Source organism: Lissotriton vulgaris, chromosome 7, assembly GCF_964263255.1.
Source record: "Lissotriton vulgaris chromosome 7, aLisVul1.2, whole genome shotgun sequence".
Taxonomy (NCBI): Eukaryota; Metazoa; Chordata; class Amphibia; order Caudata; family Salamandridae; genus Lissotriton; species Lissotriton vulgaris.
The window spans coordinates 272,842,054-272,914,142 of record NC_141695.1 but is presented as its reverse complement, the minus strand read 5'-3'; positions in this window follow the sequence as shown (position 1 = coordinate 272,914,142).

Sequence of the window (72,089 nt, the reverse complement as noted above, 5' to 3'; positions counted from 1 at the left end):
AAGCGGGGGCCGAGATAAAAGGGGGGTCCCAAAACGCGTTTTCCCCATGTTAATTTCCATAGGGCGGTCGATTTCACTTTTAGCCCGAACGGCTGAATGGATTTCCACCAAACTTGGCAAAATTGTAGGGACTGGTAGCCCGATGTGCCTTTGCTATGTCTCAAGATATGTGCTCCAGTTGATTTTGAGTAATTAAGGTTCAAAAAAATATATATATCTATAGCCGCGCTCTGGTACGTGCACCGGTACGCGCACCGGGCACGCCACGCGAGGTGCGCACGGAAAGCTGATTGGCTCTCGGGTGTCTGTAAACATTTGAAACAGTCTGGAGCGGCCGCCATCTTGTGTCTCGGTAGGAGCTTGCCACATGCAGAACAAGTGATTTTAAAATCAGCAAATCTTGGCTGAATACAAGGCATCATCTCTGATGTTTCTGGTCCCAATGAAGTGGGCTGGTTTCTTTGGGAGGTGGTCCTTGACGACTGGGGGAGGTTACTGGCCAGTTCCCTGAGCTCTGCACGAGAGTAGTTGTTTGGGTGCTTTCGGGTCATATGACGAATCATGGTATAGTTACCAAATGAATATTTTTTGTTTGGGTTGCCCCGTGAAAGTTCTTCATTGCAGATTAGGCAAGTTACCTTGGCCGCATTCACTTTTTTTTTGCCCTCTGGGATTGAAAAAAACTCCCATACAATGTGTGGCTTGGGTTTGTATGGGGTATTTTCTTCAGGCAGCCATCTTCTCCTCCTCTTCTTTATTTATTTATTTATTATAGTGTTTTGTATAGCGCGAACAAGACCCGTGGGTATCAGAGCGCTTAACATCAAGGTAGGTTACATATTGGCAGTACAGAATCATTTATACAAACAAACAGATATGAGGTAGAGGAAACTGTGGCTATGAGAGGGTGCCTAAATCTAACTATTCCAAACACATGTGCAATTAGCAATAAAGGTAGGTGAGGCTTAGCTTATATCCATGTCTATATCGACAACTAAGGTGAGGTAGAGGTTATGTAGTTTTGGCTTTAGAAAACAATTATAAGTTCGCCAAGGACTGTGGTAGCGTTCAGGACACAGTCAGGGCTTGTGTGAGGAGTTAGTCCCTTATCAATGATAACATTCTTGAATAATATTCTTGAGAGGGCCATCCTTCAGCTGACATAAGTATTCAAACCCACGATCCGCCTGCTTCCCTATGCAAGGTATTTACTCAACATAAGACTCTTCAGTTCCCGTTTGAATGTTACAATATTTTGAATCTTCCTCACACTTGGAGGGAGTGAATTCCAGACTCTGGGGGCAGCTCCAGAGAATGTTCGGTCATAAGACTTTTTCTTTCGGAAGATGGCTGGCCGCAACAGCAGCCCCTTGGCGCTTCTAGTTGGTCTGTTTCCTCCCGATAGCTTGATTTTCTGGCTAGGTATCTTGGCGTGTTATAGTGCACCGCTTTGTGGGTAATACATGCTAACTTCATTTGAATTCTGGCCTCATAAGGAAGCCAGTTTAGTGCTTTCAAGTGAGGAGATATATGATCAAATTTCCTAGATCCTGTGATGAGTCTTGCCGCTGCGTTGAGACAGGCTTTTAGCGGTGCTGTGGATGTTTTAGGTAGGCCAGCTAATGTGGAGCAACCATATTCGATCCTCGATATAACTAGGGATTGTATAGCCAGTTTTAGATCTGCCTCTGAGATGAATGGTTTTAATTTTCTTAGGTAGCTCAAATGGTAGCGGGCGCTTTTCGCCATTGAATTAATGTGGGCTTTCATGTCAAGGTTCTCATCCAATGTGATTCCTAGTGATTTAGCTGAGTTGACTAGGGTTGGGGTGCAGTTAAGCGCAGTCACCAATTTGGTCCATTCCTATATTTCAGAATGGCTCCTTGGAGGTGAAATTAGCAAGAATTCTGTTTTATGGGCATTAAGTTTCAGATGATTAGTAGTTAACCATTGTAACGCCATCTTTAATGTCTCATTCATTAGATCGATGTCATCAAGGGAGGCGATCTTCAAGTATATTTGCGTGTCATCTGCGTACATGTGGTAGGATATCTGAGAATTCCGAAGAATGTCTGTAAGAGGTTCGACATACAGGTTGAATAGATCCGGTGATAGCGTAGAACCTTGCGGGACCCCAATTGTATTAGGACAAGGGGGTGAGATTTCTTGGTTAACCAGGAATCGTTGTGTTCTGTTCCGTAGGAAAGAATTGAACCATTTCAGCACATTTCCGGATAGTCCCATCCTGTCCTGCAGCCTGGACAATAATGCTTCATGATGGTGGTGGTGGTGGGGCAGATGCACCAGCTGCCGCTGCTACTGAAGCCATTATTAAGATCAAAAAGGTACAAAGATGTACAAACAGGTCTTCCTCAGTCAAAGGACAAAGTCAGAATAAGGAAAAAAGATGGGGTCTTTCATCATTTGGAAAAAAAACTGTCCTGAACCAATGAGAAGTGTTATTTTCAGGTCACAAGACCAGGGGCTTCATCATTATGAAACTAAAACTGTTATGAACCAATGAAAAGTGTTATTTTCAGGTCACATGACCCGACGCGCTTACGCTACGCGCCCCCGGAAAAATTGTAGGGACTGGTAGCCCTATTCTTAAGTGGTTTTTACGAAAATTAACTTTGAAAAAATATATATTGTGCTAAATTGGGCTATATATATGCCAAAATGTAGCCCAATGTAGCCCAATGTAGCCCAAAGATGGCCACCAGAGACCAAAAAATCCAAATGTAGCCCAAATATCAGCTAGATGTAGCCCAACTGTAGCCCAATGACAGAATGTACCAGAGTGTTCTAAAGAACAACTAGAGTGCTAACAGTCTTATTTATAAAGTGAGACTTATAGTTAGGAATTAGAATTTAAAAAACGTTTGAAATTTACTGAAAAAAACATAGGTTTCACACCAGTTATAGTTAGGAATTAGCATTTAAAAAACCAATGAAATTCACTGAAAAAACCATAGGTTTCACACCAGTTATAGTTAGGAATCAGCATTTAAAAAACCTATTAAATTCACTAAAAAAACCATAGGTTTCACACCAGTTATAGTTAGCTGGAAATTTTACTGACATAAAACCAATGAAATTCCACGTTATAGTTAGCTGGACTCACTATAACTTGCGCGCTTGCAATGCACTGCTCATGACGTCACATATTACATCACTCATGACATGGTCAGTGACATCACTCATGACATCACTGATGATACCATCCTTGTGACAGACTGATAGACCTCCTTTCAGTGTAATGCAGAGGTCTTCAATCTGTGGGGCGCGACCCCCAGGGGGGTCGTGGAGTCCTTGGAAGGGGGTCGCATAGTCTGTCAGGGGCATGCAATTTCTGTCCTTGGGCTGATCGAGGGTGCTCATGGCGGAGGCCTAATTCACACCGAGGTGTGAAAAACATCAAAGGCTCATTAACATGTAGAAGGTCTTTTAAATATCTGTCAAGAACTCGGGGGTGGCTGTGTGTGTGTGCCTGAAGCGGTTTCAGCAGGGCTCACACACACGAGCTGAGGGAGGGGGGGAAAGTGGGTGGGGGTGGGTCTGGGGGAGCAGGGTGTAGTGTAGCCCTTTGAGTATAATGGATGTTGCGCGCCTGGAGCTGTGGGTCCCGCGACATGTCCCCCCCTCCCGCCCCCAGCAGAGTGGCACAGAGATGCCCTCCCATGTGCGGGAAAGAAGGAAGAAGACGCAGAGATACTGACCCCCCCCCATGAGAGAGGCACAGAAAAGGTGGGTGGATGAATGATGGGTGGATGGATGGATGTAAGGATGAAGGATGGATGGATATGTGAAAAGGTGGGTGGATGAATGATGAGTGGATGGATGAAAGGGTAGATGGATGAAGGATGGATGGATGAAAGGGTGGATGGATGTATGGATGGATAAAAGGTTGTATGGATGAATGATGCATGGATGGATGTGGGGAAAGGTGGGGGGATGAATGATGGGTGGATGGATGAAAGGGTGGACGGCTAAAGGATGGATGGATGGATGGATGGATGGAAGGATGTAAATGTAAATGTAAATGTAAATTGATACTTGTATAGCGCACTACTCACCCGCAAGGGTCTCAAGGCGCTTGTACGAATTCCGCTGTGGAACCCATCCTGGCTTTCCATGTGAGGCGTCCACTCCTGGGCACCCCCAAGGTGGAGGCCAGGCATCCTTAGCGTTGTGGGGGCCGTTGTGGAGATTAAGCAAGCTATTGCCCAGAGTTGCAGAGTGGGAATGATTGGAATAGGCACAGAGGCGAGAATTATCAGGTCCGTGGAATTTTGAGCCCAAGACCCGCCGAGGCGGGGAATTGAACCCTGGTCCCGGGCTAGACCTCTGCATCAGGGTCTGCTGCTCTAACAGAAAGGGTGGATGAAGGTTGGATGTATGGATGGATAAAAGGTTGCATGGATGAATGATGCATGGATGAATGTGTGAAAAGGTGGGAGGATGAATGATGGGTGGATGGATGGATGAAAGGGTGGGTGGATGGATGAAGGATAGATGTATGGATGGGAGGATGAAAGGGTGGATGGATGTATGGATGGATAAAAGGTTGCATGGATGAATGATGGATGGATGTGTGAAAAGGTGGGGGGGTGAATGATGGGTGGATGGATGGATGGATGAAAGGGTGGGTGGATGTATAGATGAAAGGGTGGATGGCTGTATGGATGGGAGGCTGAAAGGGTGGATGGATGTATGGATGGGTGGATGGATGTATGGATGGGTGGATGGATGGAAGGGTGGATGGGTAAAGGATGGATGTATGGATGGACGGATGCAAGCGTGGATGGATGTATGGATGGAAGGAAGGATGAAAGGGTGGATGGGTGAAGGATAGATGGATGAAGGATAGATGTATGGATGTAAGGATGAAAGGGTGGACGGATGAAGGATGGATGGATGAAAGGGTGGATGAACGGATGAAAAGATGGATGGATGGAAGGATAAAAAGGTGGACGGATGAAGGATGGATGGATGGATGGAAGAAAGGGTGGATGGATGTATGGATGGATAAAAGGTTGCATAGATGAATGATGCATGGATGTGTGAAAAGGTGGGGGGGGTGAATGATGGGTGGATGGATGGATGAAAGGGTGGGTGGATGTATAGATGAAAGGGTGGATGGCTGTATGGATGGGAGGATGAAAGGGTGGATGGATGTATGGATGGATAAAAGGTTGCATGGATGAATGATGGATGGATGTGTGAAAAGGTGGGTGGATGAATGATGGGTGGGTGGATGGATGGGTAAAGGATGATGTATGGATGGAAGGATGAAAGGGTGGATGGTTGAAAGATGGATGTATGGATGGAAGGATGGATGTCAGGATGAAAGGATGGATGGATGTGTGAAAGTGTGGGTGGATAAGTGATGGATGGATGGATGTGTGAAAGTGTGGGTGGATGAATGATGGATGGATGTAATGAGGTCTAATAGGCGCATTTATGGTTGTCAAAAGTTGATGGAGTACCAGTTTCTAGAAACTTTTGTCGGAAGGGGGTCCTTGCACCCAAAAAGGTTTTACAAGGGGGTCTCGGCATCAAAAAGTTTGAAGACCTCTGGTGTAATGTAACCATTGAAACACATATTCAAACAATAGAAACTAACATTTTCAAAAAAAATGGAGATACCCATACCAGTTACAAAAACCAATTCAGTAATTCCACCATCTATATACACATCCACTCATACACCAACAGTTTTATATAGTCACTCATACATATTCTCACTCATCATATATAGTGATACACATATACATCCTGTTACACACCGACAGTCTTACAAAAGTTACTCACACACATACTCACACATGCAAATAAACTATTGAACATCCATTAATTTGCATATACATCTATATATACATTAGCACATTACTTCTAAGGAAACTTACACATACTTACTCTCTTAAACAATCACTTATAGAAACACATACTTATTTAAAAAGGAACTCTTTCAATCTCTCACTCTCACATATACTGACATCAATGCTCATATATACAAGATTAAAACATATGTAGTTACTCATAAAGACACTAGTGAGACAGGCATTCACTCAGTAACACACACATATACACACTCATCCACCCATACAGTCCTGCACATATGCTGTCTTCAAAACACATACAAACAGTGAGTCAGTCACCAACCCATGCAGCCACTTATACACAAAGTGAAACACTGATACATATATTTAAATATTTAAAAATTACTCGTTAATATATGTATTCATTAAGATACACTTAATAAGGCAGTTAACCAATCAATTCTTTTAAAAAAAAACATCCATTTACACACTTATTTAACCATTTATTCTTTAATCGTCCTTTACAAATACATATATAAAACATATTTATTTTTCATAAAGACACACATTCACTGGATGGTGTCATCAGTGATGTCATGAGTGATGTCACTGACCATGTCATGAGTGATGTAATATGTGACGTCATCAGCAGTGCATTGCAGGCGCGTAAGTTATAGTGAGTCCAACTAACTATAACGTGGAATTTCATTGGTTTTATGTCAGTGAAATTTCCAGCTAACTATAACTGGTGTGAAACCTATGTTTTTTTAGTGAATATATATATATATATATATTATATATATATATATATATATATATATATATATATATATATATATATATATATATATATATATATATGTATATATATATATATATATATATATATATATATTTTTTTTTTTTTTTCAACAACATCTGTGACGCACTTTATTTGCTGAAACACTGTTCTCGGTATCAAAATTGCAATTAATGTAAATACGTGACAGTCTCATAACATATATTTTTTTGTCAATTGTCAAACTTCACTTTATATTTTATTTGCACTGAGCACTTTTTATGAATCGCCAATTTTAAACTGTGGAAATAACTGTGTATATATATACTACAAGATGGCCGCCACTAATATGTGTTAGATACCATCGTTGATGTCTATGACTCCCAAAAGGGCGGATTGTTTAAATATGGCGAGTATGTTTGAACACTGACAACACTGACGAAGCCCTGTGCGAAACGCGTCTGTCGAGGGTGCTGGGGGGTTTGGAAAATAAAATAACCAAAAGAACTACGACACTGGAGTGCTGGCCGTTTTTTCTTGGAACCGATTTCTGGGAATGTGCAACGATACATAAGCGCCTCACCAGCGCTGGTTCCCAGCACCCGGGACACTGTGGAGTGGCGGCGGTGCCGGCGCTGTGAAGTAATTAATTTTGGCCGCTTGCCCCGAGGATAAAGGTATGCAACGAAGTCGGAGCGTTGAACGAGAACCTCTGCAGGATTAGCAAAGAAAAGGACTTCTGTAAGACCTCTGTTCCCCGCGGACCGAGCGAGGAGCTCTGAAGTACACCGGCAGCTGTGGGGGCGCGACTGAGTTCACCAAGGTCTGCGGTGAGTGACGGCGGCATTTTTCTGTAAAGTCTTTTCATACGCCAAAATCATCTATCCTCTGTCCCGCATTGTGTCGCCCAGCATTTCCAAACCCCCCAAAAGGAAGCGTGGGATGCCACCGCCCCTCGAACTGTTTTATTAAAGAGACTGCACGTCTTTTTGTCACCATGGCAACTATGGTAGATTTAACGGGAGAGAGGGAGGCTGCTGCAAACGCAATGTTTATGTCGGCAAAAGACAAACCCTCAAAAGGGAAAAACACGGCTCCACCGACGAAACAAACCACCAATTTGAAGAGTCTGTTTCTGAAGTTAGAGCGGCTTCAGGAACGTGAAGTCAGAAAATGGTGGGAGGCAACCTCCCTTGAGAAATATCTTGAATGCAACAGAGTCCCTCGAGGCCTGCGCATCTACACGATCCCCTCATATGAGAATCCGGACCCTGCCCTCCTGAAAGATTGGGCAGAATATACAGCAGAGTCTTCCAAGGGGATGGTTAGGTTGCTTGTGAAATATGCATGGAGCGACCGGGAGAAGTGTCTGAAAGACATAGCTGACCTCGAAGCTGAGATTGCAAAGGATAAAGATACAAAAACCTGTGAAGAACTCTGTAGTGCCATGGTGAAAAGGATTAAAGATTATGAAATGGGAATACGCAAAAGGAAACAAACGAAATTCCAGAGGGATGAGCAAGATTATGCATCTGGTAGAATCCTTACCTTTGCACGGAAATTTGACGCCACACGGAAGAGATTGGCCCAGGGAACCACACAGCCAATAGATTTGGACACCGAGGAGTCGGAATTAGAAAACTCAGATGGTGAACAAAACCAAGCCCCAAGAACAAAGGAGAATGAAGCAGGGGAACCTTTTTTCGACGAGTACCAGGTGATGAAGGAAACCCGCCAGAGACCGCAATTAAGAAGTCATCCCCCACAACAAAAACAAAGAGGAGGACGAGGCGGGGGAAGAGGCGCAAGGGGAGGTTCACAGAACAATACCACCCCAATGGTAACACGCAGCGCCTCCAATCGCAGAAGGTAATAACCACCAAGGAAGACAACAATGTCATCAATCTCTCGAAAAGGATTTTAACCACTGATGAGATAAAGGTCTTGAAGAAAGGACTTAGTTTTTGTCCGACCAGTGAATTCAATTTAGTGGATGCCAAAATCGACTTGTTCAAATACATCAGAAAGTTGAAGTTTAAAAAAATCTTCATGCAAATGCCAAATAAAGCAGCTTCAACAAACACAGGCAACACCACCGGGACAGATGAAGATGATCTCTTGGAAATCTTGATGACACCAACACAAGACTTACAAAATCCAGACCAAGAGACTGTACTCCCTTTAGAACAAGTCAGAGATCCGAGCAATCTAAAATTGAAATCTAGGAAATTACCCAACTCATCCCATGATGCGATAGACGTGTTCAATGAAGCAGTGACAGCAGATTTGGAGAGAATGGCAAATAAAAAAATGGACATGAAGACCTCGAATATCTCCAGAAAAGAATGGGTTGCAATAAAATCTTTAAGAGATGACAATACAATTGAGATTAAGCCTTCAGATAAGGGCGGGAACATCGTCATCTTCTCGAAAGAACAATATGAGCAGGAGGCACTCAGGCAGTTAAGTGACAAAGAGTGCTATATCACAGTTAAAAGAGAAGAGTACGTTAAGAGCATAACTCTGTACGAGAACTTATTAAAACAATGGAAAGAAGAGGGTATGATCAGTCAAGATGAATTTGCCCTCTTACAATGTGATTCCCCTATGCTCCCCACCTTTTATCATTTGCCTAAGATCCACAAAAATGCCAAAAGACCACCAGGGAGGCCGATTGTCTCGGCAATCGGGAGTCTCCTGGAAAACACGTCACGTTTCATTGACATTTTTTTAGCACCCATCGTTAAAGACCTGCCCTCGTATGTTAGGGATACACAGGACTTTCTTCGCATCATGGACAATATCTCCTGGGACAAAGACATGCTACTAATCACTATGGATGTCATGAACTTGTACACATGCATAGATCATGAACAGGGTATCTGTGCCACGAAATGGTTTTTGGAGCAAAAACAACCGAAATACCGAGCGCACAGCGAGATGATTCTTAGCATGATGAGATTCTGTTTGTTTAATAATTATTTCCTTTTTGCAGGCCAAATTTACAAGCAGATCAGAGGGACCTCAATGGGTTCGTGCTTCTCCCCCAGCTACGCGAACCTCTTCGTGGGCTGGTGGGAGAAGCACGAAGCATGGGGTGGGAGTAATGAAAGATGGAACGAACACATATTGATGTGGACCAGGTACATTGTTGACCTGTTGGTCATTTGGAGGGGAGACAGGGCCTCGGCTGAGGAGTATGTCTCGGCTCTAAATGATAACAAATTAAATCTCAAGTTCACCAGTACGATAAGCGACCAGTCTGTATGCTATCTGGACCTAGAGGTCTTTGTGGATAACGACCAGCTCCACACTAGACTTTATAGAAAGCCGACGGCCAGCAATGCAGTACTACACACTGCCAGCCATCATCCTAGAAGTCTAATAAGGAATGTACCTTATGGTGAGTACCTTAGACTCAAACGAAACTGCTCTGGAACTGAGGATTTTAAGAAAGCTCAGGAAGACGCGAGTGACAGGTTCCAAGCAAGAGGTTATTCTAGAAACATCTTAGAACAAGCCAACATCAAGGCAGACACTATTGACAGAAGGAACCTTCTGATAGTGAAAGAGTCAAAGAAAGAGAGTGAGCAGGTCAGAATGATCACAACATACAACAATCAATCTGGAGAATTGGTCCAAGCACTTAAAAGAAACTGGCACATTTTAAGAACTGATACCATCTTGAAGAAAACATTACCAGACAGACCTATGATAACATATAGGAGGTGCCAGTCTCTGTCGGACCATCTGGTTCATAGCCATTACTCCCCTACCAAGGCCAATCAGATGACGAACAAGATAGTTGGCTTTTTTCCTTGCTTACATTGCAAGGCTTGTAAATTCAGCAAAAAAGTCAAGGAGTACCCATGCAGAACAGGCGAAGAAAGACCGAGCAGAAAGATCACAAAACATCTAAACTGTAACTAAGATTTTACAGTCTACTGCTTGGTCTGTCCTTGTAACAAACGTTACATAGGAAGCACCATAAAACCGGCAAAAATAAGGATTTTAGAACACATGAGGGCTAACGTGAACAAGGACAAGACATATCCGATAGCCCGTCATTTTGCTGAACACCACAACAGCAATAGGGATTTACTAGCATACTATTGTATAGATCAGGTTCCAAAGACAGAACGAGGGGGGGGATAGAGAAAGATCCCTACGTATACTGGAATCACGGTATATCCTAGACCTTAAAACAATGACACCATGGGGTCTTAACAACGATGCTGAAATGTGGGTGCACCTATAAAACAATCTGGGACTTGCAAGGAGATAATTGGTCAGCAATTAGAACATGGGATTACTCCTTGTACATGTGTAAATAATAACTGATGCTTGGCTTGTAAATATAGTTTCCCTTCATATGGATAAATGAGAGAAGAGAGAACAGTGCAATATAGATACCAGAACATCATGTCAGGTCAGAGATCCGAGCAATCTAAAATTGAAATCTAGGAAATTACCCAACTCATCCCATGATGCGATAGACGTGTTCAATGAAGCAGTGACAGCAGATTTGGAGAGAATGGCAAATAAAAAAATGGACATGAAGACCTCGAATATCTCCAGAAAAGAATGGGTTGCAATAAAATCTTTAAGAGATGACAATACAATTGAGATTAAGCCTTCAGATAAGGGCGGGAACATCGTCATCTTCTCGAAAGAACAATATGAGCAGGAGGCACTCAGGCAGTTAAGTGACAAAGAGTGCTATATCACAGTTAAAAGAGAAGAGTACGTTAAGAGCATAACTCTGTACGAGAACTTATTAAAACAATGGAAAGAAGAGGGTATGATCAGTCAAGATGAATTTGCCCTCTTACAATGTGATTCCCCTATGCTCCCCACCTTTTATCATTTGCCTAAGATCCACAAAAATGCCAAAAGACCACCAGGGAGGCCGATTGTCTCGGCAATCGGGAGTCTCCTGGAAAACACGTCACGTTTCATTGACATTTTTTTAGCACCCATCGTTAAAGACCTGCCCTCGTATGTTAGGGATACACAGGACTTTCTTCGCATCATGGACAATATCTCCTGGGACAAAGACATGCTACTAATCACTATGGATGTCATGAACTTGTACACATGCATAGATCATGAACAGGGTATCTGTGCCACGAAATGGTTTTTGGAACAAAAACAACCGAAATACCGAGCGCACAGCGAGATGATTCTTAGCATGATGAGATTCTGTTTGTTTAATAATTATTTCCTTTTTGCAGGCCAAATTTACAAGCAGGTCAGAGGGACCTCAATGGGTTCGTGCTTCTCCCCCAGCTACGCGAACCTCTTCGTGGGCTGGTGGGAGAAGCACGAAGCATGGGGTGGGAGTAATGAAAGATGGAACGAACACATATTGATGTGGACCAGGTACATTGATGACCTGTTGGTCATTTGGAGGGGAGACAGGGCCTCGGCTGAGGAGTATGTCTCGGCTCTAAATGATAACGAATTAAATCTCAAGTTCACCAGTACGATAAGCGACCAGTCTGTATGCTATCTGGACCTAGAGGTCTTTGTGGATAACGACCAGCTCCACACTAGACTTTATAGAAAGCCGACGGCCAGCAATGCAGTACTACACACTGCCAGCCATCATCCTAGAAGTCTAATAAGGAATGTACCTTATGGTGAGTACCTTAGACTCAAACGAAACTGCTCTGGAACTGAGGATTTTAAGAAAGCTCAGGAAGACGCGAGTGACAGGTTCCAAGCAAGAGGTTATTCTAGAAACATCTTAGAACAAGCCAACATCAAGGCAGACACTATTGACAGAAGGGACCTTCTGATAGTGAAAGAGTCAAAGAAAGAGAGTGAGCAGGTCAGAATGATCACAACATACAACAATCAATCTGGAGAATTGGTCCAAGCATTTAAAAGAAACTGGCACATTTTAAGAACTGATACCATCTTGAAGAAAACATTACCAGACAGACCTATGATAACATATAGGAGGTGCCAGTCTCTGTCGGACCATCTGGTTCATAGCCATTACTCCCCTACCAAGGCCAATCAGATGACAAACAAGATAGTTGGCTTTTTTCCTTGCTTACATTGCAAGGCTTGTAAATTCAGCAAAAAAGTCAAGGAGTACCCATGCAGAACAGGCGAAGAAAGACCGAGCAGAAAGATCACAAAACATCTAAACTGTAACTCAGATTTTACAGTCTACTGCTTGGTCTGTCCTTGTAACAAACGTTACATAGGAAGCACCATAAAACCGGCAAAAATTAGGATTTTAGAACACATGAGGGCTAACGTGAACAAGGACAAGACATATCCGATAGCCCGTCATTTTGCTGAACACCACAACAGCAATAGGGATTTACTAGCATACTATTGTATAGATCAGGTTCCAAAGACAGAACGAGGGGGGGGATAGAGAAAGATCCCTACGTATACTGGAATCACGGTATATCCTAGACCTTAAAACAATGACACCATGGGGTCTTAACAATGATGCTGAAGTGTGGGTGCACCTATAAAACAATCTGGGACTTGCAAGGAGATAATTGGTCTGCAATTAGAACATGGGATTACTCCTTGTACATGTGTAAATATTAACTGATGCTTGGCTTGTAAATATAGTTTCCCTTCATATGGATAAATGAGAGAAGAGAGAACAGTGCAATATAGATACCAGAACATCATGTCAGGTTAACTGTGGCATAATCATAAGTCAATATGGTACCAAATAATAACCCATAAGCTCAGCTGAAAAATATTTTTTTAGACATGTAAATACTTTAGAAAAATGCATATTTAGCGGACATGGGGTTACAAAGTTGGTAATTGGTATATTTTTGTATATGATATGCACACTATTTAACAATGTATCAATTAGGGGATACACCCCTGCACAACTGCAGAGATGTTTAAGATCTAGGCGCAGTGGGTCTAACAACGTACCACATGCAATTATATAATCTGCACAATGCGCCCGGAATACATTAGGGGATACACCCCCGCATCAACATCTGTGACGCACTTTATTTGCTGAAACACTGTTCTCGGTATCAAAATTGCAATTAATGTAAATACGTGACAGTCTCATAACATATATTTTTTTGTCAATTGTCAAACTTCACTTTATATTTTATTTGCACTGAGCACTTTTTATGAATCGCCAATTTTAAACTGTGGAAATAACTGTGTATATATATACTACAAGATGGCCGCCACTAATATGTGTTAGATACCATCGTTGATGTCTATGACTCCCAAAAGGGCGGATTGTTTAAATATGGCGAGTATGTTTGAACACTGACGACACGGACGAAGCCCTGTGTGAAACGCGTCTGTCGATGGTGCTGGGGGTTTGGAAATAAAATAACCAAAAGAACTACGACACTGGAGTGCTGGCCGTTTTTTCTTGGAACCGATTTCTGGGAATGTGCAACGATATATATATATATATATATATATATATATATATATATATATATATATATATATATATATATATATGTACACAAATTTCAAAGGTTCCCAGAAAGGATTAAATGCGCACTCAGATCGTGTGATCAAGAGACCGGTGGGTCTCGAAACGCGTAGCGATTATTGAAGAATCAACTTGGTGTTATCTACCCTTGCTCTGAGTGCGCATTTAATCCTTTCTGGGAACCTTTGAAATTTGTGCACAAATTTACCGGCTTTAGGGTCCTGCCGGCATATGCGCCACCTGACTACGGGAACCGTTCAAGAAGGATCCCTCGTGGATTAATGATGTATATATATATATATGTATATATATATATATATATATATATATATATATATATATATATATATATATATATATATATATATATATATATATATATATATACATATATATATATATATATATATATATATATATATATATATATATATATATATATATAACTAATATATTTAAATTACTCCAATGAAATTCACACAACTTGACTCGTGAGCAAGGGAGACTATCCCGAAACGCGTTGAGTTAATCTGTCGCCGATTTTGCTGAAATAAATCTCTGGATGCACACTGGGCTCGTGTTTTTCATACCTGGAGGAAAAGCGTGTGGAAGTACGAAATAATATATATATATATATATATATATATATATATATATATATATATATATATATATATATATATATATATACATATATTACCTACTGGCGGTCACCAGTAGGTAGTTATAGTTAGGACCTAGTTTCCATAGGAAATCCTCAACATTCTATTTGGAATAACTTTGGCCCTGGTTGAAAAATCTTAGCGAATTTCTCAAAGAAGGTGGCTCGGTCCGCTGCGCTCCTTCCCTAAAAGTTTGGGGGGGATTGGTCAAGTGGGGGCTGAGATAAAAGGGGGGTCCCAAAACGTGTTTTCTCCATGTTATTTTCCATAGGACCTTTAGACTCGGCTACAGGTCGAACGGGTGAATGGATTTATAAGAAATTTGGCAAAACTGTACAGTCCGGCTCGCAGATTACGCTTTTTTTGGAATGGTGTAAATCCGTTCAGTAGTTGCTGAGGAAATTAAAGTTAAAGTCAATTATATATCTATATGCGCGCACACGTGCGCGCACCCAATCGGCTGCGCGCGCGAGCGGAATTTTGCTGCGTGACGTCTGTTAACGTTCGATTCGAAGGAAATCAGGAAGTGTTGACCGCCATTTTGTCATTGCGAGTAAATATATTGTTGATTTCAAAGCGTTGGAACATGGAAAGGGGAGAAGGTAGAGATTGTTTTGCTGCGTAGGTTTTCTCAGGGTGTGCAGTAAGGCCCTTAAAGGCGAAAATATATATATATATTTTTTTTTTAAAGTTGCGTGGTGCGCGCACTCGGTCGCGCACACCTTTTTACAAGAGTGTGAAAATGGAGATAAATCAGAAGTTTGAGTGCTTAGATATAAGGTGGCTCTGAAAAGAGCCATTGTGTTAATTGAGTGTTTTCTGCATTTATAAGTAAGTACCGATGCAGAGCCTGATGTTGCAGAGGAAGATTCTGTTTCCCTCATTCGTGAAATGAACACCGTCTCTCCTATAGACGTCTTGCATGTGGTATCGCAAGTTGTTGTGGTAAATAGAACCCATGCTATAATCTCTGAGGAAAGCAGAAACAGATTTATTTACATGTCTCCTTGCTTTCTCAAATTGTGCACAATGTTGATTGGACCAATTCCATTTCTGTCTTTGGCATATATTGGAATATACCAAGGCAGATCGAGGAAAAAGTGTCATCAATTGTCGAAAGGTGTCTTTTAGAAGCATTTCCAGACCTACCCCAGTGATTGTGCCTAGATCGTTCCCACCACAGTGCACAATTATAAGGTCTGGTTCTGGGAGATGCATAAAAGTTTTCACCAATGGAATCAATTGGTGACATTTCAATCCTCTTTTGGCAATCCATGTTATGTGTACATTTGGTAAGCCGAGGTTGCAAATTCGTCTGCTTACTGCATATTTTTCACTCCAGTGAATATAACTGTGTCCTATTAGCCAGACCTTCATTTTCAAGGGATTTGTAGTCGTCCTCCGATCGGTTCTGGAAGTGGAATGGTAGTTAGAAGTTGAAATTCTAAATAAAGAAAAAGGAAGAGGCTGGGTGTGGTTTAAAAAATAAAAATGATTGGTTGATTGTAAGAAGTGGAGATTGAACAGTACGTTGCATGTTAATGTTTATGTTAAACGAAAAGTACTATTGGGTGTGAAAAAAAAAGACATGTAACAGAGCTGTGAATTGGCAGGTGTTTCTGGAGGGAAAACAGTGTTGTTACTTTGCTGTAGAACGTTGAGATATGAACTTTTGACCTGTGCCTTCAGCCAGGTGCAGAATGAGGTGTTACCATGGAAACAGCCAGAGATGGCAGTGGGTGATGGGTGACTTTTATGTGACATTGAAAATATTGTGAGGGAGAACCAACTGAAATGTAAATGCTTACGTTACGCGTTCCGCGCCGCGCCCCGGATTGCTTCCGGGAAGCTGCGCTTCGCGCCTCGCGCACCGGAGCACTTCCGGGTGCGCTAACGCGGCGCGTCATATGACGGATTACGCAACAACGCGATATGTCGTTGGGGCTCCACCGGAACTGATCGAATTGGTAGTCTACAGTGTTTCTGGATGTTTCAGACTGAAGCTGGCGTCAGCATGAGAGCACCCCGTGGCTACGTCGTGGCCATTCCGCGAGCAATCATGGCAGTCGCTCCCCACCGGAAGTCTGCAGGAGTCGGGGGCCTCGGTGACTCTTGTAGAATCTTCAAGGCTGAGGGGACGCTTTTGGGAATGGGGCTCATGCCCTAGCAGTCAAGCGTCCGAGTTCCAGGGTTGCCCAGAGCCATCCTTGCAGGCCAGGCCCAAGTCTGTGGAGCCGACCGCCATTTCCTGAGCTCCGTGGCAGCCGCCTGTCGCTGTATCGGAAGAGTGGGTGCAATTCAGCCGGATGGCGGGTGAGACGGTGTAATAGCAAGAGCAGGCGTAATTCAGCTGGCCGAGCGAGGCACTGTGCCGCAGGAGCAGGCGCAACTCAGCTGGCCGAGTGAAGCGCTGGGGTGTAGCTAAGAAACCTCCACCTGGTGAGGTGGGAGAGGCTCGTTCGCGCCGCCTCTCCCTTCCAGTGCACCCCACGCCGTCTCCTGGCGCAGGTATATGTGATGGTCGGACCAGGGCACCGCAGGACGTGTCTTCAGGTCAAACGGATTGTGGGACAAGATCCAGAATGGAAGAGGCATCAAAAGGCAAGAAGTTCCGCCTGACCCCGGGAGCCGGTCGCCTATGTCGGGGGCGATCTCAGGCCATACCAGGGGAACAAGACTTGGGGAGGGGGCAGGAGCCAAGCGCCCCCTCCGAGTCCGCGTTTCTTGGACCCTGAAGTATGGCACTCAACATCCAGAACTTATGACATTTGTGCAAGGCAGGGACATCGAAGCCTCTCAGGGACCAAGTATATCCAGAGTCCTTCCTACAGAAGGTGGTGGGGTGGCGGCATTAGCAAGGCATCCCCCCACACAACTTGTCGGACCCTGAAGTATGGCACTCAACATCCAGAACTTATGACATTTGTGCAAGGCAGGGACATCGAAGCCTCTCAGGGACCAAGCATATCCAGAGTCCTTCCTACAGAAGGTGGTGGGGGTGGCGGCATTAGCAAGGCATCCCCCCACACAACTTGTCGGACATGACCTCTGGATGTACTGGGTGTTCAATTTCAGAATTGAAACTACTAAGAAGCAATTAGAAGTGTTGTTTTCATGTTGCAGTAGGCTGCCATGTAAATAGTTATTTAATAAAACGTTTTATCCTGTTACTTTGCTGGTGTGTTGTATATATTTATAATATTTGCATAGTGTTTGTCGTTATTTTGGGTGGGGTGGGCGGCGGAGCCGAGCTGTCTTGCAGCCATCATGGCGTCGAGCTCGGTTCCTCTCTCTAGTTTCATGTTTTTTCTAAACGATTTATATGTTATAGTTTGCTAGCACGATACAGCGGATAGTCCGCATTTTATATATATGTCCTTTTTATTAGGGGGGTCCTCCGGTGGAGTCGGACGATCTACCTCTAATAAACGGTCCGGGTTGAACCAACTACCAACAAACGGGGCAGAGATAGGCATGACGGGTTACAAAGGGGACAAAAGTGTGCACTACCTATCCTTCACTATCTGCAAAAACTAAACAGAGTATTGCGACTTTATGCTTATTTCTGAACAGAAAATGACCCAAAGAGAACCAATTTCGAACAATCATAGGCTATTGGCAGTGGGCAGAGAGGCCATGACACAGAAAATGGCTGTTACTTACGTGCATGATGGGGCCTAAAAGGGACTAGATGGCGTGGCCACTGTTTCGCGACTTTCACTTTACTTTTAACAATGGCTGTGGTGAACATAAATGAACGCCGCTTATGTATACCTAATTGTAGTCATTTTCCACAAAAAAACTTTTGATATTTGCTATTAAAAAACCAAAGAAAATCACTGAAAAAACCATAGGTTATAGACCATATATAGTTAAATATCTGAAGTCCATCTCTGCACTCGATGGAGATACAGGTCGTCGATCAGAAGATGTGCTGGCCACCTCTAATGGTAATAGCGTGGCCATGGCTCTTGTCGTTGCCTCTGCAAATTGCAGAGGGTGCACTTGTTTGACATGCCGCACCATGGTATGTATGGAAAAGGAATATTTTTTTGCTGGATTTCTTCTTGAGAGAACCAAGTCACATATCGTGCAGGTTACTTTTGGTGCATTCACTTTCTTTTGATCTTCAGGATAAGTGAAAAATTGCCAGATGAAAGATTTATTTTTTCTTATTAAAGGTAGTCGATCATTTTGGTCAGATTCGGAAGATGAATGAGATACGGTAGCCATTTCACCAAAGTCTTCCGAAAGATGTAGCACGTTGTTCTCTCTTGAGAGTAGAAAAGATAGTGAGGGAAGTGGGTGGAGTGCTGCGTGTAAATTCCAGAATTGAAACTATTAAGAACCAATTGAAAGTGTTGTTTTCATGTTGCAGCAGGCTGCCATGTAAATAGTTATTTAATAAATCGTTTTACCCTGTTACTTTGCTGGTGTGTTGTGTATCTTTATAATATTTGTCGTTATTTTGGGTGGGGTGGGCGGCGGAGCCGAGCTGTCTTGCAGCCATCATGGCGTCGAGCTCGGTTCCTCTCACTAGTTTCATATTTCTCATGAGGGGTTGTTCCTAATTTTTCTATTTTAGCGAGGTCAAAAAAAGATCTCATCAGTGGCCTACTGATTTTGCTCGATTCCTTTTGTTTTTTCTAACGATTTTTATGTTATAGTTTGCTAGCACGATACAGCGGCTAGTCCGCATTTTATATATATGTCCTTTTTATTAGGGGTGTCCTCCGGTGGAGTCGGACGATCTACCTCTAATAAACGGTCCGGGTTGAACCAACTACCATCCTGATTTTGTATATCTTCTGAGCTGGATTTAAGCACACAATTGTTAAAGTATGAAACGTTTTATATTTCTAAAAAAAATACCAAGGTATGTACATCCGGTAACGCACGAAAGTTTAAAAAGACATTCGGCTCCATTTACTGAAAAGTTTCATAAGAATAAAAAAGAAGTCTAGGTACAGTCTCTTTGACGTACTATAAGTTCTTTGAGGGGTGTATGAAGAAATTCAATAAGTTCAAATCGCAAGGTTTTTACGAAATATATAGGCAGGTGCGCGCACTCGGTCGCGCACGAAAGCCTGGAAATGCGATATCCATTTTATTGACAACTGTTGCCGAGAGTGCGCACACCGGGTCGCGCACGAAAGTTTAGTAAGGCTATTTTTATTTACAGACAAATTTTAATGTGTTTAAAAAAAGGCAAGGTACAGACTTTCGAATTCTGTATTGCTTTACAAGGAGTCTCTATGCAACTTGAACAGTGAAGAAAACGGCTTGTTTTCGAAAAAAATATTGCCAGAACTTTATTGCCAAAAGTATAGGTTGCATACACGACATTTTTCTGAATTAGCATTTTAAAAACCAATGAAATTCACAGAAAAAACCATAGGTTTTACACACGTTATAGTTAGGAAGTAGCATTTAAAAAACCTATGAAATTCACTGAAAAAACCATAGGTTTGACACATGTTATAGTTAGCTGGAAATTTTACTGACATAAAACCAATGAAATTCCACGTTATAGTTAGTTGGACTCACTATAACTTGAGCGTGCAATGCACTGCTGATGACGTCACATATTACATCACTCATGACATGGTCAGTGACATCACTCATGACATCACTGATGACACCATCCAGTGAATATGTGTCTTTCTGAAAAATAAATATTAGTGAGTAATGTTTAAATATTTAAATATATATATTAGTGTTTCACTTTGTGTATAAGTGGCTACATGTGTTGGTAACTAGCTACATGCGTATGTATATGGGTTATTAGATGTTTCTCTTAGTATCAGTATGAGTGTCTATATGGTTTGGTGGGGGTATTACTTAGCACATAGATGCATGAGTGACTGACTCTCTGTTTGTATGTGTTTTGAAGACAGCATATGTGCAGGACTGTATGGGTGGATGAGTGTGTATATGTGTTTGTTAGTGAGTGAATGACTGTCTCACTAGTGTCTTTATCAGTAACGACATATGTTTTAATCTAGTATATGTGAATATTGATGTATATAAGTGAGTATATGTGAGAGTAAGAGATTGTAAGAGTTCCTGTTTAAATAAGTATGTGTTTCTATAAGTGATTGTTTAAGAGAATAAATATGTGTAATTTTCAATAGAAGTAAGGTGGAAGTGTGTGTATCACTCTATATTCAAATAAATGGATGTTCAATAGTTTATTTGCATGTGTGAGTATGTGTGTGAGTAACTTTTCGATGACTGTCGGTGTGTAACAGGATGTATAGGTGTATCACTTCATATGATGAGTGAGTATATGTATGAGTGACTATATAGAACTGTTGGTGAATGAGTGGATGTGTATATAGATGGTGGAATTACTGAATTACTTGTTGTAACTGATATGGGTATCTCCATTTTTTTTTAAATTTCAGTTTCTATTTTTGAATATGTGTTTCAAGGGTTACATTACAGTGAAAGGAGGTCTGTCACTATGTCACAAGGATGGTGTCATCAGTGATGTCATGAGTGATGTCACTGACCATGTCATGAGTGATGTAATATGTGACGTCATCAGCAGTGCATTGCACGCGCAAGTTATAGTGAGTCCAACTAACTATAACGTGGAATTTCATTGGTTTTATGTCAGTAAAATTTCCAGCTAACTATAACATGTGTCAAACCTATGGTTTTTTCAGTGAATATATATATATATATATATAACTAATATATTTGAATTACTCCAATGAAATTCACACAACTTGACTCGTGAGCAAGGGAGACTATCCCAAAACGCGTTGAGTTAATCTGTTGCCGATTTTGCTGAAATAAATCTTTGGATGCACACTGGGCTCGTGTTTTTCATACCTGGAGGAAAAGCGTGTGGAAGTACGAAATAATATATATATATATATATATATATATATACATGTATATAAATATTCCCACAAAGGCCCAAGCATTTCTGGAGGCACTCGATGCTGTTAGAAACCAAGGTTTATTAATTCACTGCAACCAGCATTAACATTCCGGAATTAAAATCACAGTGCCGATGCGTTTCGCGTTTCGAGGTCAAAGTCTTTAGGCAAAACCAGCACGCTGTTTAAGTATTGTCCCCGCCCTTAGTGGGTGTTGCTCAGTTCTCGGTGCATGCTGGTATATGAAGTACACACCCTCAGTGGGTTCCATCAAACTTTTTTGGCAGCATTCTTCAATACCCTTTGTAGGGTTCCGGGCGTTTGCTGGTCTATTGCGCCTTAACAGCATCGCCACGTCGATCGCGAATAGTTCTCACCGTGGACTCTTAATTTTCAGATGGTGCATCCCAGCGCAGCAGAACTACCATATTCAACTGGGGTACCGCAATATCTTCTGGGCCGCAGGTTATATCAAGCATGGCCAGGGACTTCCTGATCAGAGAACAAAACAGAGGATGATGAGTCCGGTGCAACAGGGTACTGCAAGCCTCTTGTTCGACTTTAGGGGCAACAGAATCTGGGGAAATCACTTGTGCTGCTGACATAGCCCCTTCCGAGCCTGAAACACCTTCTCTTTCCCCTTCTCCAATTACCTGGGCATCAGAAAAAGGGACAAAACTAAGAACTCGCTCACTTTCCTCGGTCAGAACCCCTTCCTGGATTCGCTGATCATATGGAATCGGGAGGGGTAGTTTTTTCAGATGTGACACATGGATCCAGTGTCACTTGCTGTTCACCTTTACCGCCGTCTACTTGGTCAACAAGATTTGAAACGGTTCAGACCAACGGGGATCCAAGCTGGATTTTCCCTGGTAATTACGGACTAGAACCCACTGTCCTGGCTCCAAGCGATGTCCGGGACCCTCCGGCATGGGCTGCAAAACTGCTGAGACCTGTTGATGAATGAAATGGAGATCTTTAGTCAAAGCATAAAGATATTCTGTCAACATAGGAAACTCTATATCAGGAAAAGTTCTGGGTCTCGGGATGTCCCAAACAATAGCAGGGCACCCAAAAATGACCTCAAAAGGAGATAAGCCAGAACGGGAATGTGGAGGAACCCATATTGACATTAATGCCAGTGGCAGAGCATCTGGCCACTTCAAACCGGTACTTTCGTGAATTTTTGCTAATTTGAGCTTCAGTATTCCATTATACTTCTCAACCAACCCAGCGGACTGGGGGTGTTGAGCCGCATGGAAAATCTGTTTAATCTATAGTCTATTACAAATGTGAAGGATGAATTCTGCATTAAAGTGTCCCCCGTTATCACTCCAGATCACCCGAGGCAATCCATAGCGTGGGAAGTATTCCTTTGCCGTTTCCAAAGCAGTATTTTCCTTGATCGGGTAGGGTTCCACCCATTTACTGAAAGCACACAGCACAACCAGGACATATTCAAATTATTTACATGCTCCAGCTGGATATAATCCATTTGGAGCACCTCAAAAGGCAAAGATGGTGGTGCAAAGTTTCCACTCAGAACAGGCTCCCTGCCCCCAGGATTATGTTGTAAGCAAACCATGCAATATTGCACCAAATGAGCAGCGGTCTTTGGAATATTGGGATTGTACCATATGGATCTAATATTGCACAAATACCTTTTGCTCCAATATGTGCTGAACCATGTGCCATTGTTACCACCGCATTCACTAATGTATTGGGCAACAACTAGCGTTGTTTTTCTGTCAAATCAATCCAACAATCATCTGCATCTAATTTCCCCACTTTCTCTTGCCTGTGAGCCAGCTCAATAGGAGTAGCTTCTTTCTGTATTTCTTGGACACTCTCCATGGTGTTATTAAACATCTCTCTTTAAGCCGCCCACCTAGCAGAGCTAGTCACAAACATTAAGGTCATTTTGAATTTCACAGTTTCCTTAGCTACTTGATCAGCAAAGGCATTACCCTCACCCACTTCATCACCCACTGCCTTGTGTGCACTCCATTCAACTACAGCCACCATCTCTGGAACGTCAATGTTGCCTTCAATCGCAAATTCAAGGGGCCATGCTGTATTCGCTGATCATGGGAAGTGAGAAAACCTCTTTCGGCCCAAAGTCTGCCAAAACTATGAGCCACTCGATGGCGTACTGTCTATCGGTGTAAATATTTACTCTCAATCCTTCACTTAACTCACAGGCCCAAAGCAATGCCACTAACTCAGCTGCCTGTGCTGAGTTGATAGGGTTCTCGGGAAGCCTCAACTACAGTGTGAAGAGTAGTTACTGCATATGCAGCAGTTGTCGTGCCATCTGGTAATTTGAAACAAGAGCCATCAACATACAACTCCCCTTGAGGGTCAGATAGAGGATTGTCTGTCAGGTCTACCCGTCCCTTTGTCTCTTCTTCCATCTGAAATATGCAATCATGAACATCATTGTTCTTTTCCTTCGAAGGGAGGGGTAGTAACGTAGCTGGGTTCAGAGTGGCACATCGTTTAATCGTAATGTGGGGAGCAAACAAAGTCAATTTGTAACCTGTAACACGCGCACTGGTTAGGTGCTGGGTCTTTGTTTTGTTCAATAATGTATCCACAGCATGCGGTACCATCACTGTGAGATCAGTGTTCAGAACGAGCCCATCCGACTGTCGAATAGCCACTGCGACTGCAGCAGGAGCCCTTAAACAGCTAGGGAGTGCTCTCGCGACGTTATCCAACACCGCCGAGAAATAAGCACAAGGTCTCTGCTTACCACCAAATCCTTGTGTTAACACAGAAAGTGAGCAACTGTCCACCTTGTGTACATAAAGCATGAAAGGTTTTTGGCAGTCAGGGGTACCAAGAATGGGTGCAGAGCAAAGCGCAGATTTCAAAGAGTCAAAAGCATTTTGCCAATCATCAGTCCAGGGTAAAGGTTCATGCACATCTTTAGTGGTTAAATACAGGAGAGGATTAGTGAGAAGGGAAAAATTAGGGGTCCATTGGCTACAGTAAGAAGTTATGCCGAGAAATGCACGGACATCACGCTGAGTACGAGGTACAGACATATTAAAAATGGTAGTCACACGCTCAAGGGTTAGTCTCCTCCCCTCTTTTGACAGTAGATGACCTAGATAGGTCACCTCCTGTCAACAATATTGGAATTTAGAAAGAGATACTTTATTGCCATTAGCCGCCAAATGAGACAATAATTGTACAGTGGCTTCCTTACAACCTTCCTCAGTGTCAGAGGCCACTAACAGACCATCGACATATTGCAAAAGCACATTACCTGGGGGTAGGACTAAATCATCCAACAATGTCTTCAAAGCTTGACTATAAATACTAGGATTCTCTGTGTACCCCTGGGGAGCGCGACAAAACCAGAAGCTGCAACCAGATAATGAGAAGCCGAAAATATGACTGCTATCAGGATGTATCGGAATGCTAAAGAAAGCATTCTTCAAATCGATCACAGAGAAATATTTGGCACTGAGAGGAATCATAGTGAGAATAGTAGGGAGGTCAGAAAACACAAGGTATTGGGGCACCACTATTTTATTAATTTCACACAAATCAGTCACAAAACGATAAGTATCAACATAGTCAGAATCACTTCCAACAGGGACCTTTTTTAAGATCGGTAAAATGGGGCTGTTGCATACATTAGCAGGCGTCTCCTCCACCACACCCCTTTTGATCAGATCTTGTATGATGGAGAGCAAAGCTTTCTGGCCCGCCGGAAACATTTTGTACTGAGGTATACGTGGAACCCGAGCATTTTGTTTCAGAGTATTAGAAACGGATGAAATCCTTAATAATCCTTCATCTGTGTCTCCTGTGGCCCATAGCGTCTCTGGAATAGCAGCAAACTCAGGAGAGAGAGGTTCATTTTTTGTCAAACACTGCAAAGTATGCCTCCCCAGGGGATTGATAGTTAAATAAACACCATCAGGTGAACAATTAATTTTTGCATGAAATTTCTTCAACAAATCCAAGACCAATACATTTTCACCACAATGAGAAGTCAAGAGAAACGGGGAGTCTACCATAACTGGACCAATTGTGAAAGGAATAGGTTTGGAAATGGGGCTTACCACCAGAATTCCCGAGAATCCCACCAAAACATTATTGTGCCCAACAGAACAGCCCCTGGGACCAGAGAACGAGAAATAGAACTATTCATCGCACCCGTATCAACTAAAAACTTTTCAGATGTCCCCATCAAATGCGCTTTTACATAAGGACCTTGTTGATCAACGGGTACTGACACCTGGCCCCCACTCTGTGCTTGGCTGTCCTATGTATAGGCATACCCTTCGGTTGCCTCCATCGCCAAGTCTTAATTATAGTACTGCCTACCTCTCGGATTATCGAAATATTTATTTTCTGATCCGACGTGCGTCGCCTCTTCTCGTTGCATATCACTGCGATCCACACCACCTCAACCTCTTCCTCTCATAGCCCCATTCTGAGCCAGCTACAATGGACACTGAAATCGTCAATGCCCTTCTTCCTTACAGTAAGCACACTGGTTTGGTCCCCAAACAACAGCAGGCCCTCCGCCTTGTCCGGTTCCCGCCCCCCTCGGGAAGAACCCTCTAACGCCTCTCTCTCTGCTTCGTCCTCGAACAACTTGTTGCAACAACACCCATTTCTTAAGATCTTTCATTTTCTTTTCCATCTTATCCTTACTCTAATTTTCTCTATGTTCATAATATTGGGCCATACTCAATATTACAGAGGGCGTAGACGTAGTCCAGCTACTTTCAGCATCTTGTAGCTGTGCAGAAACATCCAGTAACAAATTGTTTACAAAACGATTAACAAATAATCGTACACTGCCTTCCAATGGTAAATCCTGTCCACTAAAGTCAACGAATACACCCTCAAATCTAGTGAAGGAATCAGAAATGCTTTCGTCTTTCTTCTGCTTACATGCTGTCAATTTATCCCAATCCACCTTACGAGGCGGAATTAAGGAATGCATGTAAGTAATAATACGGCCAGGTAACACCAATAGTTTGAGTTTTGGTTTAACACCAGGCTTACATTCCTTATCCCAATCTTTTATCTGTTCCTGTGTTCCGCCTAACTCCTGAACATGCGCCTGATCATGCACCTGACGCCATACATCAACAGGGACTAGCAATGCAAAAAATAGCTCTATATCAGCTAGGGTCATAATGGCTGAGGAAGCCGCTTCTGTGAGTTCTTTATAATAAGCTGTGGGATTCTAACGGGGTCAGGTAGTTGTGATTTTAGCGATAGGACTTCACTCCTCTTCCAGGGGGTGTAAACCCCATTGATCCTGCACTCGTGCCACTACACGAGGTCTAGTCACTACATCCTGATAATTTTTTAATTCCGGTATTTCAGGGTGAAAGATAGGATGGACTTCTCGCATATGGTGCTGAGAGTCCCATGAGGAACATTTTTGGTGCATCCGCCCTCGATAACTTAATAAAACCTCAACATTTTTGTACACTTCCTCTGGTCTAAGTTCAGACTTATGAGCCCTGTCCTGAATATCATACAGCACTGGGGGGCCATTCCTCCTGCAAAACACTGTTCCCATAAAGTAATAAGACATGTGGCCATGTGTTTCAGGGCATGTTACTGCATAACAGGCTCAAAGTCTCAGACTGTGCTCCATATATCAGTTATAGTATAAATAGGATATTGCATCCACTGGAATGACTGATTTTCAACCATCTGTTTCTCATTTAGTCCTACAGTCGAACACTGAATAACTTTCATGTGTCCAAATCCCCCAGAGCACCAGCTCGAGTTGAAACAGCTAGAGGATGTCTCTTTTCTGTCTTTCCAAAGTACAGAGCCCATCGACTCCTGTTAATGGAGAATAAATCAGAGAAAGAGAGGGTTATAATTTTTTAAAACTAGGAAATAAGTAATCATGAGTTAACTTGTTGCAAAACGTTTCCGTCTAGAGGGATAAAAAATAGATTTCGCATATATAAGGAGTATCGGAGAGAATTGCCGCCACCACTGGATCCTCACAAGACAATAAACTCTGCTTTCATCTTTCCAGCCCTGTATGTCCTCTTGATGAGTCTTCTTGTGGCCTCTCATTTTACTCTAACAGATGGTAAGAACCAGTGCATTTGAATAATTTTTGGCACCAACATGTTTGAGAAGTGACCGGCTACGGTGGAGTTCCACGCCTCCACGTAGCACCTGGGCTTCCCCTTCCCTTTCTCCTCCCCTCCCACGAGTTTGATGGTGGCGGTGCGATGGTGGCGTCTATGCGGCTCCTGTTTAATCTCTCCTGAGACCTAGTACAGGGGCACCCAATGGAGACACACACATGGAATTCTGTGGGGCCGTGAGGACTGAGGCGCAGTGAGGTTGCAGGATCTGGCTTCCAATCTGTGGCTATGAGTGATTGTTATTTCTTCGGCCTTCTTCGCCTTTTGCCTCTTGTCACCTGTCCCCCCCCAATGCCGCAGCCTTTGGATTTCTGGCAGTGGCCGCAGTGTGGGAGGGACTACGTGTTCCAGTGTTCTTAGCGGCAGGAGCGGACATCGTGTGAGTGCCTGGTGCTCCTGCAGCTGGAGGACTTTTTTTTCCCTTGTATTTTTAAATTTTTGACTCCGGTCGGGGTTCTTCAGCTGCCTGTCTCCAAAGCCTGAAAACGTTTTATACCTTTTGGTGAGTTTTTTTTGGACATTTTTTTCTTTTTTTTTATCAAACAACTGATCATTGGATATTGTCTGGATATTTTCATAATCAGATTGTGGACTGCATTCTTTTGGGCCTCTTTAAGTTTACGTTTCAAAGCAGTTAAGTGATGGGGAAACTATTAACTGCGCGCACTAAGGCAAAAATACGTCGCCAGCAAGCTAAAGAGGAGGCAGATGCAGCCAAACGGGCAGGTATAGCGACAGCAAGGAGGAGGCTCCTGGTGATATCTCTGAGAGTTCTGGTGAGGAGGAGGAAGAGTGGAGTAGCTATGAGTGATTGTTATTTCTTTGCCTTCTTCGCCTTTTGCCTCTTGTCTCGTGTCCCCCCCCTGCCGCCGCAACCTTTGGATATCTGGCAGCGGCCGCAGTTTGGGAGGGACAACGTGTTCCAGTGTTTTTAGCCGCAGGAGTGGACATCGTGTGAGTCTCAGTGGTCCTGCAGCTTGAGGACTTTTTTTCTCCCTTGTATTTTTAAATTTCTGACTCCGGTCGGCGTTCTTCAACTGCCTGTCTCCAAAGCCTGAAAACGTTTAATACCTTTTGGTGAGTTTTTTTCGGACATTTTTTTCTGTTTTTTTCATCGAACAACTGATCATTGGATATTGTCTGGATATTTTCATAATCGGATTGTGGACTGCATTCTTTTGGGCCTCTTAAAGTTTACAATTCAAAGCAGTTAAGTGATGGGGAAACTATTAACTGCCCGCACAAAGGCGAGAATACGTCGCCGCAAGCTAAAGAGGAGGCAGATGCAGCCAAACGGGCAGGTATAGAGACAGGCAAGGAGGAGGCTCCTGGTGATGTCTCTGAGAGTTCTGGTGAGTAGGAGGAAAAGTCTCTTGGCGATATGCTTACGGTGCTTACTCAACCTGATTCAGGAAATACTCATCCTAATTTAAGAAATAATTTCGTGCAAGAAGCGCCTGAGGAGGCTGTGGATAATTTTAAGGGTATGTCGGCAGATCAGAGTGTGCAATCTATCCCAAACAGCCTGAAGGCACCCAAAGAAGCGAAGACGCCGGCGGCTCTTAAAGCTCCCAAACAATTTCCTCTATTCGAAAGAAAATCCGGTATGTCAGCGCTTAATAGTCCAGCCCAGCTTGCCATTGGACTGATGTCAAACCTTATCTCAGAAATACCAGCGACATCTATCGTTATGGCTCTTTCGGAAAACTTGGGCTCAGCGCTAAAATCCACTGATACAACTGTAGCTAATCTCTTACCTTCTCACCGAAAAAGTTTACCATCTGTTGGCAAAGGAACATATGCTTCAGTAAACCCTACAGTGCCACAAGTTGATCTCAGATCCCGGGCGTCATCGATCCACATAGTCCACATAGTCTAATTCTAGGGATGGACACCAAGACGGTTGGGGAATTTCAGATGTCTGTTAAAGATATGCTAAATTTGATTTCGGAGGAGGTGAGGGAAATGAAGCAATTCCAAAAAGCTGAGCTGGCAGTTATTCATCTACGACTGGATAAAATCGAGGATTCAGTGTCCTCTTTCCCTGCTCGTCTTCCAGAGGCAGAGGCTAGAATCTCTGACCTGGAAGACCAAATGGTTGAAGTCAAGAAAGAAGTCCAAATCATTTCCAAAACTTCAAAGGAACTAGACACTAAACTGGATGATTTGGAAAACTATAATCGAAGGTTGAATCTTAGAATAGTAAGAGTTCTGGAAAAAATTGAGGGGTCTGATATGATGCAATGGGTAACCTCTTTTCTCAATCATGAGGTAATTCCTGAATTTAAAGGGGACTTAACGATCACCTGAGCCCATAGGGTTCCATCTCAGCCGTTCCCTAACTCCACACTTCCCCGCACCATTTTGCTGAATTTCTCCGACGTTCGAGTCAAATTGACAATTCAGTCCAAAGCCTTTAAACAAAGACAATTCGCTGCTAATGCCACCACAAAATATCGAATCTTTTCAGATATGTCTGTCGCTGCAGCCTTGAGGAGGAAGGAGTTTGTTAAAATCTTGCACCTATTCAAAGCCAAAGGTGCCCAAGCCACGATTGCTCAACAATCAAAACTAAAAGTTCTGGCTAACGGCAAATTTTATATGCTGTCAGACTTGAATGAAGCACAGGAACTCCTTAACCGGAACTCACAAGATTAGAAAGACTCGAAGGATTTGACTTATCCATTTTCTGGTACCTATTTTTCTTTTGGAAAGGACCTGTCTTCTCTTTGAATACATTTTGTTTCTGTTTTGTTTTCTTTTTCTGCGATTAGCCTGGTTTTCCTTCCTTCTTTACGGATTTACAAATTGATCTTTCAGGATCTTGTGGGTAGGGCGGGTAGGGTTTAGGGTGGGGGGCCAGAGGGTTAAGGGGTGCAATAACAAGGCACCTCAATGTTAGGGGTTAGGACCTTGTGGCCAGCGTGGGGGAGAGTAATAGGAGTAGAGACGGGCCATGGGGTGTGGAGCAGGAGGTTGGGGTAGGGGACAAGGGTGGTGGGGGTGAAAAAAGAAAAAAATATTGAAGTTGTTGGTGGTGTTTTTTTCTGTGGGGTTGAGGGTTTTTTTCTTCACCATATATCGGCACTAAGAGAAAAGCTATTCGGGCAGAATTTGAGTATAATTGTTAAAATGTTTATTTTAAATGTTCATAATTTCAAATGTCTATTAGTAGGGGCCTTAAAATAATTGCTTTCAATGTTAATGGTCTAAATAACAAGAAAAAAATGCAAGCAATTGAGTCATGGATCAAAACGGAAAAGCCTCCGGTAATAATGCTGCAGGAGACCCATATTTCAGCCGCTAAAATTGATGATTTTTCCATGTTTAAGATATTGTTGTATTTCTATCTAGGACCCTAATTCGATATTCCCGATTCATGCCCTTATGTGGTTATAATTAATAATATCCTTATGAAGGCATAAGAATCATATCCATATTCAGTAATAGCCCATGCAGTCCAAAGCACAGCACGGCTACTCCCATCGACTCCTAGAAAGCACAACACGTTCTTTAAACAAACCAAGCCACCAGCAGCCCGGGAAATCCCCCCCTGCTTTTGTTTTGATTTTAACAAGAACTCTTGGAGTCCAGAAAGAACTGTTAGTTCTTAGTGACGTCTTATGTCCAACCTTACGTCAAACTCTGCACCTTTCAAGTAAAAATATACCTACAGTTGCCTTAAGCAAACACACGGTGGTTTGGAGCAGAGCGGCTATCTACTTGCCCGAGCGCCCAGCTGATGCGAGAGCCCACGGAAGCCGCCCCTCCCCTTTGACGGGCTGGAGAAGCTGCTCTTTCTCACGCCGAGAAAATCCAGCTCCGGTGTTCCCGAGTCACCCTTGCAGGTTGCTGGTAGATCGAGTCCTGAAGATAGAGATACCAGACCTCCCACATTCTATTACCAAGATACGGAGCTGACTAAACACTTAGGAGAATTCTTGATTCAGATTCTTGGCAAAAACAATCTTAACAAACTTAACTTAAACTGCTACTTACTCACTCCTTCCCAAGTATTAGGCTTTGGTCAGGTCCCCTGGGGTAGGCGTAGTTAGAAGCACCAGTTGAGTACCTTAGTCAATGTTTTTATGTATGTATATATTTTATCTATTTTAAAGTATCATATGGCTAAGAAACCATATCTATGCTTTTACAATATTATTTCATAATACTACTTTTACTGTACGCAATTTACTTCATGATAAGTATTGCAATTGTGGCAATTCATTTCTCTTGAATGAGAAAGAAGACTGCTCAATAAATACCACCTTTTATTGAAAACGCCTGTCTCTCTATTTCTCTGCACTCTGGTGAAACTAAGTATGCACGGTTGACTGAGTGAAATAGCTGCCTATTGTTTTCACACAACTCTAGAGATACACTCTATTCTGAGGGAGCAAAATTGTCATGTTTGTATGGTTGTCAGAAGCTAATCCCTTCTTGTCAAAATCTGGAGAGTTAACTCTTTCCTGAACATTCGAGAAAGTTTCTAGTGACCTCTGAGCTAGCTGGCAAAACTAATTAAGTCTAATATTGTCAGTAGAGACCTAGTCGACCTCAGTCCTACATCTACACTGCTGTTTATATTATTCCAATGCGCAGAGCCTATTGGGAATATAGGAACTACACTACAATATGGGCCTCATTTCGGGGGTTTTCGTCCTCTACAGAATCTCAACAGGGGGTTGCACTCTTCTTAAATAAGAATTTGGAGGCTGAAATTATACAGTCAGAAGAGAGCGGCTCAGGCCGATGGTGTTGGGTTACATGTTTAGTTAAGAACAGACATAGGCCGATTACCTTTGTTTGTTTTTGTGCCCCAGTGGATGAAAACCCTCAGATTTATGAAGATTTGTTTCAATTATTGCTAATGGTGGGAGGGGATATCGTTATTGGCGGGGATTTTAATATTTTTATGAATACAAAATAGACTCTACTACGTTCTCAAAAAAGCAGCTTAAACCTAAATCACAGAGATCAATCACTAATAATATGACAATAGTTGATCTGTGTGACCCATAGCATTTACAATATCCCAAAAAAAAAAGATTTCACCTGCTGGTCGGGCAGGTTTAAGTCCTCCTCCCGCATTGACTTTTTTTTGGCCTCTAGGCAAATACATTTTTCCTATCAGAAAATTTTTCATAATGGTTTTTAGGATCATGCGATGTTAGCCATTCAGTTCAATTTGGGAGAAGATATGAGAGTTCCGAAGCAATGGGTATTTAATAAGACATATTTACAAGACGAAAACTGGATCACGTCACTTAAATTGGAGATTATAGATTTTATTGCCTGTAATTCTGGTACGACTCCTCTTCATATTATTTGGGATTCGTTGAAAGCTTTTATTCGGGGTATAGTGATAGGTAAGGATGCAGCTTACTACAACAAAACATTCAGGCTTTAACTTTGCAACGACAATCTAACCCCTCGAATAATGTCCAAAATCAATTAAACAAAGCTAAACGGGAACTAAGTTCTAACCTATTGGAACAAAGCGAAGAAATTTTCTGTAGACAATCACGAAAAATCTTTGAGGAAAGTCATTTTACCTGTAAATTCTTAGCCAGGCAGGTCAAAGAGCAAGCCGTTGCAAATCAGATCCGTTCTTTAAAATGCCCGTTACACATAGTGAGATGTCACAGTCGGGGGCAGTTGGCTCCATTATGCTCTCTCATTATCAAAAGATCTATAGCAAACATCACGACATAGACTATCAAAAGCTCTCTGATTGTTTGGGTAGATATGCGATGCCCTTTCTCTCACAAGTAGATCAGGAGACAATGATGAGTCCATTCTCCAAGGAAGAATTGGAATTGGTAGTTAAGGACCTACCAATTGGTAAGGCTTGTGGCCCGGACGGGCTCCCTGCCTAACTTTTTAAGTCCCTTTTTAGTTCTTTTTCTGATTTGTTTTTGCAATTGTTAAATTCTATGCTGGATGGTGGGCAAGCTCCAGATTCTTTTCGTGAAGGTACGGTAGTGAGCTTTCTGAAGAAGGGGAAAGAATCTAACGATCCCAACTCATATAGACCCATTACATTATTGAATTCAGATTACAAAATTACTACAAAACTACTATCAATTCGTTTTAACACTGTTGCTGCCGATTTAATTCACCCGGATCAAAATGGCTTCATTGCAGGTCGTCAATTAATTACGAACACACATTATTTGACCGAGGGGTTAGACTACTCTGAGACACGGGGTGTTTCAGCTTTAATTTTACTGTTAGACGCAGAAAAAACTTTTGATTTGGTGGTCTGGGCAACACTTTTTATTATTTTAGAGCACAAATTATTAGTTTAATTCCGAATTTGAACACCGGTGCCAAAGCCAATTTGATTATTAATTCTGTTATGGTGGGGTCAGTTTCAGTTAAACGAGGCAGGAGGCAAGTATGCCATTTGTCATCTATTATTTTTGCTTTTTTTATTGAGCCACTAGCTGTCGCTATTCGGAACTGTGTGAATGTTGCTCCCCCGAATCTTTCTATGGCCAAAATCAAATTATACGCCGACGATAATATGTTATTAATTAAACCAGACTTGCAATCTCAAACTCATGCTTAACAGATTTTTGAAGAATTTGGGGCCTTAGGTGTCTATTGCATTAATAAAAAAAAGACTGAGATTTTGGTCTGCGGGGGCTCAGACCCAGAACTACATCCAGACTTAAGCGGCTGTATCAAATCAAGACCCAAACAATATCCGGGGGTCCTGTTCTCTGCTTCAGTATTAGATTTATATACACTTAACTTTGATCCTCTTCTGCAGAAAGTTCGCTCCATGTTTGCCAGGTGGAACCCATTGCCATTATCTATCTTGAGCCGGGTTGCACTGATTAAAATGTCCGTACTTCCGCTTTTTAGTTTTTTATTTTCCACTATTCCTTGCTTTTTGCCGGGCACTTTCTTTTCAAAAGTAGAATCTCTGTTTTCAGGCTTTGTGTGGCGTAAAAAAACTCCTTGTATCTCAATAGGTACACTCTATGCAGATACAGAGCAAGGAGGTCTTTCGCTACCAAATCTTAAAGACTCCTATAATGCATACTTTACACAATATTTGGATAGATTTAAAATTGAAATTCACGGGCAGGATATATTTATTAATTTCTTTTTTGATAGAATTTGTCTTGAGGTTCAAATTCCCTCCCCCCTCCAGGTACCTAAATCACCTAAATTTGTTTGATATAAGACTATGAATTGGTTTTTTAAAAGACGGGATGCAATGCTTAAAAGATACTCTCTCCCGCAGATTCATTTAATGACCCTTTTAACTCCTTCAATGCTGATGACGAGCTCAGCTCGTCATCAGCTACGGCGCTTGTATGCTGATGACGAGCTGAGCTCATCATGTAACGCAGGTTTTCGAAAAACCCAGCACACAGCGGGAAAACCGCTAGCGCGCAAGAGGTTAATGAATGTTTTCGTCTCTACAGGGATTAAAATTGGATCAGAAATAGTTGTAAATTGGGAACCTGCTGGGTTCAATATATTATCAGATTTTTTAAGGGATGGAACGTGGATAACTCAGGGAGAGATGTCACGTTTAATCCAGGGCAATTTTTTGTTAATAGGGCTCTTATAGTTTGATTTATAAAACTTTGGTGCAATTGGACCCAAGGTACATTAGCACCCCCACTCAGTTATGGAACGATCTTTTTCTGACTCTACGGGCTAGAAAAACCAGGGAATGGAGACGGTGCTTAGCACAAAGTAGGGAGGAGGATTTGAGTTTAAAAGCAATTAAATAATGTCAGGAACAAGAGAACCATGTACTATCCCTTAACACCTGGAAGACTATTAATACATTTAATTTCAGTAAATTGAGAGGTGCCAATTGGCGTAGAATGCTATTTTTTAGCGAATGGCTTTTATATCGCACTCTGGCGGCCATCGCCAAAATGTATACTAATACTTCAGCCAACTGTTTTAGATGCCTGCAAGTCGCTCCAGCCAATTGTCTCACATAATTGCACATTGCCTTAAAATTAAGCCATTTTGGAATGAGATTTTCTTTCATCTTCAAACTTATTATAAGATTAGGATTGCATGCATTGTTAAATTAATGTTGTGCGGTTATGACCCCGATCTCAAACTTGCAGACCACTTGGTAAAATTGATGCATATAGCGATGGCAGTGGCAAGATCATTGATATTACAGAATTTGCGGTCAACACAGGTTCCCTTGCTCCCGGAATGGTTTAAAAAAATGAAGAAAGTTAGAAAGAGTGAATTACTTTATGCACAACGAATAGGAGGGGTGAGAAAGTTTGATAACATTTGGAGATCATATTTTGATTAATTATGGACAACAGTATTAAGATCAAAAAGTATGTTCCTTTCCCTGTTTTCTTCGTAAATTTGGCCATATGTTAAAATTTTGTAATTTATGCTTGTATGCTCTGTTTCAATGACACCAAGAACTTAAATAAAAAAAATAAAAAAAATAAAAAATGTTTGAGAAGTGAATACAACTAGTAACTATTGTCTTTTTTTATAAATCTGTTCCTTAATCTATTTTTTTTTTGTTTTTTAGTCCTCATATGCCAGTAAAGATATTTTCCGTAATAATTATACAGAGAATCTTTATGGAAGCTCTTTTTGCAGACACCCAATATGAGTCTTACGGTACCACAATGTCAACAGTCAGCTCAGTCTTCCACTTTACCAGACCCTTGGACTGATCTTAGGGTGGTTCATTCCGCAAAAAGGCATAATCATTGGACATAGTTGGTTCATAGCCCATCGAGCCAATTATTACAAGGAGTCCAAAAATGCTTCCTTCTCTTCCATACCACTGTATCTAAACTAAGAGTGTGCCTGATTGCCCTAACCCAATCTAAATATATTGGTACATTAGGACTCACCCACAATGTACATATTTCCATACGGGCTAAAATAATTAAGTAAAGAAATAACTTATTACTGTCTTGAGGTACTTCCTCGTAATTGGATGGAATTCCAAAAAATACTTGTTGTGTACTAACCTGTATTTCATACCCAAAAAGGGCTTTCATACCTTCTTGTACTTCAAACCAAAATTGTGATAGTGCGGGACAGGTCATAAACATATGGAGGTCATCTGCTTTTTCCAGATAGCACTTTGGACAGCAGGGAGTAGGCCCTTTTGAAAATTTAGCAATCCTAGCCGGAGACCAGTATACCCTATCGAGAGAAAACAAGTGGTTGCGCTTTAAATTGGCAGGTGAAACCGTAAGGTGTAATAAATCAAAGGATACTTGCCATAAGTTGTGCAAGTCGACACACAAGACTTGGTCCCTCCATAGATGTTCTGGAAGGCTGAACTCTCCATCCTCTCCCTCGAGTATTGTCCAGTAAAGAATTGATGTTTTAAGTGGACTTGTTTACTTCATTAAAAGTTCATCCAAGATAGATTTAGCACCTTTATCCTCTTTGACAGCCTGGGCCCAGCTTTTTCTTTGTAGGTACTTAAATTTGGATAGATTTTTATCTGTGAAAACAGAAATGTCTTCCCAACTCAAAAGATTTCCTTCAGGCATTAGCTGGCCCCATGATCTGATATTTGCGCTCTGAAGAGCTAGGGATAATAGATCTTTAGTCCATTCTGGAGAGCCAGGGGAGTCCCAAATTGGCGCTAAAGCAGCGTAGTATGGGATGTTCAGCTTTTTCCTTACTTTGGCCCACACATATGCCATATCTCTAAGAACCTTTAACTGCACTTTTTTGAACAATCGCATATCTCCAAACTTAAACATAAATGCATGAGACCCTCCCTGAATCTCAGATAGCATATTTTAAAACATGAAGTCTGATTATGTCCCCCCTAAAGTGTCAAATAGGCTAATTCCAGCTTTCAGTAATAGGGTCAGGCATACACTCCCAGATCCGGTGCACACAGCCCACCTTTGCCTTTTTTCCTTCATAGCTTTTTCCAAGAGATTCTTATGCTTTTTGAGGCCCAGATAAACGAACTCCATTTAGCTTGTATCTTAGTTCATCTAGCTTTTTTAAAAGCAAGTGGAATGTTCTGAAATATATATAATATTTTGGGTAGCAAAATCATTTTTACTATATTGATCCTACCGATTAGAGTCAGGGGCAGGAGTGACCAATTTTTTAGGGATTCCGCCATTTCTTTATCGATCTTTTCAAGGTTTTTTTCTGCAAGTTGATTTATGTCCTGTGTAATTTGAATTCCCGGATATCTCATTTGATTTTTCAGAATTGGGATGTGATTAACCTGGGGTATATTCCAACACATACATTCTGATTTAGCTTGATTAATCAGATATCCAGAAACTTGTCCAAATTGCTCTGCGGCTTTATAAATGAGTGGAATTGATTTGATAGGGTCAGTGGTGTATAACTTCAAATCGTCCGCATATAGGACAACTTTCTTTAACCCAGTTTTTGTGTTTAAAGGGTAGAATATCTTGGTCTTGTCTGATCTTTTCTGCAAATGATTCCCTATATAAATCAAATAATAAAGGTGATAACGGACACCCTTGTCTTGTCCCTCTTTGGATTTTTATAGGGGGAGATAAACTGCCATTTATTAGTAATCCAGCCATCGGATCTTGGTAAAATGCTGCTATTGCGCCACAAAAGTTTTTTCCCAAATTAACCTTTACTAATACTTTGGCTAGGAATTCCCAATTGACGCGATCAAAAGCCTTAGCGGCATCCAATGTAATAACCGCTAATGGGATTTTGTTTTGAGAGGCAACGTCTATTGCTCCCACCAGTGCTTGTGTGAGCTCTTGTATAGAGCGACCGCTGATAAAGCCCTTCTGATCTAAGTGTAGAAGTTTAGCTGCCGAGCCGTTCAATCTTTTCGCTAATATGTTTGCCATAAGCTTATAATCAGTGTTGAGGAGAGAGATAGGCCTGTATGAATCACACTGAAATGCTCTCTTCATTGGTTTTAAAATAAGGACCACTACGGCATCATTCTAAGAAACAGGGATGTTACCTCCTTCCTCAAATATAAAAGAAAATAGCCTTTTCAGAATGGGTGTATTTACCGGAGCTAGTACTTTATAAATCTCTGATGGTAACCCGTCAGGGCCCGGAGCCTTACTTTTCTTGGAAGAATCTATCCCCGATACTATTTCAGTGGAGCTAATCTCTCTATTAAGATTACACGAGGACTGGTCATCTCGAGCTTGAACCTGATATTGGTCAAGCCATGAGTATATTGATTGTTGTTGTGGGAGTAAATCTTCTCTATATACTTCATCAAAGTGATGGAAAAAGGCCTGCTCAATATCTAGCCTGTTATCAGAAATCACATCCGTATTTGTGATCTGTACTTCCTTTATGGAGTTCTTTTCGTTATCTTTTTTTGTTTTCCAGGCTAAGAGCTTTCCACTGGCCTCTCAATATTCGAAATGTGCTAGTGAGCTAGCCTTCCAGCGCTTCCTCAGCCTTTCATCTAATACCTGCTCTAGTTCTAATTTAGAGGTTAACAGATCTTTTTTATTGTTATTCTCTCCGTCTGGGGAGCTGGGTACTAACACAGCTTGTTCCAGGGCCTTTATTCTTGCTTCGATCTGTGTGATTTGCGCCCTATATGCTCGATGTTTTGCAGTCGGATATGCTAGTAGTCGCCCTCTCAGAAAGGCTTCATACGTGTCCCAATCAATTGGAAGTGTGGCTGTATCTAGATTAAGAGTGCAAAACTTGTTTGATTCCTCGATCAATTTATTTGTTACCTCTTCATCCAAAAGAATGCTTCTATCTATAGTCCATCTCTTGACCAACTGAGGTCCTGACAATTTTAAGGTTAGAGTGACCCCTGAATGATCGGAAATATGGGCAGCAAGATGTTTTATCTCCTCCACTTGTTGGACTAAGTGTTCTGTAATTAGAAAAAAATCTAATCTCGATTTGTGACGCAGTTTCTTATTATGGAATGTGAATTCTCTTTTTGTATCATTTTTTTGTTGCCAAATATCTTTCCAGCTAAACTGAGCAATCGCATTAGATAATATCGCCCTAGTTTTAGGATTAAGAGAGAACCTAGCAGCAGATGTTTTATCCAGCTTTGGATCGATTCCAAGATTAAAGTCCCCTGCAAGAATGATTGGATCCTCAAAGTCTAAAAGTTCAACTAAAAGGTCTTTCAGAGGGAGGGGGGTCATCTAAATTAGGACCATAATATCCTACAATCGTAAATGTATGTGAATGTTGTTTTATCTTTGCTATAGCCCATCTCCCCTTTTTATCAGACCTGTACTTGGTCAAATTTATCTCTGAATTAGATTTAATCAATATAGCAACCCCTTTAGTGGAGGTCTGTTGTGAAGAGGTTATCACCTGTTGAATCCATTTTTTTTTCATGAAGATATCTCTTAATTCCTGTTCAGTAGAATGGGTCTCTTGTCAAATAAATATATTTTCAGGTGCGTCCTTTATGTACTGAAGGATTCTCTCTCTTCTATGTTTGACTCGTAACCCGTTCACATTCCATGATAGAATCATAATATTTGATGCTGTTGCTACCCTACCTTGCGCTATGTGTCAGGTATAAACAGATAAAATTAAAATCTGGCGACTTGGACATTTAAAAAAAAAAAAAATTCCAATGCTCCCCACCCAGTGCTCCCACTTCCTCTCCCCCCTCCTCTGAACCTCCCGTGCTCCCCCTTCTTTTCTTGGCCTAGCTTGGCCATTGAGACTCCTTCACCCGGGCGTATCGTCTATTTAAGTTGTGAGTGGTGGAAAAATAGTACGACTAGCCATGAATAGAAAATATTAAAGAAATATAATGATAATGATAGAGAATACCTCGTCTAGAGTCTTTAGTAATTTGAATGTTTGTTAGCTTGTTCTCTGTGATTGTCGTCTGTAAGTAATTGAAGATATTCTTCTGACTCATCTAACCTTTTTAGAACTTTCATTTTATTTTTATACATCACTTTCAGTGATGCAGGAAATTTGAGCTGAGCAGTAGCGCCTAGTTGTTTGAAGGGTTCTAACAGTTTACCAAGCTCCCATTGCCTAGAGGCTGTAATGGAGGAGACATCAGATCTGATCTGGTAAGAAAATCCATCTGACGAAAGTTCATTGGTTCTTAAGGCTCTATTAAGGATCTCCTCTTTTAAGGTGTAAGTCAGAAAATGCACCAGGATCTTTCTAGGTCTGCTTTTGTTCGGATTCAACCTAAATGGGTCTCTGTGAACTCGTTGGATATCTTTTATTATTTCTTCTTCTGATACCTCCAGCTCAATAGTTTGCTTAATCAACCTAGCCACAAACTCCTTAATATTGCCCGCCTCTGCCCCTTCTGGAACTTTCAGAAGGCGCAGATTATTTCGTCTCTGCGCATTTTCTAGGGACTCTATTTTTTCCTGGAGTCCTTGCTCCTTTAGTCTAAGATCCTCAAGGGTCTTATTATGCTGGGTGGCAAGCTTTTTAAAATCTGCTACTGAGGACTCCTGTTCATTGGTTCTAGTGGCTAATGCATCAAATTTCTCTTTTAACTCCTGCTGGTTAGTTAGTGTGGCTTCGAAACCACTTTTTACCTCATACCTAAGTGCTCTTAGCATTGATATAACAGACTGGTCCATATTTTCTACGTTCACTGGGGCAGTGGATGTGTCATCCTCACTATTTGTGTTCATTGTTTGCGCTGATACTTCCCCCTCTGAATAAGGTTCAGGTTCCTTATCCTCAGGGGTATATGTGTGATTTTGTTTGGTTGTTTCTGCTGACCCAGTCGCTTGTTCCAGCTCCGGATCCATCTCTAAACCTTCTAAGGGTTGATATCTGTTGGTAGTCAGGACACCCTTTATAGACGCCCCAGCCGAGGCCTCGTTGGACAATTTAAGTTCCAAAACTGTAGGTACAGTTTTAAAATATGCCTTCAAAGACGGAGGTGGCTTTACCCTTTCAGCTGTCTTCTGTGCTTTAATGTTTTTTTTCCAGTTCTCTTTAAGGATTTTGCCTTAGTTTTAGCTAAAGACGGGGAGTCTGTTGACACATTTAACTTATGTTGTTTCCTTCTGAGGGTGTATCTCAAACCCTGGGAACCTGATGACTCTTTTTCTGACATATACAAATCAGGATTTGAGGACGCTGAGGAAGCTGAAGAGGCTGCTTTAATGAAAGTCTTACTTAGCCCATTGTATTGTGGGATTGATGGTTTTAATTTAGAGTTCTCAATGCTTTCAATACTTCGATGTCTGTAACCAGCTCTTCTCCCCTTCTCCCCTTCTTCAACTCATGTGCTGCATATACCCATCGCATCAACCCCTGTTTTGGAACATAAGAGGAGATGCAAAAAGAAGTTTGTGAAAGAAAAGGAGTTACGGCCCCTGCCGTAACAATGTGAATGATCCTCTCCAGACTGCTTCAAATGCCGATCATCCAGCAGGGAGAATAACACACTGCTTCCAGCTACACAGCCGGTCTGTCTGCTTACAACAGAATTTAATGTGGGCTATTTTAAGCATTCGTCGCCACTGCCTGCCTTCCCTCCGTAGCCGACTCGCGCTTCAGGGCCTCCACCTGCTTCTGCTCTCCCCTGGCTCCGACGCCGGTATGTGTTTGTCTGGAGCCGCGCCGCCCGCTTTCCGTCCGCTGAAAAGCCCCTGAAAGCCGTTATTTTGTTGATCCGTAATTACGGCCTCAGTGTAATATGTCCCTTCTAGAAGCCAAAAATAAAATTACGTTCTCCAGTGTATTCGTGGCTACCGCTCATACGGCTAGTTTCTGCCTTAATTTTGCGCTGTCTCCACTCTTGCCATTCCTTCCGCACTGACGAACGCCCGGACCTCCCGAGTCTCGCGACTAGCCACGTCTGCTAGCCGCCATGTTCTCTGCCCTTATACTGTGTCGTTCCTTAAAAAGAGACAAAGTTCCTTAATCTATTGTCTTTTTTTTAACTCTGTTCCTTACCCTAATTTTCTTTTATTTTACTCTATTCCTCCATTAAAACCCCAGCAGAGAGTCTGCGATCTTTAAATGTGTTGGTTGTGGAAAGAAACATTTGAATATCTATGCTTCGATGTATATAACTGAACTTAATAAATTTATAAAAATTAAAGAAGTGGCTAAATACAAAACATCCCTTTGTTAAAAAGACATGTGGTCATATGAAGGAGCCCTTCTTTATGTAATGTAATATGCTCTTATATAGGGCTCTGTCACCCGACGGGTATCCTGGCGCTGAGAGAGTTAGCCTTGATGACAACTAAATATTAGTCTGTGAGGAAGATACAGGGCTGATGGAAGCAAGATAAAACTGTATGCTGCTCCTCTTCTTGGGAACAGCCAGGTTTTCAGTTTCTTTCTAAACTGCACAAGACTATCAGTTTGTCTGATATCCATCGGGAGGTTGTTCCATTTCGGGAAGCCACCATACTAAAGGCTCTCCCTCTCTGTTCTAGCTCTCTTGAATTTCGTTGAATGTACTAGATAAGCTGAGGAGGAGCAAAGTTTTTTCGTGGGCGAATACCATGAGAATTTCATCTGTAGTGGTTTGGGACCCAATTCATGGACAGCTTTAAAGACAACGCAGAGAGACTTATATTGTATTCTTCGCTGCATATGCAGCCAGTGTAAGTCTCTCAGTGCCAAAGTTGTAGAAGACCTGCAGTGTCAATTTAGCACCAGTTTGTCTGTTATGGTTTGGATCCTTTGCAACTTCCCTATCTGGGAATTTGGAGCTCCAAGGTATAGGGAGTTGCAATAGTCCAGCCTGCTCATAATAACACTCCTCATTATTTCTATGTCAGGTGTAGTGAGAGTATCTTTCTTCGGGCTCTAATTAGGGAGAAACAGGTACCCACGGTTTTATTCACCTGCGAGTCCAACTGAAGATTGTTGTCCATCATTACCCCTAGGTTACACACCAATTTAGTTGGAATTAATGGGGTGCATACGGGGGTCAGCTGGAATTTCATAATTAGTGGACGGGCTATCTTGCTTGCAGTACAATAGGCATCCTCTGGCTTGTTTTCATTAAACTGCAAGTAGTTCTTCCTAAGCCACTTGGTAGTGCATTGCATGCACTCATGGAATTTGTCCATAGACACTGATTGGTTCCCTTCTACTGAAAACACTAGCTGCGTATCATCAGCATAGTTGATCACTTCCACTCCAAATGAGCTAGTCTCAAGTAAATATTAAATAAAATCGGGCTGATGGCAGACCCCTGTGGAACACCATATTGGAGAACTGTTTTTGTAAATGAAAAAGGCCGAATGCTCACTGCTTGTGTCCTATCTGTAAGATAAGACTGAAGCCATTTGAGCACCCAACCCTTAACTCCAATGCTCCTAAGTCTTTGAAGCAGTATACCATGGTTCACCGTGTCAAATGCGGCTGATATGTCATGCAGTACTAAAATGACTGACTGACCATTGTGAGCCCGCATTCTCATGTCTTCCAGTACAGCTTTGTAGTGGCTGTGGAGCAGCTCAGACTGCCTTGTTTCTTCTTCTGTTGCACTCTCCGACCTGAATACCACCTCATAGATTTAGCTCCGACTCTTTATTCAGCTAATGCTGTTAATCGGTTTCCTAAATAATCCTACTGTGCCAGCTCATGAACCTTGCCACCATCGTCTCTTTTAAGCCACAGTGATTGTAGAAGCAGTAGGTCTGGGTGAAGGATCCCCCATCTGTAGGTATAGAGGTGATAGTGTGTGTCATGGCCCTCTGCAGTGTGGGTGTAGGGCAAATGTAATTCCTCTGCTTCGAGGTGAATCACTATACATTTTACTTTTTTGGAACTCTATTGCGCTCTATATTATTGTCTCAACCATAAAGTGCTTTTCCTTGAAGGTGAACCCTTCTTGTATGGGCACAGCACTGTCAAAATAGGAGTTTGCCTCACACCATACCAGACCTGATGCTTTGTAAATAAGAACCTAATCTGACAGGCTCCATGTTAAAAACTCTCAGCAAATGGACAGTGGGAATACAGGCAGGTGCACCCTAATGGAACTATTTTAAAATATATATATATAACAACAATTATAGCTCCACACTGTTGTAGAAACTCTTAAACATTTGACATGGTGTATGTAATGCTCTTTTAAATGCATGACCCACATATTATTTTGTAGAAATATATGCTTCCATAGATGTATTTTTAAAGGGGCTTTTCAAACCTTCTTGAACATTTAAACATACACAATAAATATACAAATAGCAGCCTTCTGGACACTGTAGATTATGCTAACATATTTTCACTAAGCAGCCTAGCATGGCCCGAAGTACTTCGAACCACTGTGTTCCCTCACGAACCATACTTCACATAATTTAGCAGATTGTGTTTGCAAAGAAAAAGTCAACCTTGCTGGTTTACACGCTTTCTATGGGCTTCTTCCTCTATGAGTCATATTATGGAAATTACATAAATACACTGAAAACACTTAAAGAATGACCTAGTAAGCCCTTACTCAAATTCTGACCTGTCATTCTTTTCATATTCAAAATCGTAGACACAGGATTTTTGTAACACAAATCCCAGAAAGTTTTGTTTATTTCAGTATTTGTTTTTATGTAGATAAGATTAAGATGAATACATTTTAGATTTTAATAGGACACAGGTACAAATTAGGATCCAGCTATTCATAGCCCTATCTCTGTAGTAGTTCTGGACTCAGAAGGCTGTCATTGATTCTAGAAGACAAGGATTAGGTTGTATCCACAACCAGAATCTGAACTCTATTTCTTCCAGAGGTGTATCAGCTACCACCCAAATTTGGGACACATGCTACTTGCCAATTGTGGACACCCAGGAGGTCAGAGATAGCAAAGGTGGACACTCTATTATTTTTGGATACCTGATGTATTTTGGGCTCTAATCGTCTGTAATACCATCAAGTGTGTAGTTCTTTGAGTAGAGCTTTGATCTAGCTCTGCAATATAACCTATATTTTCTCTTTTAGGACCACCTGGCTTTTCCTGCCAGCCCAAAATAGAAACAACGTTTGTCAGGCCATCTGCCCTAAATATGCCGGACAGTCAGATCTACTTCCACCAACAGCTCCCAAACCATAGGGCCCTCAGGGTAAGTATTCCCATGGTGAGGCCGGCAAGGATACCACCAGCAGAAGTATGATGGTCCATCCCACTCTCAGTTAAACGGACGTGAGTTTGGTGGGCATGGTACTCTACCCTGTCTGTAATCTAATACCCTGTTCGCCAAATTCTAAATCGGACCCTAGGCTCTGCCATTTGTTCGGTCTCTGCTGTGCTCCAGGTTTCTCTCTAAGGGGTACATGATTGCTTAACTAGAGGCATAGCAGCATCATAGTCTAAGACCCAGAGGTTGTCACTCAGAAACATCTCAGATGGGTCCATTTCGACAATTCCGTAAGCCTTTGTATATCATTCTAGGTTGCTCTCATTTGCACTCCTCTGCTCTTGGGTTTGGGGCTACTGTTGAGTTTCTACTTTAATTTAATGTTTATTGGTGTTGCAAAACTTCGTTGTGTGGACACCTTCAATCTGTAAGGACTGTACCGAAGAAGGTGGATGCAGAGTTAGTGGTCTGGTTATTGAGTTCAAACCTTCCACAGCACATTCTTGCATTCCCTACCACAATACCATCTGTTCTTGTATCATTACTGGTTAATGATATACAGGCAGTATGTGGGGCAGGGCAATGCTATATTTGGAGCCAACAGGGAGAAGATTATTTTTGAATAAAAACTATGAAGCATTTTACTTTGCTGAGAATTTCTAAGGCCATTGGAATCATGACTGCTGGTCTTAGAAATGAGACCCACTCTCTTGGTAAGGATGGTGAAAAGGAATGATAGGATATGGTTAATGAATTTATACTCTGGCCTTTGGGATGATATCAAGAATCAGGTCACGACCAATGCATTAGGAAGCGATAGTTTGGTGGCTCTGCAGAACATTTAATGTTTTTAAGGTTTTGAATGTTCATGAGGAGCTCAGGATATCATTCAGCTTCAACAGAAATGCAAGTATTAACTTTGTTTTCACAATATATTGATCATGCCCGCTCTCCCCGCCCCAATGAATCACTCGCCCAACCTTGGGTTGTGTCCAGCTGCTACTGTGAGCAAATTATATACTTTGACCTTTCGCCTCTCTCTCTGCTGGGTCTCCTACTCATCATTCTGAGCTGACACTTGCGCACGAAGTCCATTGGAGTGGTGTGGCTCACTGGTGGGAGGCGGCAGACCCGGGAGCAGAGGACGGCCCGGGACCAGGGTTCAATTCCTGACGCGGCAAGGTCGTGGACCAGGGTCAGCGGAATCGATAATTCTCACCTCAGTGCCTACTCTAACCAGGGATCACACTCTGCAACTCTGGGCATTAGCTTGCCTCATCTGCACAACGGCCCCCCACATTTGCCTGGGATGCCTAGTTTCACCTTGGAGATACCCAGTAGGGACCATCTCACAGGGAAAGCCAGGACGGGTTCCCCAGCGGTCTACAGCGCGGAGATACCCCATGTGGGGTGATTCAGGCGCTTTACAAGACATCATTACATTACATTACATCAGAGACCCTTGCACAAAGAAGAACAGAGACCAAATGGGGTATAAGTTCTTCTGGACTCAAGGAGAACCTTTGCCAAGGAGATGAGCTGGAGAGCTGTGAGGAGGAGTACTGCCCCTTTACTGTGTGCTGTGTGGGGTTGGCCTTCAGTTGTTGCTTCTGCCAAGGAAGGAACAAAGACTGGAACTTTGCTGTGAACCTGCTTGAAGAAGAATCTCCAAGACCCTGTGTTTGCTGTGTGGTAAATTAATTTTACCGTATCATTTTTCCATACAATTACATATCAATAAGGAAGCTCATTCAAATGAGAGGCAGAGTCCGTGGGATCTGAGTCATACGGGCTTTAATTAAGGATCCTCGAGGATCGGATATCATGTTCCATCACCACTAAGGTTCAGGAAGGGACAGTCAACGTTTTATTAACATCACACATTATATATAGTAAAACAGTATAATTGAAATCAATACAGTAGGCGTAACAGGTGAAAAGAGAGAGATAAGAACACGTGCGTAACAGGAGGCGTGTAAGAAGGCGTACACATGGGCGTGCACTTGACATGTCAGAGAAACGTCACAGGAAACGTCACAAGTGGGTGGATGCTTGGAGAAAGTTTGCAGGATCAGCAGAAACCTACGACCTAGATGCGCGCGCAACTGAGCATGACGTGTAACTGGGTAGAACTGGGGGCTTTGACTTTAGCACTAGTAAAGGAGACTGGTGTCTGGGATGTCAGAGCAACCTGTACCTATAGCATATCTGGTATCTCATGTTTGGAGGATGTAGTGTCTGGAGTAAAAGGTCTCTCGGGCAGAGGCCATTCAATACTGAATGCTAGCGCGTGCATACGTGTCTTGGTGCAATGCGCAGAGCCATAGGCCAACCATGGTAACGGGTTCAGTAAATCACTTGCAAGGAGGACAGGAAGGCCGGGCCCTTTGCTCTGCAGCCGGGAAGATGTTTACCTATTTCACTAGACTGGAATGTGTTTTCGAGGAGGCTGAACAGATAACTTGAAGGCAAAATACTAAGTTGGCAGGCAGTCCAGGCCGAGCCGGGCACTGCTTCGCTTGCAGGAAGTAAGGCAAGGGTCAGGGATGCATACCTAAATCACAGCTTTCAGAGACAGGGAAAACTCGGAGCCTCAATTAAGGGCCTAGCTCGAGTGAGCCAGGAAACATGGAGAAAACGTGTGCGGAAATCAAAAGTGCACCATATAAAGACGTTGGCACCATAGGCCTAGAAGCCTAATTAACGGGAGTTCTATGTAGGACTGGATAGCTGACATGTTAAGGCTGGACGCAAATGTATTTTCGTCTTGGTGGCATGCACAGAACAGAAGTTACACGACATACAAGGAACATGGGTGCATGGATAGGGTGCGAGTGGGGGACACATTGGCTACCTGAAAATTTCTATTACCTCATTCCCTCCTTGGCCCCTACTACACCCTTAGGATATGTCTATCTTCATAAGACTATCTATATGTTCATATAGCATCATTTGTTCATCCTTTTTCATTCGGGAACGGGAACGTGAACTTGGACGGGGAATACAAGCTGTGGCGCACAAGCCGCAAATCGCTGGCCCACATTGCAGACAGAGACAACAACTGAATACTATGAGCAGTTTCATTCCTAGGAACGACAACAATTTCCATCCCCAGGCGGATATCACACTCCAAAGCCAACCAGACCAGGTCCAAGTATCTGGATTCTGGTGCATCTGATGAGCTATAGTATGGAGCCTCGCTATGGCTTTATACACGGACGGCGCGTTATTAGGAATAAACACGCAACAACTGGATCAGATGACTCTACAAGCCCCGCCCCTATCGGCCAGGATGACGTCAAGGACAAGGCGGTTTTGAAGAACAACAAGTCTCATAGCAGACTGCTCCTCGGTCAAGTTACCTAAAGCAAAAGTAGTCTCGTTCACTACTGCTTCCAATGTTAGGGTCAATCTTCGAATTATCTTACTATTTTGGACGGGACCTATGAACCAAAAATATCCTTTAATATAATCCTTATACTGATCCCATGATGATTCAGAATAATCGATAACGGGAGGAAGGTCTCTCTTATGTCTTACGTGTACAAGACGTGGGTTTCGATGATAATCAGGCGGGGCTAGAAAAACAGGTGGCAATAGGAACGCGATATAACACGTCCCATCCCAATCCAATGGCAGACGTACATAAGCTGTCTGTCCACATATGAAATAAGAATGGCGGGAGGCTTTGAAAGTGGACTTTCCTTTATCACTGAATTCGACAACAGTATTACAATCACTGTGTCATAGATGTACTGAACCTTTCTTTCTGACGCATAATTCACCTTCACTGGCAAAACTGTAATAAACGGCAAGTCCGAATTAGTCTCAGACTGCACATTCAGAATCATGAGGTTAAGTGTAAAATTGCCTAATCCATACACTTCATTTTCTAGATCGGTCCCTGTCCTTTGGGGAAGACCTTCCTTGTCTGGGAAACATATTTTATTCATAACTGTATTCAGGTTCCCCCATATCCAATCGCCTTGGGAAACTGTGGACTTACTGTCTAGGGAGGACATTAAAGTAAACCATGCACCACACGAACCATTATGTGTGAACGGATAAGGAAAGAGGGGCAGAGCTCCCTTGTATTTCTGATAGGGAGGGAGTCGGCCACATACTCAACAATTGGTGGCATTGCTGGTCTGGTGAGAATGGTGTAACATACGGATGAAAGTATTATTGCGCATTGCTAATCGATAGGATAGCTCGTGGGGAGGCAGGTCGCTGAAAGTGTGCTCTACAGTATCATTAGAGGAAGCATGTACATGAGAATCAAGAGGAAAGAAAACATGTAGCATTAAACTTATGCATATAATCGTAAGACTCAGAAGAAACATGAAAATCAATGTGATAATGCATCTGCTGTGCAAATTCTTGCAGTATTGTTCTCTCTTTTTAATTCGCCTATCTCTCTGACTACTTGGGTCTATCTTATACATGTCAGAAACCTGTCTAACCGCTTCACCCGAGGGGGACTTAAACAATTAAACGCTGTCTGACTTACAAGACCTCAACTTGGAACGATACTCCTGCTGAGGAGTTTTCTCTAACAGGGGGAGTTTAGAGTCAGTGTCTGAAAGGGGGCAGTCCTTAATCGAAGTCTCTGGACACAGTCCGTGAACTCTTTTAATATGACTGGAGTGCAGCCATCCCTTGCGACCTTCCAGCTTTACGGCGGTCCTCGTTGTCATCAACACCAGCTTTGGCTGCTTCCATCTGGGTTCCAGCGGACTTGTTCTGTCGAAGTTTCGAACATACACGAATTCTCCCGGAACGACTTCATGCGGTTTTACTTGGGTGTTGTCCGGGAAGGCAGCCGCAACCTGTGAACGACAAGATTGTAGTGCAGACATCAAGGAAGCCAAGTAATCTGTCAGCATAGTACTATCAACATCTGTGATTCTGCGGGGCATAGGCGTACCCCACATGTTTGGGGGACGTCCAAAAATAATCTCATACGGGGACAATCCTGTTCTAGAATGGGCTACCATTCGCATGTAAAAGAGGGCAACTGGTAAAGCTACTATCCAATCTACACCTTTTTCTGCACAGACCTTCGCTAATCGAGTTTTCAGGGTTTGATTATGTCTCTCAACGAGACCTGCGGCTTCTGGGTGTCGTACGCAGTGGAATTTCCACTGGTAACCTAACAGGAGTGATACCTGTTTCATAAGCTCGGACGAGAATGGCTGACCATTATCAGAGTACACGACACGGGGGAAGCCGTATCGCGGGAAAAATTCACGGACCAGTTGTTTGGCAGTGGTTACAGCAGTGTAATCTGGGACTGGATATGCTTCTGTCCATCGGGAAAGGGCACATACGACCACGAGGACATACTTGAATCCTCGGCATCTGTCCATCTGGATATAATCCATCTGGAGGACTTCAAAAGGATGGTCAGGAGGATGAAATCCACCTTGTTCCACGGGAATGCCTTTGCCTGGATTGAACTGACAACAGATCATGCAAGTACGCACTTTCTGTTTTGCTGCTGCTCGTAAATGTTTGTTAAACCAAAGATTCTGTAAACTGTCTAACATGGCTTTCTCTCCTAAATGTGCTGGACTATGTGCTGTGTTAATGATAATTTGAACCATAGAGTCAGGGAGGAACCATGTGGCTCTTCCCTTCGTCATCCATCCCTGATCTGTCTGGATCCCCCCTTGTTCAGTCCATTTCTTGATTTCATCTGGAGTTGCATGTGTCTGTATGTCGAGTACATCTAGTGTGGGATCCTTAACTGTCAGGCAATGTGTCAGTGAAGGTACTTCAGTCTTTGTCGTGTCAGTCGGGATATCTGTCTGAGTCTGAGCTGTGGACTTGGCTGTTCGATCTGCCAGGTCGTTACCCTGGGAAATAGTATCAGTAACTTTGGTATGTGCTTTGCACTTCATGATGGCTATTGCTGTAGGCAAGTGTATTGCTTCTAACAGGGCTTGAATGAGGGGACCGTGCTGGATCTTGGCACCGTGAGAAGTTAAAAAACCTCTCTCTTCCCAGAGAACACCGAAGTCGTGAACGACTCCGAATGCATACTGTGAATCTGTGTATATATTTACTTTCTTGTTCTTGGCTAGGATGCAGGCTTGAGTCAGAGCGATGAGCTCTGCTGCTTGAGCAGATAATGTGTCAATACGATGTGTTTCTATGACTTCAGTTTCAGTAATCACTGCATATGCGGCTACTAGCTCTCCTGTGATTGTTCTCATACATGAACCATCCACGTAAAGTGTCAGGTCTGGGTCGGGCAATGCAATGTCTGTCAAGTCTTGTCGGGGCTTTGTCACGGTATTAATGACCTCTACACAGTCATGGGGTGCTGAATCAGATGTAATGGAGGGTAACAATGTGGCAGGGTTGAGAATGTTGCAACGTCTGATTTCTATGTGTGGCTGGAACAGTGTCAGTTCATAACCCGTAAGTCGTGCTATGGTCAAGTGTTGAGTCTGGGTTCGGTTTAGGAGGACTTCCACAGAGTGTGGAACTTGTACTGTCAGAGGATGTCCTAACACTATTGAGTCGCTTAGTCTGATAGCTAGAGCTGTTGCTGCAACTGATTTCAAGCACGCAGGCAAAGCCTGGGCTACTGGATCCAATGTACTAGAAAAATAAGCACAAGGCTTATGGTGTCCTGCTTGATCTTGTGTAAGAACAGATAATGCTGGGCCATCACGTTCTGTGACAAAAAGTGTAAAAGGTTTGCTGTAACATGGTGTCGCTAAAACTGGTGCTTGACATAAATCTTTCTTCAAGTCATTAAAAGCTTGTGTATGTTCCTGAGTCCAAGGGAGGACAGTCGAAGTCGCTGCCTCCTGTGTTGTCAACTGTATGAGTGGCTTGGCTAGATATGCATACTGAGGAATCCATTGTCTGCAGTAAGAAGTGAGGCCAATGAAGGCCCGTACTTCCTTTTGTGTCTTGGGTTGTGGATACGATCTGGTGTCAACTGTCTACCCCTCTTGGACAGCAAGTGTCCAAGGTATACCACTTGCTGGGCACAGAACTGTAGCTTCGAAGGGGACACTTTATGCCCCTTTTCGGCCAGAAAATACAAGACTGTCAGTGATGCGCGTTCACAGTCACGTTCGGTCCGGGCTGTAATTAACAAGTCATCAACATATTGCAGCAGAGCAGTGTCAGTAGGCATGTGAATACTGTCTAGTTGTCGTTTCAGAGCTTGGCTGTAAATACTAGGACTTTCTGTGAACCCTTGAGGTGCACGTGCAAATTTGAAGCTTCGGCCATTTAAACAGAATCCGAAGAGGTACTGGCTTTCAGGATGAATGGGGACACTAAAAAAGGCGTTTTTAAGATCGATCACGGTGAAGAACACCGCTTCAGAATCAATAGCAGTCAATAGGGAAGAAATATCGGGGACTACTGGGTACTGTGGTACTATGCATTTGTTAAGTTCTCGAAGGTCAATCACCAGTCTGTAGACTGAAGGTGCATTTGGGTCTGTTCGTTTAAGAATTGGAATGATTGGGGAATTACATACATTGGAGTCAGTTTCTACGACTACACCTTGGGCAATGAGCTCGTCAATAATTTTCAGTAAGGCCGTTACAGCCTCGGGGGGTAATTTGTATTGTCGGATTCGGGGTATTACAACTCCTTGCTTAAGAGTAACACAATAAGGTGTAATATGCATACAACCTACATCAGTTGGACCTTGTGCCCATAAATGCTGTGGAACATTTTTCAATCTTGGATCAAAATCTCTCAACACATAATGGCCCTTAAAGTCACGTAAAAATAATCTCACTCCTTCCGGAGAACAACATATTACTGCTCCTAGTGCTTTCAACGTCTTAATACCAAGCAAGTTTTCAGGACATGATTTCGTAAGTAACAAGTCTGTAGTTCTAGACAATGGACCAACTGCAAGGGGAACTGGTTTTGACACTTCATTAACAATAGGCTTTCCTGAAAATCCAAGGGAAACATTCTGTGAGCCTGAGAGGGGTGCCCCTGGAACCTCGTCGTGACTGATGGTAGTTCTGCTCGCCCCTGTGTCAATCAAAAATTTTCTGTCTTTCCCTAATACCTGACTATGTACATAGGGACCCTCTTGATCTACAGGAACCTCGATAAGGGGCAAGCCAACCTCCCTCTCTAGGCTGTTTCATGTATACTGCTGATAATCGGGGTAATCTGACTGTGCGTACTGGTACATTTGCTGTGTGACATGTTGTGTGGCGGCAATGGGTTGGGGCTGGGGTACAGCTACTGTTTGTTGTGCATTCTGTGGAGGTTGCGAATTCTGTGGAATATTCTGTGGAACTTGTTGTGGAACGTGTTCTGGTCTCGGTGGACGCGGTCTTTCTTTCGTTTTGCCTGTGGCTATGTTGTGTCTTAATACAGCACATTCATTTATGAAGTGTCCTGGCTGTTTACAATAATTGCAATTCCCTTTAACAGGAGCTGCAGAATGACTAGTCTGTGTGTTACCCCTCTTCTGACCATCTGCCGGGACGGACTGGGCAACTAGTACTTTCATTTTCGTATCTTTCATACGTCTCTGTTCATGTTCATGTTCCTCTCTGATTCGGTTCTGGTGGTACTGTAACATTTGTAACATTTGGGAAGGAGTATTAGCTTGCCATGTGCTTTCGACTTTCAGTACTCTATTTTTAACTTGTGGTAAGGAATTCTCGACTAATTTGGTCACAAAGAGATGTGGATATGATTCACTACTTGTTTTCAGACCACTATTAATAATGAAACATTTCTCGAATCTAGAATAAAAATCACTGGTGTCTTCGTCTTGTTTCTGTTTGCAGGCTGAGATGGCATCCCAGTCTTCCTTTTTAACTGTCAATAATCTAGGCAAGACTTGTACTAATAATCCTGGTAATGCTTTAGTTTTGTCCCCAAGACCTATACCTGGGGTTCGTCCTTTTTCCTCGTCTTCTAATTCAGTCCAAATAATCTTTTTATCTCCCACCTCCCATTCTTTCTCCTTAAGTTTTTCGAAGATACCAGCCGGCAACAATACTTTTAACATTTTAAGGATGTCAGGATACGTATAGTCTCCCATGAGTAACATGTCTTTTAATTCACGGTGAAAGCCTGCTGGATGTTTATCGTGACAGGGCACTAATTTCTTCATTTCCAATAATTCTATTTTAGTCAGGGGTGTGTATACGAATACTCGTTGAAGCTCACCCCCTGTGGTCTGGACGGGATGAACTTCTCGTAAGGGATTTTGTCTGTCTATGTAAAGTGGTTGTCTTACTGGGGGTGGAACAGAAACGAAATGTGGAGTCAGGAAAGTTCTGTATTTGTGACGTTGTTCTAGAATTGTATTAATCAAATCGGTACCTAGACCTCTCCATCTTTTTAGGAGTAATTCTTCCAATATATTATATAGGGGACCTGGATCAGAATGCTGGCTTTCATATAGGGTAATGAGATGTTGGATCATGTACATACCAGCTAATCGCTGATCGTCTGGGGAAAGGCTCAAAAATGTTTGCGCTACTGAATCATCTTTATATATACTAGTATTACCAGCCCATTGGACTGCTGACCGTGCTAGTTCCTGATCATGCATTGAACTAAGTGCACTGTAACCTATTCTATCTTTCAGTATTTTATCGGTGGCTTGAAATACATGTTCTAGAGAACATTGTTCAGGTATGGGAGAAAGGAAACGTTTCTTGTTTTCTAGACGAATGGGTCTGTCAAAAGGTCTGTCAAAAGTATACTGTTTAGGAAGTTTTACTCTTCCTACGTACGCTATTCTACCTGAGTCTTCTACTGTTTCATCTACATTTTCCTCCTCTGAGGTTTCATTCTTCTCTGTCTCGGCCGTATCAGCCGCCTTTTCTTTTTCGTGCATTAGTACAATTTCTTTACGGATCTTCCTGTACATGGCTTCTATGCAATTCTGTTTATCATGTTTACAATCTGCTATATTATTACTCCAATTCATCAGTACATCCATCTCTTCTTTGCTAGTACCTGGCCGATCTCGTTCCCTTATCAAACAATTTATCAAAAATCGTAAGATCATACTTTGTGTCTCAACCTTGTGATGTGCCATGGCCTCGCAAACACATTCTGGTCTCTCCCCTGTTCTAATAAAATGGTATATATTGTCTAGATGGTTTGTAATTTCTGGTAAAAGCATTAAATAATTTGCAACACGACGTAAACGTAACGAAATTAACATCATTTCGCCTTCACCTGGTACTGGATCATATCTGCAATCTGTAATGTACTGTCTAAGGGATGCGAACGTTGCAGCTTTCGGTGTGCGTTGTAATGCTGCTTCTCTGTAAGTTATACGTTTCAATTGGGGCGGGGTGACAGGTAGACCCCCTACGGCGCCTCCTGAAGCGGAAGCGTGACTATCAACTAGATGTGTTGATGCTGTTGGTGTCATAAATTGAAAAGTAGGTGCAAGTAAAGCAGGCTGACTCTGGGTTGTATGTAGAGAAAAAGGATTAGTAGGACCGATGCCAGGAGGGACAGTAGTATAAGTGACAGGAACAGTTGTGACAGGGATAGTTGGGACAGGTTGAGAAGTAACGACGGGTAGGAGAGTCGAACCTTGAGGGAGTGTAGGTGACGCATCTTGAACAGGCTGAGTAGGTTGCTGTACATTATTAACAGGTGGTACGCGCACATTGGTGTATGCTGGAGCTACATCATCTAAATAGGACGAAAGGAAAATGTCCGCTGCGGTCTGTTTGTGACGGAGTTTAGTCGGAACCAATGGAGGTGGTAAGTTACAGGGTACTTCCGGGGTCGCCTTGGGCAGGCCCTCGGCAAGAACAGGATACATGCCTGTAATAAGGGCATTTCGTTGTCGGTCATGTTGTTCTATTCTGACTCGTTCTCCTTCTTCTAGTAACTCTTTTTCTTTAGCTTTTCCGGATTCTTCTCTACTTCTCTCTGCTTTTCTGATTTCTTTCTCTGTTCTTCTATGAGATTCTTTACGCCACAATTCAATGGCATCTTTCTGGGATTGTCTGGCTTTCTTTTTCCACAATGCTTCTTCTACTCTCATGATGCATTCAGCATCCCATGTCCCTGAGACAGGCCATTTAAACTTCTCTTCCAGCTCCTTGGTGTAGTCCACCCACAAATCTAGATACAGCACGGCATCTAAGCCATGCTTATGGTACATAAAATATCCAGGAGTGTCCCTAGGCGGGACGGGAACTGCTTCTTCGAGTATCCCTTTCCTAGTTCCTATCTGACGTAATTTCGAGAATAGTGGCATATTTGCAGTGATTCGGACGTGAACACAATAAACACAGTAATGAAAAGCAAACAATCATTCATACCACGACATTAAACACATTTAACATTTCAGACTGATATTACCTGGTACACAGAAAAACACGAATTCTGAAAATTACTTGAAATACAATACTAGAAAAAACTGGATTACTAGATGCACTGCTAAAACAGTACAGACAATACCGGTCTCATAAAGAGACACGTCGGACCGTATTCACCTAAGTGAACACGTCTGGACCAGGTCTGTGTACCCAGACCTGTCTTGACCGGGCACAAATTAATGAACCCGTCTAGATGCGTTCCCAACAACGGTACTCACCGGGAAGCAAGAACTGAAGGCCTCGGAATCTGGACTGACTGGACTGGACTGGACTGCTACGGCGTCTGCTACCACTGCTACTACGCATGCGCCTCGGAACAGGTGGGCCTCTGGATACCTCGGACCTTGCTCTCTCGACTTGGGGCTCTGGTCGGGATCCTCCGCATTCCTCACTGCCTCGTCTGGATGCCGGACCGCAGTCTCCGTCTCCTCCGTGGGCTCGAGGGAGATAGCAGGAATACCCGCAGGTGTGCACGGTGTCCGTCGCAGCTGTAGAAGGGGTCAAGGCCTGCGTAACATCGCCGGCGAGTGGGGAAGGGGGGTTCCTGTTCGGGCGCCAAAATTATGTGGTAAATTATTTTACCGTATCATTTTTCCATACAATTACATATCAATAAGGAAGCTCATTCAAATGAGAGGCAGAGTCCGTGGGATCTGAGTCATACGGGCTTTAATTAAGGATCCTCGAGGATTCGATATCATGTTCCATCACCACTAAGGTTCAGGAAGGGACAGTCAACGTTTTATTAACATCACACATTATATATAGTAAAACAGTATAATTGAAATCAATACAGTAGGCGTAACAGGTGAAAAGAGAGAGATAAGAACACGTGCGTAACAGGAGGCGTGTAAGAAGGCGTACACATGGGCGTGCACTTGACATGTCAGAGAAACGTCACAGGAAACGTGACAAGTGGGTGGATGCTTGGAGAAAGTTTGCAGGATCAGCAGAAACCTACGACCTAGATGCGCGCGCAACTGAGCATGACGTGTAACTGGGGAGAACTGGGGGCTTTGACTTTAGCACTAGTAAAGGAGACTGGTGTCTGGGATGTCAGAGCAACCTGTACCTATAGCATATCTGGTATCTCATGTTTGGAGGATGTAGTGTCTGGAGTAAAAGGTCTCTCGGGCAGAGGCCATTCAATACTGAATGCTAGCGCGTGCATACGTGTCTTGGTGCAATGCGCGGAGCCATGGGCCAACCATGGTAACGGGTTCAGTAAATCACTTGCAAGGAGGACAGGAAGGCCGGGCCCTTTGCTCTGCAGCCGGGAGGATGTTTACCTATTTCACTAGACTGGAATGTGTTTTCGAGGAGGCTGAACAGATAACTTGAAGGCAAAATACTAAGTTGGCAGGCAGTCCAGGCCAAGCCGGGCACCGCTTCGCTGGCAGGAAGTAAGGCAAGGGTCAGGGATGCATACCTAAATCACAGCTTTCAGAGACAGGGAAAACTCGGAGCCTCAATTAAGGGCCTAGCTTGAGTGAGCCAGGAAACATGGAGAAAACGTGTGCGGAAATCAAAAGTGCACCATATAAAGACGTTGGCACCATAGGCCTAGAAGCCTAATTAACGGGATTTCTATGTAGGACTGGATAGCTGACATGTTAAGGCTGGACGCAAATGTATTTGCGTCTTGGTGGCATGCACGGAACAGAAGTTACACGACATACAAGGAACATGGGTGCATGGATAAGGTGCGAGTGGGGGACACATTGGCTACCTGAAAATTTCTATTACCTCAGCTGGCCTCCTGGTATAAAGTCTCAGGGACACAAAGACTTCACCCCCAGCTTCCCTGAACTCTAATGCTGAGAGTTCTGACCTGCCGGATGATGCCTATTACAATTTTGGGCCTCTGGAGGTTGTTCATGCTGTTGGGAACTGTAAGCAACTAGAAAGAAGCAAGAAAACCTGTTTCTGACACTGTCAGCGACACCGCTGTGATGCTGCGATCTGCACCAAGGCCAGGGGCACTGCTCGTGATGTGTATGACACGTGGCCTGGCCTGCACCCCAGCTCCAAGGCCCTTCAATGCCTGCAGTAAACAGCATTCTTGACACCAGTGCTTGCACCGACTCCGTCACTGCCAGTGCCTCCATCCTGTTATCGCGCTGCCGATTACCACCCAGGGTGACTCTGCAAACTTTCCGTCTTCGCATCGCCTCACTGGAGCCGACACCTTACCGCCGAAGCAACCAACTTCCACTGTCCTGGCTTTGACACGTCACCTCCTCGCAGACATGATGCTTCACCTTCCCTGTAGCAGCTAGGGACCTTTCCTCAACCTTGCCACCGACGCCTCACCTCCACGACGCCATGCATGTTCATAGACTTTGTTATCCAACGGTATTGGTTGGGGGTCCGTGTGACTCCATGTCTGATGCCACGCACCAGAAGGTAGTTTCAAGGGTCCCTATTTGGACAAAGGTACCTACCTCTGGCAACTAGAGACCCCCAAATCCAACATTGGTTCTCAGTGGTGAGAATTTGAACCTGTATTTGTACTTCACCCGCAGTGAATAGTGTAGATCACTAGTTTAGCGTGACCGCTATGCAACTACATACTGTGTTTTATTTTTGGTTCTATTTTTGATCTGACCCTTGAAGTATCCACACACCATGAATTACAAAGTCTGGTCTCTGCGGGGCAGTCGTGCTTTGCCACTGAACCGCCAACCAGAAGTGCTCATCTGTAACATTCCAGGACAGTCCCAAGGAAGCGTTCATCACCCATCTCGTCTGCACTGCTCCGGGTGAGTAGGAACTGTTGTTAGCCCCACATACATTGAGGTTTGCTTGTGTGCCCTCTGACTTTGCCTCACTGCTCCACCACATAGTGGTGGGATCCTGACTTTCTCCTGCTGTCCCAACTTCTTTGAGCTCATGAGGGCAACAGAACAACCATTTTATGCGCCCCAAAGTCACAGGATCCTGCCAATCTTGCACATACACAGAAAAAGGACAAGTGGAACCCGGGTTCCACTTGCAATCCACATACAAACAAAATGGAAAGAAGTCAAATGAGGTTAATGTCCCTCCTTAAACTCCCTGGCTCCCCCACCACACCATAGAAATAAAAAGAGGACCACCAGAAGCCAAGCTCCTCACTCAATACCAGATTGGAGGTCATCTTGAAATGGGCTGGCTCATGTTCAACTCAACTCAAGTACGCTGCTTTGAGCTGTCCCTCCCTATACTAAATACACTAATATACATTAGTGGAGAGCTCACCCCATATACCCTCCTTTACTAAGACCTACCCTCACAGCAGAGCCAGTTGAAGCTTGCAGGACTCCACCCATATTATACATTGGGCCTACTAAAGCAAAGCTAGGAAATTCACCTGTCCTTACTCCTATAACATCTACGAGCTACCCTTAAAAGGACATATGATGCAGACCTCCACAGAACCCTCCATCCCTGCACCATTCTCCGTTATAAAATCTCAGGTTCAGACTCCAACTCCATTACTGTCCCACCGAACCGCTCTTAAACAGTGGCTAAAAATCTGAAACACAAATTGATTAATGAACTCCTTGAGCTATTTATCATTGATATCTATTACATTGTATCCATAGCCCTGAGAAAACAGATTTCATCTTTTAAACTACACATCCAGCAAAATGGAACACTTCCTAACGACATAACTTCACATTACCAAATCCACCAACATCCAGTACAGACACAAACTTACAATCTCCAACTTGCCCACGTTCAAAGGCAATGCTAACAGTACCATACTCTTAAACTTAACTATCATGATGCAAGCCAATGATGCCAACCTATGCTCTTTTGAATCCATATTCCTTTCACTAGAAATGTACCATCTCACTAACACAAACCTCATGCTCCCTCAGCCACTCCCCAAACAAGATTCTACACAAAATGAAAAAAGCATGAGTTACACCACAAACTCTACTCCCTCCCTTCCTGATAACTCACCTTGCCATCATCATAACCGGTACCAAAACTAGCAGACCTGGCAGCTCACCTCTCCAATTTATAGTTAGAGACTATCCTACACCCAAAGTCTGTGTTCTGCTTTGTGAAGTAGTCTGCTCATATTCATTGATAAATGCCTGCCATCCTAGTCTACCCGTAGGTATTCTAGAAACAAATCACACGACTGAAAAAACCTGTGAACAAGAGTATGATCCAAACTTTTGCACTTTAATCAATACTACATATAAAGTGCTGACATTTTTTGAAAATGCTTCTTTAACACATGACAAAAATGTTGTACACATAACAGTGTGTTATTAATCAAACACTTATATCACATTAATTTGCTTTTAAATACATTCTCAGCACATAGCATTGTGTGATATCATGACTTGTAGCTATATCCCAATACATTTTGGGTGATTTCACACTTCTTCGGGGGCAGCTGAAAATACAAAACCAATTAAATACCACATAGAGAACAGTGACTCTTGTTTGTATCAATTGGACAGTGAGAAATGCCCACAAGTCCACACCACTAACCCTCGCTTCCACAATATAGTCTACTAACTTACTAACATTCTCACAAGCCCAGCCTATAGCAGCAGTTCAACTCAGAATACCAACACCAATCCCATCCCCCAACCAAACAAATCCTCTGACCAACCCCTATACAAACCTTCACCCCTCCCCTGCTTCACAGACCTCTTAGGACTGCGACTGAGTTGCTCATGTTTCCAACTCCTACTACCTACCCTCCATGATCACCAAGACGCCAATTATCCCATCTCAAAGGGACCTACACTACTCAACAAGACACAGTCACATAGCTGGACCACAATACCTCAACTACAAAGCTCAGGGGCCAAAAAGAATGAGTGGTATGATGTCTTGGAGCAAAGCGGTGGACCTAACCAAATCTTATAACCTGGAACTTGCTAAACCCAACCCCTCCTCTAAGATCATGGTTGTCACGTAGGGAGAAATCACACTCAAATGAGAACGACCAGGTCACTAGCACACTTCATCAATATCCCCCTGACCTCCGCCCCTCAAGATCATGAGAACGGCAGAGAAACCAAATGCTTGCTCATAAACTGCAGGCCTGCAACCAAACATGTAACAGAAGTAGCAGGAGCCATCTTGACATTGACATTGCATTCACCACAGAAATATGGCTTAATGAATTGTCATACCCAATCATGGGCACTAGGTCTACTCGGATTTTAAATCATTAAGAAAGGCTGTGAGGGCTGCCATAGTCGAGGCATTGCCATCATTCAAAAGAACAACATCAACGTGTGGGTAACAGACACCTTCAACTACAACTCTTTTGAATGTTTCATCACCACCATAGGGATGAATGACCACACTAATATGATCTATCACCTACTCTACTACCCACCAGGACATGCACTCTCCTTTGGTGAACACCTTGAATATCTGATTACACACTTCTCACTCTTATGCACAAATAACATCAACCTAGGAGACCTCAACATTCACTAGAATGCTGAAATTCCCCTAGCTGACCTTAAAGGACGACTGAGATCACTACTTCCCCATCATCAGACAACCTCTCAACAACAGAATTCCACCCACTACGACTCAACAATGTCCTCCATCCTGGACAAGGTAGACCCCCCTTAAAATGAAAAAAATGGAAAACACACCCTTGAGATCCTTGTTTAATGAAGACCTAAACACTGAAAGAAGACAGCTTAGAGCAGCAGAAAGACTCTGGTGAACACATCCATCCACAGCCAACCTTGATCAACTGAGGGAGCAAAGAAAATATAAAAAATACACCATGAAAGAAAAAGCCATCTTCTTCTGCAATGGTCTAGACATGGCCAAAAACTGCCCCAAGGAGCTTTCTCAATATAATCAAACAACAAACACTAAAAAAAACTCAGACCTCCAATGAATGGTATGATACCTAGGCCAGCATCTTCAATGATGAAATGTGGAAGATTGAGCTCTCCCTTGAAGACCACAACAAGTTAACCAGTGAGAATCATTCTCCCAGAAAGGAAGATAGCAAACCCTCATCTCTCTCTATGGCCTTGCTATCAATGATCCCTCCACAAGGCAACAAATGGAGTAATTGAATCTAAGGGCACCTCACAACTCCTAGAGGCTGGGAGGTATCCAGCGCACTCGCAAAGGCGGACATTTCTGCTCTGCTGGCTATGTCCAAACCCTCCTCCCACTGGGCAGTACCCCTCCCAGCATCCTTGATAAACAACTCACCGTGCCCTATCCCTCCTCTGGACTAAGATTATAAAGAGCTTCCTGATGACTGAAGTGATGCCAGACTGTCTCACGCTCGAAAAAGTCATGCCACTGCTTAAAAAAACGGAGAAGATCCGCACTACAGACCTGTCTCTATTCTCCCCATCCTAGCCTAAACTCTAGATAGATGTTTTCTCTCACAACTAAACCAAGACATACAGCAGCATTCTCCTGGACCCTCGTCAATTAGGCTTTAGAAAAGCATGGAGCACGGAAACAGCTAAAGTGAACATAGTAGATGACCTAGAAAAATCTCTGGATGCATACCAATGCTGCCTACTCACACTACCAGACCTATCAGAGGCCTCCAACACTGTTGAGCACAATCTTCTCTCGGATTTCCTACAAAAAAGGATTGGTGCAGACGTGGGGGTCCTACACTGGTTGCACATCTTTTCTACATAACTGCCTACAACAAATAAAAATACAAATCTGACCTCTGATACAAGAGCAATTATCTGGGGTGTCTTCCAAGGATCTGTTCTCTTGTCCACATTGCCCACACTGTTAAGTAGATACATGGAGCCCCTCACCATCATTCTCAACCAAGAAAACATCCGCTTCCATCTATATTGAATTCTCTGTACTAAAGGACAAACACTGGCTAAATGCCTCCCTCAAAGCAAAACAATATTGGCTAACCTGCAGCCACCTACAACTCCATCAAGATAAGATAGAAATTATTCTCACATCAAAGACAGAGTGGTTGTTCATATGTAAGAATGGATGAAGTCCATAGATGCTCTGAGCTGCTCTAAGTCTAGAAGATTTCATCAAATCTCCAGGAATCACCCTGGACCCCAAACTCATCATGAAAGATTATCTAACGAACAGTGTTAAGATTTCCTTCCACAACCTGAAACTTCTAAACATAATTAAACCCTACCTGCCAGTGAATGATCTTACATCTGCCACCCAATCCCTGGTGCTACCCAGATTAGACTACCGGAAAGCCACCTTCACAGGCACGATAAAAGCCTTTCTTGCACCCCTCAGAACCACTCTCAATGAAGCAGCCAAAATGGTCACAGGAATCAAAAAATATGACCACATCTCCCCTGCCGTGAATAAATGAATTGGCTCCCAATGGAAGCTTGCTGCAACTTCAGAACTGCTTGTCTGACTCACAAAGCCCTTTACACTGGGAAGCCAGCCTACCTCACTTCTAAACTCAAAAAAGCAGACCAGCCAAGAAAACTAAGACGCTAACTAAGACGAAAAGAAACACGCTACTCCTCATTCACTCTAAGGCCGACAAACAAAAACCACAACTTTCTCTTTTTTGAGCAATGCCCCAAAAATCTGGAACTCCATTCCAGTACATATCAGGACAAACCCCTTCTTCTTGATCTTTAATAGACAGCTAAAGGATCTCCTCCTCATCTAGCATCTCAACGAGCAGGACATCCATCGCCCAAAAGACCTGTTCCCCTCCACTGTAATATTCTTGCTAGATCGTGCTCAAACTTTGTTTTGATTCAGTTGAGCTGCACTGATTATATGAGTTATCTGTCATGAACATGTACTGATGTAAACCACGCTGATATTCTCTGGTCTTGTCAGTACTAAATAAAACTCGCAAATAAAAATAAATACATTTCACCAAGGCCCAGCTCCTTCTCCAGCCTCATCACATTCTAATGTATGTAATCTAGTATGAACCAAACCGCACACATGGTGCAGTAATATGTAATATGTACAGATGTGAGATGATCTGTACACAATAACATGGGCCCCTCTACACTTCAGAGCTAAGTCTGTCTATTTCAGACCATAAAGTAGGGATTAATGATCCTCTCTGATTCATGGCCATTAAACAAATGTCTCAGCCTGCAAGTGATGCAATAAGCTTTCCAGAGCCATGTGAACGGCTCATTTATCGGCTTACTCCATCGCTAATGTTAACAACTGCAATAACTGATTGTGAAATAAGCTGAACTTCCTGCTTTGAAGGTAGCATTGTCTGCTTATTCCTTTTGTTTATTATGTTTGTCTTTTTGCGCATGCCAACGAGTTCCCGGAGTTTCCATCAGTAAATAAGTTAAATCACTGATACTAGCCAGGTTTAATTAAGTTTAATTTTGAACAATATTTGCATTGGCTCTCTTACTTATTAATATGACACTGGGAACTTTTCCCCTACAGTCTGTATGTTTTGGGTACTTTTGTATTCAAGCAGAATATAGGTCTGATTCACAAAGAAAAACGTACACTTGACTTCTGTGTAAGTGTACTGTTTTTTAGTCATTGAGAAATTCCTATTTGATAGAACGTTTATAACTGTGGAGATTCTGCAGTCAGGGCAGAGACCTGCGCACATCTATTATAGAACTATTACATTGGAGATTGTAAATATAAAAAAAATAGTAAACTTACACAAACGTTATGTTATCCTTTCTTGTATAGCGCACGGCTGCCCCAGCAAAGGGACAAACGTTTAAGTTTCCCTTTCTGAACTAGGCCCGAATCACTTCATTCTGTTGACGTTTCTAGGAGAAGGAAGTAGCCGTGCACTTTAAGGTTAAAGATCACAATACTTTATGTAAACGGTGTATATGGCATTCGCTGATAGAAATTACTAAACAATGTTTGAGTTGTTTTTTGCCAGGAGGCATCACTATCTATGTGTATGTCAATATAGCGATTTTTTTTACATCATTCTACAAAAATATCGAATCTAAAACATAGACAGGTACTAAATCATCAAGAAAATATATATACGAAAGAAAAGCCCCACTTTTCCTAACATTACGTAGATATAGCGTGATAAAACATATGCGGTAGTTTAAAAACGAACTTTCCCAGGATATTTAGTTAATTAAGCGGAGCGTTAACTTTATCAGGGCTACTTAAGATTGTGTGAAACCTGTAAGGAAGGACCACATTATGCAGGAAAGTTATCTAAGTTAAGTCCAAAAAATTGCAATTTATGTGTACATTCGGTGGCCAGAAACAATACTTTGGTTAAATCTGAAAACTTCATTAATGTGGAAGATTATTTGTGAAATGCAGCCAATCCATAATTATGTGGTAAATGCTGCAGCCATACAATTTTTATAATTTCCTGGCACCACCGTTTACTTTTTTATTTAATCATCAATTTGTTTAAGAACGGTAAACACAAGCTAAACCTTGTAATTCAAAAGAATGGCCATTGTTTGCTGTAGTTCAGACGAAGACAGGTTATTCAGGCTATTATTTCATTTTATTATACAATGCTGTAAAATTTTCTTTTCCCAGGTCAAGGGGTTAGGTTCCCAGGCGCATCGCGGGTAAGACAGTCCTTGCCACACTTTCAATGCCACAGCTTGAGGACCTTGCGTTCTCCCAGCACATGCGCGGTGCATATTCAAAATGGCGTTTCAAGTCCCCGCTCAGGCTCAAATACGAGCTATTAACAAAGTCAAAGAGAAACATATTAGAATACAAAAATAAATGAATGCACTGTATACCACTTATCCCTACTCTAACCCCATTACTTTATTTTAACCTTTGCCTTAATAGTTAAGCAGAAAGAACAAGTTTAGTACAAGCAGCAGCATAAGCATTAGCATGTGAGGTTTGAAGCGGCCATTTCTGGCACTAGTGCGCAGAAGCAAGGAGTTCTGACCAAAAGCAGAGGTACGTCACACCACGTAGATGTGGAGGACACATGCGCAGTAACTTTCCTGCATTTTCGGTGGCCATATTAAGACACTCTGGTTACTGTTAGTAAAAGCACATACGCAAGCTTCCCCAGCTTACCAAATGTGTTGTGAAATGCAAATATTAATGGAAAAAACATGTTGATTAATATGTTCTTTGTTATTTCAAGAGGCTGAATACAAGCAATTTTGTTTACGTGTGAAACCTTGCTCCATCAATTCTTTGATTGAAGTATGACCTGGCTGGGAGCATCCAGCATAAGAAGCAGGAACGTTTTGCTGAGTCATAAACTCTTATTTCGGATGATTTCAGAAGGTTCCCATCATGGCTTCAAAATCTTTGGATTAAACACTAAAATGTTGTTAATAAATTGTATAATTCAATTTATTTACTGAGGGCTAATGATTGGATTTGGAGATTCTACCACCTCTTACACAAGTTGGAGACATTCGTAAGGCACAACAAGTAAAAATGGTGGAGGATTTTCGCCATGTCAGTTGTCAGAGTTGAATGTCGTACATTTTGTGTACCTGTAGGAAATAATGCAGGGAGAGAATAAGACAAGACTCAAGATCACTCTGGAATAAGGGCTATGATAATCCTTTATAATAACCTTTTTCCCACTCCTCAATATAGAATCGTAAAATTGCATCAATTAAAGATTGTGATTTTGAGTCATATATCTACTTTTTATGTTTTTGGTTTCAACATTGTCTCTTCAAATAATTTACTTTGATCTTATTAATGTGGCAAACAGTTGTTTACAATGCACAATTTAATTTTGTTAATATTAGTTCAGTGAAGTAAGTACGTCTACAGTAAAGAGGATGGTCAACTATAACGTCAAACAGGTATTGGCTTTCTAATAGGTGTTTGAATATGGATAAGGCAGCAGCTCCAGGCTGTAGGACAAGCCTACACATTTATGATTTTATGGTAAGACCATGAGGTTTGCAAGTTAGTGAATAAAGATTAAAACAGGTGAAATAAGTCTCACATTTATTGAGAAAGAAACAAAGGCAAGGCAACTGACACAAGATTCCCTGACATTCTGAATGGACTTTGAGGGACATCTTTCACTTATATCTAAAGAAGGTGGAGTGGGAATGAAAATGGAAGAGAGGGAGGAAGAGGAATACAACACATTTCCCTTCCAATAGAAAGAAGAAGAATCTTGAAGTGCATGGAGCTGAACAGGGAAATACTGAACACAACATCATAGGTAACAGATAATACTTGGTAATGCAAAAATTAAAAGCTATAGAAGCCACTACATGTGGTGAACAATTGGATTCCTACTAGAACCTGATCAGTAAAATGTATCGTTAATTTACCAAACTAAGGAGTGAGATATTCTAGCACAGTTCCTCCTTCTGGTGGAAGTGTCTGAATGAGAACTCCTCCCCAAAGGAATCAAAATAGCAAGTCATCAGGCCTACCTATTGATACTCCTTCTCTACCCATTCACTAGAACCACTATGTTGCGTTTTACATGTTTTATCTTTAAAGCTTTTGAGAATAAATTGAACTTGTTTTAACAGCCAACAGGTTTATTGGCACATCACCCATTGGGACACACTCCAGTTCTGATTTTTCAGACCCCACTTGCTGTCATACTATGTGTTAGATCATTTTAGAAAAATAAAGTATCTTTATCTAAACTACACAAGACCAAAATGACAAAAATCCAACATAAACGGTCCAGAACATGATTTTAAAAGAGTTCTAGGGTATGCGTCAAAATAATCCACAGTTGCGTCACGTTTAGCCCAAAGTACCTGTAGATGTAACAAAAGTTCCAAATGGAAGTTGTAGCATTGAAAAATAATCGACATGTCACTCCTGAGACCCTCGGGAGGCGATGCGACAACCCCGCAGCACACAGCGGGCGTGTTACGACGGATCCGGTCTGTATGGAGAGGGAGGCGATACCTTGTATGGGTTCCGGTGCGCAGGTTAAGTAGGACGCGTCTTACACAGGTGCGATGCGACGATCTTTGGGACGGCTATGATCTCAGGTGCAGCGGTGATGCGCAGTGCAGCGTCGATCTTCTCCCCTTGATGCGATGGCTCTGCGATGATGTCCGCAGTGACGTGATGCGGTCCACAAGCAAGTGGTGCGGCAATCTCACCCAGCGTTCACAGGCCCTGTGACGATACTCGCAGCAACAGAAATCTTCCCGCACCGGGGCGATATGCTCCGCAAGTGAACGATGCGTCGGTTCTTGCAGCAGCAACAGGCGCTGCGACGATCTTTGCGGCAACGGGAATTTTCTGGCACTGTCGGCCATGCGCTCCGCAAGCTAGCGATGCGTGAAAATAGCAGATCTTCTTTTCTTCTTGTCCAGCTCCCCAAACAGCAGGCACAATTTCCAATGGCCCCACAATTGGATCAAGCACTCTAGTAAGGGCAGAACTCATACAACAGAGTTCAGGGGGGAGCTGGGGGTGAAGTCTTTTTGTTCCTGGGACTTATTAGCAGAAGATCTCTTCAAGCAAGGGGTCACAGCAACAGCAAAGTCCTTCCCCTCTCCTTGGCAGCAAAGCAACCGCAGGTCAGCCCACAAACCCACAGCAGGACAGTCTTTTGTTGTATATTAAATAAGCAGAATACCGGTAAATGTATAGATATCAGTGTAGCGGTTTATTACAGCAGATGACAGAAGTAATCCTCCTCCCAGCTGACCCAACTCACAACTGTCACAAGATAGAATCATTGGGAATAAGGCAAGAGCTTAGAACAACTTAACACTCTGGAACACCAAATGGGCAAGGACACAAAGGAAGGGCTAATGGCAATAAAGGTAAGATACATTACAACACATCTTATCCCTTTAAATAATACAACAAATAAATAAATAACAATAACATTAGAGATGAACACAAATGCTCATTGAAATAAAAAGGAAGTCAACTCAACACAAATAATCATTTAAATAAAAAGGAGGTCGACGAGCTCTAGGAATCCTAAGAACAGAAGAAGCTTCAACAGGTGGAGAAACTTCAACAGGTGAAGGAACGACCTGTTGGCACACATTAGAAGCATCACCACCACCCTCTTCCCTTGGAATAACAGAAGGGAGAGAAGACGTCTCTTCAAAAGTAGATAACATATAACCAGAAGTTGAAGGTGACTCAGAATCACTTATATCAGGTACCACAGAGTCATGTTCCAATTGGATGGAGTCAGAAAACGGATCAGACTTCTGAAACAAAGCTACATACTGAAGGTTCCATTTCTCACCATTTTCCAGTACCACATAATCAGGAAAAGAAAGCTCACTTTGTAAGGAACTCTAAACTTGCTTAATCCTTTACTTACCCTGCCTTGCTTAACCTTAACTAGATCACCACAAGAAACTTTCCGCAGAGTATCACTTGGTTGGATCACGCCATAAAAACCAAGGGTCTTATTCTTCAACCAAGAAGGATTCAATTTAGTACCTGGACACCTACCCCTCATCAATTCAAAAGGAGATTTATGATAGGGCTCCTGTGGAGTAGAGCGATATGCCCAGACCATGTCACACACTGCATCTTGAGAAAACCCACCTGAAGCCAAAGACATCTGAATAATCCCCTTGATAAGTCTGTTAGCCCTCTCACAAACTCCATTAGCCCGGGGATTACATAAAGAAGTTATGTGATGTGTAATACCACAATGAACCAAAAAATTATGCATGTCATGTGAAGTGAGTTGAGTACCATTGTCTGTAATCAATGTATGAGGACGCCCCTCCTCACAAAACAAGACAGATAAAAATGTTATTGTGGAATCAGTAGTTATGTCACGAACAAACCTTATAGTAAGCCACTTTGAAAAAAGATCAATAACAACAATAGCGAAACGCTGATCAACGGGCAACTCAGACATAGGACCAATAAAATCAAGACATATACTTTGCCAAGGTTGCTGTAGAACAAAAATCTCACCACAGGTGTGACTACCCGCTAATTTAAGTCTCTTTTCGCTATTCTTAAACCAGGAAACCAGAGGAACAAACTTATCTCCTCGCATCAAAATAACATCGTCAGAAAAAGACAACTCATCCAAGATTTTGATGTACGGACGAACAGAGGCAGGGACACAACTTTCACGTCGTACGCCTAACCTCACCATATCCATAACAGTCTTCAAAACAGTGTATTGAGACATTGCAGAAGACCAATCAACTTGAGTAAAAGCACCAACACCCAAAGCCAAAACATATTGTACAAATGCTATCGCAATATCATCTTGCAGTATTAACTCATTGTCTGTCTAGATTGAAAGTCTAGATAGACAATCCGCTTGAATGTTATGCCAACCCTGAATAAAAGAAATATCATACTGGTACTCCTGGAGTCTAGAGGCCAGCCTAGCAAGTCTAGGAGAACCTTTACCAGAACTACCAGGAGAAAGAACACTGATAAGAGGTGTGTGGTCCGTGACAAGCTTAAATCGAGTACCCCACAAATACGTCCTGAAATACTGTACTGCCCAAACAGCCGCTGATGCCTCTTTCTCAATAACAGAGTAGTTTTTTCTCAGAAAGAGACAAAGTACGCGAGGCAAATGCAACAGCTCTCTCACCCTCATCATATTTCTGCAAGAGGACAGACCCTAATCCTGTGGAACTGGCATCAAACATAAGAGTGGACAGACGCTTAACATCAAAAGGCGCCAACATTTTTAGATCACACAACTCTTGTTTGATATCATTAAAGCATTTGGTATGAGAGTCATTCCATACAAACTTCACCCCTTTCTTCAATAGCGATCTCAACACAACTGTCTTATCTGAAAAATTTCTTACAAATTTAGAATAAAACTCAATGAGACCCATAAAGGACCTAAGTTGATCTTTATCAACAGGGCAAGGTGCCAAACGTATCGCCTCAATCAGATTCTTCTTAGGTTTAACACCCTGTTCAGAAATTTCATACTCTAAATATACAATTTCCGGCACCAATAAAGAACATTTCTCCTTGCATAAGGTCAAACCCGCCTCCTCAATCCTAAACAGAACACTGCTCTGTCTATGCCTTTAAATAGTTCCGTTACCATGCGT